The sequence below is a fragment of the Humulus lupulus genome, chromosome 6, assembly GCF_963169125.1.
Source record: "Humulus lupulus chromosome 6, drHumLupu1.1, whole genome shotgun sequence".
Lineage (NCBI taxonomy): Eukaryota > Viridiplantae > Streptophyta > Magnoliopsida > Rosales > Cannabaceae > Humulus > Humulus lupulus.
The window spans coordinates 34,793,058-34,865,146 of NC_084798.1; the positions used below are offsets into that span (position 1 = coordinate 34,793,058).

General features: G+C 34.8%; 4 protein-coding genes across 4 annotated transcripts; 2 read left to right on the forward strand and 2 right to left on the reverse strand.

Annotated features, from left to right (window-relative positions):
- The first annotated feature begins 25,707 nt into the window (after nt 1–25,707).
- Nucleotides 25,708–26,896, forward strand: LOC133783959 (clathrin heavy chain 2-like). The gene is made up of 4 exons (XM_062223528.1): nt 25,708–25,837; nt 25,952–26,060; nt 26,227–26,343; nt 26,766–26,896. Exons 1-3 carry the CDS (start codon nt 25,748–25,750, stop codon nt 26,268–26,270), a joined length of 243 nt encoding a protein of 80 aa, XP_062079512.1. The 5' UTR covers nt 25,708–25,747; the 3' UTR covers nt 26,271–26,343; nt 26,766–26,896.
- Nucleotides 26,469–27,044, forward strand: LOC133784962 (clathrin heavy chain 1-like). Its single transcript, XM_062224227.1, has 2 exons — nt 26,469–26,498; nt 26,766–27,044. The coding sequence occupies exons 1-2, from the start codon at nt 26,469–26,471 to the stop codon at nt 27,042–27,044; spliced, it is 309 nt and encodes a 102-aa protein (XP_062080211.1).
- A 9,443-nt stretch (nt 27,045–36,487) lies between these two features.
- Nucleotides 36,488–53,966, reverse strand: LOC133784963 (glycosyltransferase BC10-like). The gene is made up of 10 exons (XM_062224228.1): nt 53,616–53,966; nt 53,429–53,531; nt 53,165–53,288; nt 52,848–52,919; nt 52,676–52,766; nt 39,267–39,347; nt 37,804–37,863; nt 37,562–37,684; nt 36,889–36,927; nt 36,488–36,748 (listed from the first exon to the last, which is right to left on the reverse strand). The coding sequence occupies exons 1-10, from the start codon at nt 53,964–53,966 to the stop codon at nt 36,620–36,622; spliced, it is 1,173 nt and encodes a 390-aa protein (XP_062080212.1). The 3' UTR covers nt 36,488–36,619.
- Nucleotides 53,967–56,541: 2,575 nt separating this feature from the next.
- LOC133782041 (cationic peroxidase 2-like) lies at nt 56,542–57,835 on the reverse strand. The gene is made up of 2 exons (XM_062221193.1): nt 57,421–57,835; nt 56,542–57,320 (listed from the first exon to the last, which is right to left on the reverse strand). The coding sequence occupies exons 1-2, from the start codon at nt 57,811–57,813 to the stop codon at nt 56,736–56,738; spliced, it is 978 nt and encodes a 325-aa protein (XP_062077177.1). The 5' UTR covers nt 57,814–57,835; the 3' UTR covers nt 56,542–56,735.
- Nucleotides 57,836–72,089: the final 14,254 nt, after the last annotated feature.

The window sequence follows — 72,089 nt, forward strand, 5'->3', positions numbered from 1 at the left end:
CGATGCAGGATCAGTATCCCGAGTTATTCAGGTAAATTTCGAGGACGAAATTCTTAGTAGTAGGGGATAGTTGTAATGACCCAAAATCACTATTAAGGCTTAAGGGCCTTGATTAGCGCTCTGGGGGGCATAATTGGTATATGTGTGATTAAATGGTTAAAATGCATGATTAATATGATTATATGAATATGTGATATGCATATTTAGGAATATTATATATGCATGTGACCAGGAGTATCAGTGGTCGCGACCACTGGCCTTAGTCCCCCAAATCGTGTGATAAGTATTTGTCTATTTTTAATTCATTATTATTTTATAATTATGCACTTGATTATTTATTTATATATGTTTAATTATTTTATTTTGTGTGTTTAGGATTTTCAAGACATTTGGATGAAAAATAATGAATTTGAGATGTCTTACAAGCAATGGATAAAATTGGAATTACAATTCTAAAATTTCACACTTGATTTTGATAGTTTTTTATTACTTTTTTAGAAATATTTCAAGAAAGAAAAGTTTTCGATCTTTTTCTTAGATTTTCATAGCTTTTTGAATAGTCCAATTCTTAGTTATATCGAGGAGGTTATGGTTAAAATACTGTCAGTGGTTGCAGTTGAAGAAAACTGAAAAACTGAAAAATTGCTACGACTGCGGCCTGGGGGAGCGAACGCAGTGGCTGCTGCCAGCAATGTCCCAGGCCGCGCCCGAAGCCCGATTTTCTAGAAAATACATGTTCCAGTGGCCGCAGCCGGCGATCGATTTTTCCTTAATTTTTTAATTTTAAATGTATTTTTGAAAGGGCTATTAAAGGGGTTAGGGTTAACTTTTATAACAACATGGGATTGCGAATTTTAGAGGCTAGAGCAGCATAAGAGGAAAAAAGACATCAACATAAACATTCTTCAATCTATTTTTTCCTTCTTCTCAAAACTCTTTTATTTTCATTGAATATTTATGTTTATGAATATGAATGTGATTATGGAATATTTTTCTTTATAGTGGATGGTTATTTCAAAACCCTAGACATGAGATCTTGAATGCATTGATGAATTTTATTTCTTCTATTCCCTTATATTAAATTGCTTCTATTTTTCTATTTGAATGTCATTGATCTTATAAAATCTTGTTTAGACGGCCGCTAATTAGGGTTTTGCATTATTCTACTATCATCTTAGGATTGCTATTCACCTAATAGTTTAGGATTCTAAGTAGAGTGATAAATTACAATTAGGATATTGTGACGAGTATTTTGATTGTGATGAAAAATAGAACATAGGTTAAATGAATTGCATGCTTAATGAATTTGTTGTCTAGATTAACCTGTTTCCATAGAGTGTAATGCATTTACTAGATTAAATAGATTGCATGCTTAATGAGTTTATTACTGGGTAAAAATGGTTAATTAAGAGCGCTTAGCTTTAATTAAGTATAATAAGGATACTAAGATAATTGACTGCTTAAGTTTTATCTGCGGGGTTAATAGTTTAATTGGGAATAAGGGATATTCTTCGTCATTGTTGATAGATTGATTGTCGAAGGTAGAGAGTAATTCTTGACTATTTCTTTAATATCGTTGTATCCTTAGTTATTTAATCTTTGATCATTATTTCATTTTATGTTTTCAGTTTTTAGAACTAAAATATCTTTCTAATTTCAGTTTAGTTCTTAGTTTGAATAATAATTTAATCATAGTCCTTGTGGGTTCGACCCTTATTTACCGCTATACTGAAGTAGCAGGTATAAGTGAATAAAAAAATAAATATAAATTTGATACAGCATACGATACCCATCAAATTTTTGGCACCGTTGCCGGGGACTACTATAAGTCTTTTTTATTATTCAATTTTATTAACTACATACTCACTAGTTAAATTTTTTTATTATAAGTGTATATGTTTGGCAACGATACTCAAGAAAGACTACAAGCCATTAAGAAATATCTTGAGACATCGTCGTCCCGCTCTTCAAGGACTATCACTAACAATCCACTCTTTCAACCTTCAAAGAAAGTCAATCCAGTAAAAATACCATTACCATCTGACGACGATTCTGACTCTGAAACATCAGTTAAGTCTTTGATGGCTCAGGAAAGGACGTTGAAAGAGTTGGCGGCGCCAGATCTAGACCATCAACCTATATGTATTCAATATCTAGCGTTGGACATTAACTTTGAACTCAAGTCGGGCCTCATACATTTACTACCATCTTTCCATGGGACACCAGGAAAGGACCTGAATAAGTATCTGACAGAGTTTCACATAGTCTGCTCTAGTATGAAACCAGGTTTAGTAACTAAAGAGTAGATTAAATTAAGAGTATTTCCATTTTCTTTGAAGGATGGTTCAAAATAATGGCTTTATTACCTTCCTCCTAGAACTGTTAATACTTGGAATGAAATGAAGACACTGTTCTTGGAGCGTTACTTCCCAACATCTAAGGTTGGTAGTATAAGGAAGGAAATCTGTGGCATTCGCCAACAGACTAGGGAGTCATTATATGAGTATTGGGAGAGATGTAAGAGGCTATGTGTTTGCTGCCCCCACCACCAAATAAGTGAACAACTCTTGATCCAATACTTTTATGAAGGAGTATTTCCATTGGACATGAGCATGATTGATGCAGCAAGTGGGGGAGCACTGGTGGACAAGACTCCTGCTGCAGCTAAGAGTTTAATTTCTAATATGACAGCCAATTCCCAACAGTTTGGAGTTCATCATGAGGGTTCAATTAAGGGAGTAAATGAGACAAACTCTAAATTAGAGCAGCAACTTGCGCAATTAACTAGTATGGTTCAACAAATGACTTTAGGTCAGCAAGTGAGACCCTGTGGCATATGTCAATTGGTGGGGCTTCCTACTGATGCATGTCCCACTCTTCAATAGGTACAAACCGAGCAAGTAAATGCCATTGGTGGGTTTCCTGGGCAGCCAAGAAAACAATATGATCCTTATTCAAATACTTATAATGAGGGATGGAGGGATCATCCTAATATAAGATATGGGAACCAACAACAAGCAGCACCTACCAGATAACCAGGGTTTAATTCCCAATAAAGGCCTCAACAAGCCTATGTACCTTGTCATCAACAACCTCCTACTGGAGTCCAACAAGATCAGGAACCATCAATATCAGACATGCTTAAAAATTTGGTAGCTTCCAATATACAAACTCAAGTAATTCTTCAGAGTACTCAAGTATCTCTCAAGAATTTGGAGAACACAATAGGACAGATTGCTACATCTCTGAGCAAGCTTGAAAGTCAAAATTTTGAACGATTACCTCCCCAGCCAAAGAGGAACCCAATAGCAAATGTAAGTATGATAACACTGCAAAGTGGTATGCAATATGAGCCACCCACACAACCTTTATCAACAACTCCAATGCAAAAGAAAGTAGTAGACAACTCCATCCATGATCAACCATCAACGCAAAAAAAATTCACATAAACCAACTATGCCAACCTATGTCCCTCATCCGCCTTTTCCAAGCAGATTGAAAAAGTTTAAGAAAGAGGAAGTTGACAGGGAAATTCTTGAGACTATTCACAAAGTTGAGGTAAGCATTCCATTACTTGATGCTATTAAATATGTGCCACGTTATGCTAAATTTTTGAAGGATTTGTGCACGAATAAGAAGAAATTGAAGGGTGATGAGAAGATAAGTGTGGGGGAGAACGTCTCTGCTGTTCTCTAAAAGAAGCTGCCCCCAAAATGCAAGGATCCTGGAACCTTTACAATTCCTTGTATGATTGGGAATAAAAGGATTCAGCGGTGGATGATAGATTTGAGAGCATTGATTAATGTCATGTCATATTCAACATATGCTTCTTTAAATCTTAGGCCACTAAAGGAGACAGGAGTTATTATTCAACTAGACGATCGCACTAATGCTTATCCTTTAGGGGTAGTTAAAGATGTATTGGTGAAGGTTGGCGGTCTTGTCTTTCCAGCAGATTTCTATATACTTGAAATGGGGGATGCATCAATACCCAATCCGACACCAGTTTTATTTGGGAGGCCATTCTTGATGACAACAAATACAAAGCTGGATGTTAGAGCAAGAACACTGACAAGGGAATTTGATGGTGAAATTATCAAATTCAATGTGTTTGATTCTCCTGGTAAGATCAAAGGGAAGGAGACTTTATTGAAATACCGAACATAAAGATCTTGAGAGCAACATTCAGTCGAGCTAACGACGTTAAACAAAGCAAACTTGCGGGAGTTTTTCTTACCCTTATCTTTTATTTTGTATTGATTTTTTATTTATTTTATGCCATTAGGACAATGCTAAAATTAAGTGTGGGGGAGGGGAAAACTGCCTGTTTTATTTTTTTTGTCACTTCTTCAGTTGTTATTTGTGTTTGTGTTGTTTAGTTATTTTTTGTTGTTTATTTGTGTTTGTGTTGTTTAGTTGTTTAGTTGTTTCTAGTGTTTTTTTTTTAATTTTGTTAGTTTGTCATAAGCATGGTTATGTTGAAAGTTTTCTGTCAATGATAAAACTTCTTATTGAGATAAGAATATGTTTAAGAACTAGATGAATTTTGCATGAATTGTGTGCTTAACTCTTGTGTGGTTGTTACTTAAGCTTGATCTTAGATTTTTAAACATAATATGTGTACAATTAGATTTACCTTTTCACTATTGTTTGGAGATATTTATCCATGCTATCATCTTATATATAGTCTTTGCCACTGTAGAAAACATTGATTAATTGTTTGAGGTGAAATCCTAAGTACACATGATTAGGAAGATGATTAAGGCATGTTCTTTGGATCATTTGAGCCTTTCAAGCTTACCTATGATATCTAATACCCTAGTTTCCCATTCTTGAGCCATAATGACTAATATTTTATTCTATGAATCCAATATCTAAACCTCTGCAACTTGAAAATTTGATCTTTTTTGGTAATCCATTACACCATAGCTTTATATGATTATTTGATTTTGTGGATTGGGTTATGGATTGTAAGAAGGGAAAGTTGTATTGGTTTGTTGGATTATAATGTGAAAGTGTATGATCTACTATCTCTTCCAATGAAGTTGAAAAAGGAAAAAAAAAACAAGAAAAATTCTGCATTGTAAAAAAGAAAGTTCGCAAAAGTACAAGTTTGGGGGAATAGTAAGATGAGTGTGGAAAGAAAAAAAATGGAAGGATTATGTATTTTCTTGAATTGTATGGGAAATTTGTGGGAAGATCTAGAGAATAGACAAAAATATAGGCTATGGTGTGATTAAAGCATATATATATATATGTTTCATCTATCTTTAACCTTAGCCTTACATTACAAGCTTTTAAAGACCTTTTGATTATTGATTATGTGTGTTTACATTAGTGGAGAATAATTGGTTAATGTCTATGGAGTGGATAATTTTCGTGAAAATATTATTATGAGACTTTAAAACATAATATGACATGTGTAAATTGATTCAAATGTTCATGTTTTGGTAAGTTTGATTGTGCATAATCATAAAGAGATCGAGTTTAAGTGGTAACTGGCATTGAGTTGAAATTATGAGGAATGTGGAATTCGAATTTTTCCTATGACTTATTTGTTCGATCAATTTTTGAGACAACTAGCACTTTCAACAAAACCATTGCTTATGTGTTTAATTTTTATTTTGTTTGCTCGAGGACAAGCAAATGTCAAGTGTGGGGGAATTTGATAAGTATCAAATTTGTCTATTTTTAATTCATTATTCTTCTACAATTACGCACTTGATTATTTATTTATATATTTTTAATTTTTTAATTTTGTGTTTTTAGGATTTTCAAGATATTTGGATGAAAAAGAATGAATTTGAGATGTTTTTCAAGCAATAGTTAAACTCGGAATTACAAGTCTAAAATTTCACACTTGATTTTGATAATTTTCCATTACTATTTTGGAAATCTTTCAAGAAATACAAGTTTTAGATATTTATTCATAGCTTTCCATAGATTTTTGAATAGTCTAATTCTGAGTTATATCGAGGAAGTTATGGTTAAAATACAGTCAGTAGTTGCAGTTGAAGAAAACCGAAAAACGAAAAAAATTGTTACGGCCGCGGCCAGCCTTATTTCAGGCCTCGACCTGGGGGTCAGAACGCAGTGGCCACGGCCAGAAATGTCACAGGCCACAGCCGCAGCCCGATTTTCTGGAAAATACATGTTCTAGTGGCCGCGGCCGCCAAGAAACACTTGCTGCAGCTGGCGATTGAGTTTTCCCTAATTTTTTAATTTTAAATGTATTTTTGAAAGGGATAGTAAAGGGGTTAGGGTTAACTTATTATAATAACTTGGGATTGCAAATTTTAGAGGCTAGAGCAGTAGAAGAGGAAAAAAGACATCAGCATAAACATTCTTCAATCTATTTTTTCTTTCTTCTCAAAACTCTTTTATTTTCATTGAATATTTATGTTTATGAATATGAATATTATTATGGAGTAGTTTTCTTTATAGTTGAGGGTTATTTCAAAACCCTAGACATGAGATCTTTAATGTATTGATTAATTTTATTTCTTCTATTCCCTTATATTAAATTGCTTATATTTTTCTATTTGAATGCCATGGATCTTGTAAAATCTTGTTTAGACGGCCGCTAATTAGCATTTTGTATTATTCTACTATCATCTTAGGATTGCTATTCACCTAGTAGTTTAGGATTCTAAGTAGAGTGATAAATTACAATTAGGGTACTGTGACAGGTATTTTGATTATGATGAAAAATAGAACCTAGGCTAAATGAATTGCATGCTTAATGAATTTGTTGCCTAGATTAATCTATTTCCATAGAGTGTAATGCTTTTACTAGGTTAAATAGATCGCATGCTTAATGAGTTTATTGCTGGGTAAAAATAGTTAATTAAGAGGGCTTGGCGTTAATTAAGTATAATGGAGAAACTGTAGAGTCCAAAAACTTTACTTAGCTAGTTAGATAGTAGTAGTACTTGTAATAGCTAGTAGTAGTTATAGTATGTTTATTACAGTGAATTTTGGTTCAAGCCGGGACTTAGTTGGACACTCGTAGCAACACTTACAGATTTTATAAGTTTAGCCTATAGTTTAAGAATATTAATTATAACATAAGGTTTGATTAATATAGCTGATAATAAAGATGATATTTATTATACTATAAGGTTTAGATAGAACTAATAAGGTCATGACACTTGTCATGTGCATGTTTATTGAGAAATTAAGTATTTTTTAGGAATAGTTTTATAAGGGTAGTATTTTAAAACCCCAGAATCTGCCAGCAGCTTTGAAATCGTTATCAGACTCAGTCAAAGCTGTTTACTTAATTCAAAATAGGCTGAAAAAGTGCAATTAAGCGTATAATATTTCAGCATATATCGATATATCGCCACTCGGAGAATACGAAAAACACGTAACTTCACATGAACACTTCGACGAGCCTCGGGGATATAAGCCCAGGCGATATATCGCCTACCATGGGCGATATATCGGTCCTAGGGAAAGATTTTTAAACATTTTTTAAACCGAGCTCATTTTAATCCTTAACCTCTTAGTAAGCCTCTGAATCTTTTGACCGAGTCTTAAGCTTCTATTGAACGAATATTCAAATGTTTTTCAATTAAATATTCATTATTTTATTCAAGCTAAAAGAAGATCTTTTCATTCTTGAACTCTATAAATAGGACTTAGTACCCAGCCATTTCTTTCATTCTTCAGGCTGAGTTCAGAGCCTTCAAGCTGCTAGGTTTACTTTAGAGTGTTAAACACTTGGGTTGGGGTTATAAGCTTTATCATCTTAAGCTTATTAAACACTTGGGAAGCAAGGTTAATAGTGTGTTTTTCTATAAAGGTGTAGTTCAGTTCTAGTGCATTCAAAGGTATTCTTATTCCTAGTTCATTTTTGTATGTTTCATTAGTTTTTATAGTTTTTCTCTACTCAAATCCTAACTCAATATTTTCCATTCTTTGTTAGGCATCTAAGTTCTTTGAACTTGAGGTTTCTTATCAGTAAGTATTTTCTCGGTGGTTTAGTTCATTCCTTTTCATCTTTTTTCTTTTAGAAGTACTCACCTTTCTATTATTGATTTTAGGAGTGTTCCAAAATCCCATCCTTGTTCTCACATCCCGGTATTGGTAAGTAAAATAGGATAGTTATTAAATGATTATATGATTATGCTATAATATGTTACGTTATGATATGTTTTTCTATGTTATGATATATATGTTTTGGGGCTTATAGTTGCTTAAATAGCAAACCCCAACACTCTTATGTTCTTGGGGCTTATAGTTGCTTAGCTAGCAAACCTCATTGTATTTTGAGGCTTATAGTTGCTTAGTTAGCAAACCCCAATGATTACCATGTACAAGGGTTAGAATTGTGATATATGTTATATTCATATGTTATATGTTTATAGTTTATGTTTCATGCTTTTAGTAGATTTTCCTTGCTGGGTATTAGGCTCATTCCTTTATTTTTATATGTACAGGAAAATAGTTATGGCGGTGGAAAAATTCTTGGCAGCTTGGGATTGTGTATTGAGGGAGAATGGATTCGGTGGACTGCGTGAACGATTCGAGGACGAAGTTGTTTTTAGTCATTTCAATTATGTTTTCTATGTATTTTCCGCACCTGATCTTGTAAAGAATTTATTTAAGATTTAAGTTATGTTTTATTTTCAAACAATGGGATCCCATATTATACCCTGAATTTTATGTATTTTAACCTTTACTTTATAGTTTTTAATAAAGTTATGAATGTTTCATATATATGTTAAGAATAATGTCTATGTATAAGCAGTTTTAATGGTCCAAAGTCTAGAATTAGTTGGGTCATTACAGAAACTGAGATAATTGACTGCTTAAGTGTTATCTGCGGGGTTAATAGTTTAATTGGGAATATGGAATATTATTCGTCATTGTTGATAGATTGATTGTCGAAGGTGGAGAGTAATTCTTGACTATTTCTTTAATATCGTTATATCCTTAGTTATTTAATCTTTGATCATTATTTCATTTTATGTTTTCAGTTTTTAGAACTAAAATCTCTTTCTAATTTCTATTTAGTTCTTAATTTAAATAATAATTTGATCAAAGTCCTCGTGGATTCGACCTTTATTTACCGCTATACTGAAGTAGCTAGTATACATAAATAAAAACATATATTTAAACTTGAACGACATACGACACCCATCACCGTGGCCAGGGATAAACAGTGGTCGCGACCACAGGCCATTTTCAGCACAAAATTTTCAGTTTTTCCAAAACGTCCAAAATCCTTTCCCACATGATTTTGTAACATCCATACACCTAATGAGAGTTAAAAACATGTCTCCATCAGCCATATTTCATAATGGCTTTGTGAAATCCAATCTCAAATGTGTAACATACAATCAACACATTATTGGGCAATATTTGAGAGTTACGAATTTGTAACTGATTTTGTAACTCCAAAATATGTCACATTTAGGCACACAGGTGTTCAGTTTTGTGACTCTCAATAATATATTACAAGGTGTGACATATCACATTTTGTCACATTATTTAATCTAATATTATATTATTTAAAATAATATAACATTCCCCCACTTAGATTTAATAATCACTTTTTGTAACACTTATTTAATCAAATATTATATTAAAATATAATATTCTCCCACTTGATTAAATAATCACTCTCTATTGAAACCTATACATTTGTGCATAAAATAAAATGTCTTTCGACTTGAATTTTACCTTAGTGTAATTATCACAAAGTTTGTTGAAATTTTGGTTGTCGAAGCATTGAACCATTATTCCTTGATAACAAACTGGTGATAACACACACATCTTCCCTATGTTTACTTGAGACCTCAATGTCTCGATTTTGCACGTTGAATGGCCATGTGCACATTCCATTCATATACTTTTCTTGAGAATGACTCCCAATTCTCATGAGGGGCAGCACCACCCCTAGGTCTATATAGGTAGAATTCTTATAGCATTTTGTTACCCCAAAATACTTGTCTTTTCAAGATCGAGTTCTATTAAAAAAAACCTTTTGATTTTAACCCTCATTTTGGTAACACACTAGTACTCATCTCAGACGGGGCAAAATTTGAGTTTTATTATTATTCACTCGATTGACTTTTTATTACCTATTGAACCTAATACTAGTTTGGTTACTAGTATTAAGATAGGTTACCATCAACCGTGAATCTTTTTAGGGAGTCTAAGTCCCACCCCTTGAGATGTAGAAATGATTCCATTTGAGTAATTTCTTTTCCCATGTATGCATACTTAAATGCTCTCATTATTTTATTCAAACTTGGTTGCTAGCTATAGTTTGATTAAAATAGTTACACCATTAAAATAGTGAGTTTGACCATAGTCAACGCCCTCACTATTTTATATTTCAATATCCAAGATAAACATTTTCTTGAATATTAATTCTAGAAACCTCTTTGTTTCTAAAATTCTCTTTTTTGTTTTAAATTGATTCTTTCTTCAATCAAAATATTAAAAAAAAACAATAACTTTAGACACCAAATATGTCTAGAATTATCCATTCTATACTCATATAACCAAGGTTATTTAAAATGTGGAATTCTAAATCACCTATTTGATAGGATGGCCATATTAATCAACCATTATGAAAATAAATTGATTAACTTTGGAGCATCACCCCCACATTTCTCACATAAAGTGAAAATATCACTTTAAATAGAAGTTTCTTTATTTCTACTAAGTTTTTTGTCTTCCAAGAAAACTCTAGACTTATAATTCACAAAGTTCAGCATGAGTGCTTTAAGCCACATAATAAACTCTCAATAGATCAAGATAAAAAATCTCAATTATTTATCTTGATTTATTTATTTGCTAAAGCAAGATACACTTCTTTGAAAGTAAATTTCACTTAGTTTCTTTCTTTTATATATTTCACAAAATTAAAAATGTAAACACAAATGTAATGTGAGAATTTCTCAAACAAATAATCACATTATGGAATAATAGGTCTACACTCTTACGTATTATTTTTAACAAGTTCATTTTGAAACTTTGTTAATATCTCACACAAATGTCTCATAGCAAAATAAAGAATTATCATAGAATAATACTATAATTTTATTGATAGCTTTCAAGAGTACAAGCTTTATTACATGAAAATAACCATTTCCCAACAAGGCACATAAACATGGTAATCATGCTAGGATCTCTTCTTCCTTTTTTATAGCATTTACCTCATTCTAATGTGGGTCCTTTTGGTACCTACATACTCTATCATAATGCCTAAATTTTCCACAAACAAAACAGTGGCCTCTCATGTCTTTCAATTTTCCATGATCTTTCTTTGGACCTAAAGGGTTCCCACTACCCTTTTTTTTGTTGTTGCCATTGAGATGCTTGTGTGAAACCGCATTGGCCTTGGAAGTCTCATCACTACACCAAAAATCACTTTCCACAACACATGAATATAATACTATTGCAAAAGTATTATATTTTCTTAGGATAAAAAACGGTAAAGGCGCGAAGCTGAAAATGTATCCCGCCTCTTCTCTCACTAAAAAAAATGAGCCCCAATTTTCTTTTCTCATTTCCCTTCTCAATACCCCAAAACCGAACAATCAAAAACTTCAGCTTAGGGCATGTTTTCCCTGCTTGAATCCCTCTTACGAACTTTCTTCCCATCCTTCGACATCTTCCTCTCTAGCCCAAAGTTTGACCTCTATTTCTCCCTTCCCCATACCCCTCTTTCTCTCGCTGCGAGTGGGGTGGTGGACTCGTAGTAGTCGCGACGTGATATCAGCAGAGGTGCGTTTGGGCGTAGTAGATGGAATCATCATAGGTGAGAGGCCTGGTTTTTCGTGGATGATCATGGCAGAGGTGAGAGGTCTGGTTTTTGGATTGGACATTTGATCTTGTTTGTGATTATGTTTTCTGGGTTTGAGATTATTTTAGTTTCAGTTTGTTTATCCTATTTTTGGATTTAAACTTTCGGTGTGCTGAGGTTGTTTTGGTTATGTATTTGATTTTCTTGTGACTAATTTTTGTTTATGAGTAATACATTAGATCTTTGACTTTTTTGTGTTTGGAGAATGGTTTTCGTTATGAACTTTTATTTAGTTAATAAATAAATAAATTAGAATAATCAGTATAATACTTTTTTGGTTATGGTTTTATTTTGTCTTTAAGATTTCGTTCTTCAGGCCACATAAACAATCAGTATAATACTTGCTTCTGGGAGCTTGTTAAATCTGGAAAAATTGTTAGATATGATGGGGGAGGGAAAGTTGACAACTGTTTTCTGAAAATTGTTAGGTTCAAGTGACATGCATTTTTTTGTTCAAACTGAAATCAAAATCGTACTGAAAAACACAATATTATGTTCTACAAATATTTTTGCTGAATTCCAAATAAAATAGATCATGAATAACTTGTTTAGGGTGATTTGATGTGCTCTGAGCTTTATTTTGTTTTCATGGGAGTTTTTGATGTTGGTTCTTTGCTAGCCACTTATTTTTGCGAAAGAATTAGCTACGCCCAGAAATGGAGAGAAAGAGTCAAATTTGAGCAAGAAAAACGCTCACAAATTCGTTGATTTATAAGGTAATTTCTCAGTTTTTTGTTGGAATAAATTAACAAATAGCAGGCCATTTTAGCTTTTGATGTTCATTACTTAATTGGTATAACTAATGAGGATACATGACCAACTTATATATCTATCTTTGTTCCTTGATTTGATTTTGCATTTATGTGATAGATTGCAAAACCTTGTTATGTGCAAGCTAAAAATCAAGGATTCAATATCACAGTAGAGTGATGACTATGACACATGGGTCCTTTTTTTAACTTTTAAAACAATTGCATCTGCATGTGACACTTGCTGAACTAAAAAATTTCCCTCTTGTTTAAAGATTCAGAGTGTATTTTCTTTTTCATTATGCTTGTAAGTTTAAAAATTGGGATGGCAATTAGGTGTTTAATGGAGTTGTTGATAAAAATTCAAGGGTGTTTTTAAGCTTTCCTTGGTTCTATTTATGTTTTGATGTGACCTGTTTAGATTGAGAATTTAGGTTTTGTGATTTTGAAAAATGGTTTCAGTATCTCATTCTCTAGTTGTAATTCTAGAAAACAAGCTTTAGATCTTCTTTGGGAATGGTTTTCTGCTCATAGACGTTGGGGGAGAGAGAATGGAAGAGTTAGAAGGGAGAAAAAAAATTACTGTTTGTAAGTAGCCCTAAGAGCACTTCTGTTGATGAAGGACTTTGGTAACGACCTTACAAAACTCTCTGTATTGGAGATAGCCTTACATTACAAATGTATATTTTTCATTCCCTTACAAACATCTCTCTATTGGAGACAGCCTTTAATGATTGAAAATGGATTCAATAAAATTAAGCAACACTTTCACTAATTTATGCAAAAGTAGATAATATTATCAATGTTGTTGCTTAATTAATTAAATAATTTTCGATTTCACTATTTTCTTAAGCAATAGTCCTACTTGTTATGGCAATAAAAGAAACTCCAATTTCAAGAGAATAAAATTACTGGATCACTGATGTCTGTCATTTTATCAGGCTCCACTGTCTAGAGGTACCTTCTAGACTACCCCCAAAAAATGTGCATAGATCTAAGTAAGCTACAGTCTACCATAACTTGGTTTTCAGGTCATGATCAGTAAAGTTCAATAGTGAACTGGATATGTTTGAAAGGCATGTGATTTAATTTATAACCATGTATGTACTAATTTCATTAAAAATTGATAGAATATGTTACAAAAAATAAAAAGACACACACGAAATGGTCTCAATTTTTGGGACCCCAACAACTTAAATACATAATTGTTCTAAGTGATTCCTCAGATTGCTTCAACTTCTCATCTCTAAACTTATTAGACACAACAGCCAAATACTGAGAAGTTGGGATCTTCTTGGCATAGAACTCTCTTCAATGGCAAAGAATAAGGGGCTAGTATTTTGAATACATGTATTGTTAAGTAACCTTATTTGCTAATAATATTGCATCTGTTGAGGCTATTTCAATGAATCTGATTGCTGTAGTTTCTTTGCTTGTGTATTGATAGTTTTGCTTCTCTTTTCATTTTATAACCTAGCTCACTCTTGTGAAAAATATTGGGTTAGAGAATTCAAAAGTAGATAGAAAACTAAGCTTTGTTTTGGGTAATTTCCATGGAAATAAATGTATATATCATTTTGATTGAGATCAGACTATTGAAATGTTTTGGATTAATGAGAAGTTTCTTCTATGAAGATCAGTGAATTGAGTTTGGTGGTCCTATTGTTTAAGTTTCTTCCGTATTCCTTTCTTTTTTTTTTCTCTGCTTCCTGATTCTTCTTTGTTCTTGCTCTGTAGTTCCCATTTCCACATCTGCACATCCATTCTCCTATATAGTGTGTTCACACTCCTGGGTTGGACTTGCTTCCCTTGTATATTCATTTTTAAAAAAATTGGAGACACATATCAAGTTAGGGCTTTCTTCTTCTTCTTCTAATCCTTCAATTCTTACCCATATAATTTTATATCAATACTTCACCACAAAATGAAGCTGTTTGTGTATGCGTTGTCTTTATCTTTGTGGGTCTTTATCTATTTAGTGTCTTTTTTTCTTTTACCTTTTCCGATATTTGTATCTATATATATGATGTACTTCTTTGTTGGGTTGTGTTATGGTTAGTGGGTTTTGTTGGGGGAATTTTGTTGGTTATGGATATCATTAGAGGCTCAATCTCAGCCTCCGCCACAGTCGCAGCCACAACCAATGGCCCCAGCACCCCTACAAGTTGGTCCATATGGGGGATGGCCTATGAAGAATTACGCGCCGTATCCAGTACAACACATGGAGCCAGTGTATGAGAGGTTCCGCAAGCAGCACGCTCCAAACTTCGAAGGGACTACAGACCCCTTTGAGGCAGAAGAGTGGCTAAGGAATGTGGAGCCGATTCTGACGCACATGAATCTCAGTAATGCGGACCGCATATCCTGCGTCTCGTCTTTACTTAAGAATGATGCCAGGATATGGTGGAATTTGGTCCAGCAATCCCATGATGCTGCCACCATGACATGGACCCGATTTGTGGAGCTGTTCCACAAAAAGTACTACAACTTAGCTGTACTCGCTTCAAGAGTTGAGGAGTTTGCCAACTTGAAGCAAGGTACGTTATCGGTGGCAGAATATGCTCGTCACTTTGACTGCTTAGCCAAGGTCGCCTCTGAGATGGTTCCAACTGATTATCTGAGGGTGAACAAGTTTGTTAGGGGACTTCGACCAAAAATCGAGATGGGGGTTAAGCTAGCAAACCCGGGAAACACTACATATGCCGACATTCTTGAGACGGCAATCGAAGTAGAAAGGTTGCAGGCCAATGTAAGCAAAGAAGAAGCCAGTAAGCCTGAACCTAGATAGCAGAGCCAACCTCAGGCCAGTCGGAACAACAACAACCATAATGGCAGTAATCAGTCCAGCAACAATGGTAACGGCCAGAAAAGACGGCATCCGGATAACAAGAAGTTCGACAGTGATAAGAAGGCACGTACGAATAACGGAGGGAATAGGCCGGGCTACGTGGAATACCTGCCATGTGCTAAGTGTCAGAAGAAGCATCCTGGAGAATGTCGCGCCAACACCAAGGAGTGTTTCAACTGTGGTCAAGAAGGGCATCGTAAAAGAGATTGTCCTCAGCAAAAGCCAGAAGGGAAAAAGGACGAAAAGATGGTTCCTGCTAGGGTTATTGCTTTAACCCAAGGAGAGGCTGATGCTAGCAACAAGGTGGTCACAGGTCAGGTTTCTATCCTCAATAATTTATGCTATGTATTATTTGATTCGGGAGCCACTCACTCGTATATCTCGTTAGGAAAGATAGAAAAACTAGACAAACCTAGTGAAAGATTTAGAACTAGGTTTGTAACCGAGTTTCCTTCGGGCAAAGTAGTTCTATCATCACGGATAGTACGAGGCATACCAATCAAGATTGAGGACAAAGAACAAGAAGAAGACCTGATAGAACTGGTGATCAAGGACTTCAACGTAATACTAGGCATGGATTGGCTAGCACAGGATGGCGCACCGATCGACTGCAAACACAGGAAGGTGATGTTCGAGACTCCTGACGGCCAGAAATTATGCTTCATGGGACAAGCTTCAGGATTGCGCACCCCATTAGTGTCATCTCTCAAAGCTTAGAGAATGATGGAGAAAGGATGTCAAGCATTCTTAGCCAGCATCACGAACGTGGAAAGGGAGACGCCGCTTAAGGTTGGAGATGTTCGAGTTATACAAGAATTTCCAGAAGTATTTCTCGATGACTTACTAGGATTGCCGCCAAATCGAGAAATAGACTTCATGATAGAATTAGTACCGGGCACCGAGCCTATCTCTAAGGCACCATACCGGATGGCACCTACGGAACTCAAGGAGTTAAAGACACAGCTACAAGAACTCCTAGACTTGGGTTTTATTAGGCCAAGCCATTCACCATGGGGAGCTCCGGTACTATTCGTGAAGAAGAAGGACGGAAGTATGCGGATGTGCATAGACTATTGTGAGCTGAACAAAGTAACAATTAAGAACAAATACCCGCTATCTCGGATTGATGATTTGTTTGATCAACTCCGAGGCGCGACTGTAATTTCTAAGATCGATTTACGGTCCGGGTATCATCAGCTCAAGGTAAAGGGAGAAGATATTCCTAAGACAGCCTTTAGAACTCGTTATGGACATTACGAGTTCTTGGTTATGTCTTTTGGTCTTACTAACGCACCAGCCGCGTTTATGGACTTAATGAATAGGGTCTTCAAGGATTACTTAGATAAATTCGTCGTTGTATTCATCGACGATATCTTAGTATACTCCAAGGATGAAGTAGAGCACGAGGAACATTTGAGAATGTTTTGACGCGATTGAAGGAGCATCAACTCTATGCAAAGTTCAAGAAATGCGAGTTTTGGCTTTCGCAAGTGGCGTTCCTCGGGGACATTATATCGAAAGATGGAGTTGCAGTAGATCCATCAAAGGTAGAGGCCGTGAAGGATTGGCCCAGACCAAGGAACGCATTTGAAGTAAGAAGCTTTCTAGGGTTAGCAGGTTATTATAGGAAGTTTGTAGAGGGCTTTTCTAAGATAGCCACTCCGCTCACCAACCTGACCCGGAAGCAACAAAAGTTTAACTGGAATGATAAGTGTGAAGAAAGCTTCCAGTTGCCTAAGGATAAGCTTTGCTTAACACCAGTACTCAGTGTACCGACACCCAACGATAAGTTCGTTGTCTACTGCGATGCATCAAAGCTAGGATTGGGATGCGTGCTGATGCAAAATGACAAGGTGATAGCCTACGCCTCACGACAGCTAAAGGAGTACGAACAGCGCTATCCAACTCACGATATGGAGTTGGCAGCGGTGGTCTTTGCGTTAAAAATCTGGCGCCATTATCTTTACAGAGAACGGTGCGAGATTTATACGGACCACAAGAGTTTAAAGTACATCTTTACTCAAAAGGAGCTTAACATGAGGCAGCACCGGTGGTTGGAGTTAGTAAAGGATTACGACTGCGAAATCCTATACCACTCGGGAAAGGCGAACGTGGTTGCCGATGCGCTTAGTAGGAAAAGCTATGGGAATTTAGCAGCCTTATCCGGAATAGAAAAGCTGCTACAGCAGGAGCTTATCAGTGCCGGAATAGAAGTGGTTGTAGGCAAGCTGGCTAACTTGTCTATCCAATCGAATATGCTAGAGGACATACGGATTGGTCAGAGACATGATGAATCGCTAACAGCACATATGGAAGCAGTCAGAGAAGGCAAGAATACCGATTTCTCAATATCTAGCCAAGGCTTATTGAGATATAAGGATCGGGTATGTGTGCCAAATGATCAAAGTATTAAGAAAACGATTCTGGAAGAAGCGCACAGCACCCTGTACTCAGTTCATCCAGGGTCTACCAAGATGACTCATGACATCAAGGCAATCTATTGGTGGCCAGGGATGAAGAAGGACATAGCGGAGTATGTATCTAAGTGTCTGGTATGCCAACAAGTGAAAGCGAAGCATCAGCGCCCTGCAGGTTTATTGCAACCGCTTAGCGTACCAGAATAGAAGTGGGACGACATAGCCATGGACTTCGTGACGGGTCTGCCAAAGACGAATAAGCAGCATGATTTCAATTGGATAGTAATAGATAGACTAACCAAGTCGGCTCATTTCCTGCTTGTTAAGACTTCATACACGGCAGACCAATATGCAGACATCTACATCCAAGAGATTGTACGGTTGCATGGAATCCCCAAGACGATAGTGTCAGATAGAGGATCAGTATTTACGTCGAGATTTTGGGGAAGTTCACAGCAAGCTATGGGTACTAAGTTAAGCCTTAGTACAGCTTTCCATCCTCAAACAGATGGGCAGTCCGAGCGTACGATTCAGATCTTAGAGGATATGCTACGCGCGTGTATACTTGATTTCAGAGGATCATGGAACAAGTACTTACCACTGATCGAGTTCTCATACAACAACAACTACCAGTCAACAATCGGGATGGCACCTTATGAGTTGCTATATGGAAGAAGGTGCCGATCACCGTTGCACTGGGACAAGGTAGGAGAAAGGCAGCTTCTAGGGCCCAAAGCTGTTAGACAAGCTCAAGAAGCAGTGGCACTTATTAGACAACGTATGCTTGCTGCTCAAAGCCGTCAGAAAAGCTATGTGGATACCAAGCGACGCGATGTGGAATTCCAAGTCGGAGATCAAGTCTTCCTAAAGATATCTCCTATGAAAGGTGTCAAGCGGTTCGGGAAGAAAGGCAAGCTTAGTCCCCGATTCATAGGTCCTTTTGAGATATTGGACAAAGTGGGACCAGTTGCATATAGACTAGCCCTACCGCCAACACTAGCCGATAGTCACAACGTCTTCCACATCTCGATGTTACGCAAATATGTGTCAGACCCATCTCGCGTCCTCAAGTACGATACCATAGCACTCCAGAAAGACTTAAGTTACGAGGAACGACCGATTAGCATCCTAGATAGAGGGATGAAGCAGTTACGGTCCAAGAGCTTTCCTATAGTCAAAGTCCTATGGAGTAATAGTTCTGAACGAGAGGCAACGTGGGAGTTGGAAGAGGACATGCAAGGCCGGTATCCGGAATTATTTGGTAAGTAAATTTCGAGGACGAAATTCTTTTTAGTAGGGGAGAATTGTAGAGTCCAAGAACTTTACTTAGCTAGTTATTTAGTAGTATTATAGTATGTATAGTATTATCTTTGTAACTGTGGATTTTTGGTTCAGACCGGGAATTATTTGGACACTCATAGTAGTACTTATAGATTTTCTAAGTTTAACCTATAGTTTAAGAATATTAATGTTAACCTAAGGTTTGATTATATGACTGATATTAAGGATAATATTTATTATACTATAAGGTTTAGATAAGTACCAATAGGATTTTAAGCACATGTTATGAATGGGTGATTAAGGATTAAGTATTTTGAGGATTTAATTTAATAAGGGTAAAAGTTTGAATGCTGTAAGGTCAGTCAGCAGCTTTGAATACGTTGAGGGCTTAGTCAAGGCTGTTTACTCCATTCAAACTTAGCTAAAAATGTGTAATTTCGTGTTTAATTAATCAGCGTGTGCCGATATATCGCAGCTATAGGGGGCGATATATCGCAGCACGTAGATACGGAAAACACGAGACGATGCACGACTGCCTCGGGCATACTGGCCCAGGCGATATATCGCCTACAGGGGGCGATATATCGCCTCCTTCAGTATGTTTTGAAAGTTTTTGAATTCTTTTTCCATTCAGCCATTCAACCTCTTGATAAGTCCAGCATCTTTTTGAACGAGTCTTCAGCCTCTGCTGAACGATTATTCAAATTATTTTCACCTAAAAAGCTATTATTTTTATTCAAGTAAAATCAAGATCCTTTCATTCCTAAACTCTATAAATAGGACCTAGTACCCAGCCATTATTCATCTTTTGCTCTAAGTTCAGAGGCTGCAAGTGCTAAGTGAGTGTGAGAGTGTAAACACCTGGTTTGGGGAAATCATAAGCTTGATCCTCATAAGCTTATCAAACACTTTGGGAAGTAAGGTTCTATAGTATTTCGGTTTGTAGTGTAGATTGGTCTTACAAGTCTTTAAGGTAACCCAAAACTCTAGTTCATTGGTTTTATGTTATTTTCTTTCTCATAGCCTTCTACTCAGTCTTCTAACCTCATTCTTATTTTGTCTAGGAAATCTAAGTTCTTGAGCACATAAGTTTCGGTAAGTATGTTTCTCAATGGTTTAGTCTTCCCATTCCTTTTCATCTCTTTTTCTTCATTAGACTCACTCTTTTCCATAATGGTTATTAGGAGTGTTCCAAAGTCCCAACGCTGTCCACATATCCCGGTAACTTTGGTAAGGAAAATAGGATAGAAATGCATATGTTATATGTCTTATATGTTATCTTATGTTTCTTATGTTATGATAAGTGTTATGATATGTATGTTTGTAGGCTTGGGCATATGACCCATATGACTAACAAGACCCCAAATAGATTATGGGCATATGACCTACTTAGCTAGTAGGACCCCACTAATCTCATGGGCATATGACTTGTTTAGTCTATGGGACCCCAAGTAATAATGGCCATTATAGTATGTGTATGTAATAAGTGTTATGATATGTCTTTATGTTTATTATGAAATTTATGTATGTGAAGTATGTGTTAGATTTTTCCTTACTGGGCATTAGGCTCATTCCTTTTTGTTTAAATGTGCAGGAAAATAGCTATTAGTGGCGGTAAGGTTCGAGGATGCTTGGAGATTGTGTATCGATGATGAATGGAGTCAAGGAGTCGAGAGTTCGATTTTGAGGATGTAGTCATTTGTTTATGGTCTTTATATGTATTTTCCGCACTTACTATGTAATCCCTTTATTTTATAAATCATGTTATGTTTTGTTTTTCAAATAATGGGATCCCATATCCTTCTTGGTATTTATGTAAGTAATTCTTATTTCTATAAGTTTTTTAATAAAATTATGGTATTTTCGCAAATGTAAGTTTTAGTAAGAATTTGTATGTATAGTTTCGTTAATGGTCCAAGAGTCTAGAGTAGTGGGTCATTACAAGACTTCTACAGCACCATTAGCACCAGTTCTAGAGTTTAACTTTGTTGGTCTTCCAGTTCGAGTGGTATAACATCATTGTTCTGTCTATATTTTAACCTTTCAACATATAAAAGCTGCAATAGTTGCTTGTGGTCATCTTATGTGGTTTATATTGCAGGGTGAGAAAGAATGTCCATATTACATTCGAACTGGCTCCTGTAAGGATGGAGGAAACTGCAGGTTTAATCATCCTGATCCAACAGATGCGGCAGAAAGTGACACTTCTGCAGGATATGGTAATGGTAGACCTGTCTCTTTACAAGGTGCACGACAATCAACTCTACCATCTTGGTCTTCACCAAGATCTTTGAATGAGACTGCTCCCTTTATGCCAATGATGCTTTCCCCAACTCAAGGGGTTCCTTCACAAAATCCAGAGTGGAATGGGTATCAGGTACTTTCAACTAAGAAAATTATCTGTTACTTTTTGAAGTACCGAGATTTAATTAACTTTTATTTCTTTGATGCTACTAGTGAGTATTTTAAGGATGAATTTAAAGCATGTACACTCTTATTTTATTTTTATCTCACTTTCTTTTTATTGAATTCTATTGCTTAATCTTCAGTCCTTTCTCATATACAAGTTCTCATTAAGCTCTCAGTACTTCATTTTTATTAATTTTTTACAATTATATTTGTCACCCCTTTTGATTGCTTCTAATAGCAGCAAGACATTTTGTTTCTTGCTTGGAGTCCTTACCATCCTATTTTTTGGTTTTAGTGTTTTTTTTAAAAGAAAATAAATGTAAAAAACAAAACTTTATTAATTACCAAAATTGAACAAATTAAAAAAAAAAAAAGGAGGATATGATTTAGTTATATAGATATCTGATTTACTGTGAACAATAATAACGACAAATAATTCCATATTGAGATTCTTTACACTTAAAACAAATTATTACCTTTATTTGTATCATGGTTTGTCTTGTTTTAGTGTCTGTCATCAAACTCAATTGACATCAGCATCAGCCATTCAGCTTAATTAAATTTTGGCATTTGGGTCTATGCTTTGGTTGATGCAAAGTAGTGAAATAAATTTATTCAGAAATATATTCAAGGACACCTCAGGATTTTGGCAATGTCGGTTTCTAAACAAATTATAATCAATGAGAAATTTTTCTTTTCATTTTTTTCATAGGAACGGCATGTCCTTCACATAATAGTGAAGGTTTGAACTAAATGTATCATGTAAGCCATTTCAAGTTCAGACTAATCTTTTTGTGTGGGTTATGGCATCTCATTTAAAACTGTTGTTACTATGTCAAAAGAATTAAACTACACATTGTGGAATGTGTCCAGTATATAATATAAAATATTCAAAAGCAGCATGCTCAAGTGGTAGATTAAGTAAAGCTTGCTGTCTAGGTTATGGAATCTCATTAATTATAAATTAAAATTGTTACTATGTCAAAGGAATTAAAATACACATTATGGAATGTGTGTTCAGTATATAATTCCTTTTTCCCAAATATATGCGATATATTAGCATGATAATAATATGTTGTTGCATGTTGGTGGGTAATTAACTTATATGGGTTTAGAAGCTATTTGCACTACATATTGGAGCTTACTGACTTTATTTTGCTCACAGAGATGACTCTCTAGTCACTGAAGTGGAGCCTTATATTCCTTTTAATATCAACCCAGCAGGAATGCAGCCTGTTCTTACCACTAATTATCTGTTGGCCGTCCCCAGCATTCTTGCAAGGTTTTATTAACTTTTGGCTGGAAGTCATCTGTTTCTTTATATCTTCAAGTATAGATATCCAAGAATTTCAATTAAAATTGATTTTTACCGCAGATTATTTAATTTTCTAAAATCTTTGTAACACTTTATTAGAAACAACCAAATATATTAATAAAGGACCCTATATATAAATTACTTATAGAACTAGTTCTCAGAGTAAGTTTGAAATAAAAAGAAAGAGTAGCCCAACAATTGGAAAAACCAATATGAACAAAGTTCATCCATCTAGAAATACTGCAGTTAGACCTAGTGTTGAAGATAAACCAAAGTCACAATTTTCACAGCTCTGAAGTAGGAAACTTAGCTGTTTTAAGTTTTCTGATGCAATATTTGCTGTTCTGAGTTTACTGTGATGGATTTTATGTTTTGATTTAAGGATTTGCTTTGAACATTTGGTTGTGGACATTTAATTTTGAAGTAATCTTCAAATATTGAAGTGAATTTGCTATTTTGACTTTATTTGAATTCACCACTTGGTTTAGCATTTGATTAACCTATTTGCTTCCTTCAACTCCATTTAAAAAAAAAAACCTTATTGAAAGTCAGGAAAAAAAAAGAAAGAAAATGAGATAATGATTGAGACAAAATCTGAAAAGAAAATCTAAATCATTAATAATTTATAAAAAGGAATTAATAAAACTTAATCATTACTCAACGGAATATCTGGTTACATATGTGGCATAAAATTACAATAACCCAAATCCAAATATAAAATTACAATATCTGGTTACATATATCTATATCTGTCTCTCACACAATTTCAATGAATGTAATCTACAACTGTAACGACCTGAATATGCTAATAAGGCTTCAGGCCTTGATTAGTGTGCTTGGAGGGCAATAAATGGATGATTATGTTAATGTATGAATTAATGTGAATATATGATAATGATGCATGTTTAGTTGAGTCAAATGTGCATGTGGGCCCCATCTGGATATTAGGGGCATAAATGTGATAAATGCTATATATATGTGATATGTCTGCGCAGCACGATCCGAGACAGTCCTGGGGAGCGGTTAGCCAGAAAGTCACAAAAGGGTTGAGATTTAGACTCGGGGCGAGTCGAGGGGTAATTTGGGTACTAGATGTGTTATGGGATTATCGAGTTATGAAAATAAATATTTGGAGATATATTTGAGGATAGAATGTCTAGGAGGGAATATTGGGGAAATTTACCATTTTTCCCTCGGGGACGTTTTGGTGCCCCGAGCCTTAAGGTAACCACATAGACTTACGTTGAAAAAAATAAACCTTAGAATTATACAGAATACTCAGGAAACCGACTCACTCATTCTCTCTAAGCAAGTGGATATTTTCTCTTTGGAGGCTTAAGGAGAAACTTGGAGAAATTAGCTAGAAGTTAGAGAAATTCAGCTAGGAATCTTGGGAGCTAGGAGCTTGGGGATTAAGGATCAACTTCAGAGATTTAACTCAGCAAAGGGTTTCGGCGAGGCTCAAGTTATAGGACTGTGCTCAGGACATCGGTGCTTGGTGAGCTCGGGACTCAAGTAAGGAAACCCTTGTTTCCATAGAGCTTGTATACAGGGCTGAGCCCAATGTGTTTGAATTGCAGGGCGTAGCCCTTTGATTGTATTTGATAGTATTCTGTACTTGTTTATTATGCTATGAGTGCAATTATGTGAATGATCGGCAAGAGCCGGGAACAGTGTAGGCCGAGGTCGGCAGGGGCCGAGAAACGACAAAGGGCCGGGAACGGCGTTAGGCACGTTGAGTGCAAGGCCGGGTACGGCAAGGGGCCGGGAGCAGCGTTGAGCATGTGGAGTGCGAGTTGCCAGGGCAAGACCCTAAAAGGATACCAAGGATATCCTCAAGGTGTGGACCGCGAACCCAGGGCCTGGTAAGCGCCTGGGACGGCTAGGCCATATGTGTTTAGCCCATTGGTGGCCTGCTTATATGCTTGGTGTATGTTTTGCATATGTTATCTGTTTGTGGGTTTTCTTGCTGGGCTTCGGCTCACAGATGCTCTGTGGTGCAGGTAAGGGCAAGGTGAGAGCCAACCAACCATGAGTGTAGCAGGCGTGAGGCGGCGTGTACATGTTGGGCCAGCCTGGCTGCCACAGCCAGTGGATTTTCGGAGATGGTTGTAAATAAACTTAGATTTTGTCGTTTAGTCGACTTGGTTCAATTTATATGATGTAAATGTTTCTAAACTGTGTTTTGGGATCCCAGGTGTCAAACTTTTATGATTTTCATTGAAATGGAATTATTTCTAAAGTTTTTCTTCTGTTTATGGCTCAATTACACTATTTGACCTAAAATCTCGATTAGCGAGTTGAACGCACATTTTTAAACTCACTTAGTAATGGCTCTAAGAAAGTAGGGCGTTACAGTAATCTTTTATTTTCTTTAATTAGATTGGGTCTAATTTTATTATTGCATATCTAGTCAGAAATCTAAATTATTTTTAACAATTATGGCCTGCAATGACAATAATCATTTATATTATCATGGTTTTTATTCCAATCAGTATACTGTGCTCTGCATTTTTTATAGTAGATTGAAAAAGATTGCCCTCTTATGGTGTTGTTCTTGATTTTTTTATATATTGTAACATCATTTAGTAGATTGATACTCATATGCAGATATGCTTTTATGTATAGATTTTTCATAGGGAAATCCTCATCAAGCCAATTTATTTGATGATCTTGGTATATATATATATGTTGCATTTGTAATGATGTAATCCATGTAGTTGGAATAGAAGGGAATGTTTCTCCTGTAACTAGTTAGTGCCAAAGAGCCTTGTCCAAATGGTCCTTTTGAATTTTCCTGCAACATGCTTTAATACCTTATTGATTGCTTGGCAGACTCTGAGCTTTAATTGTCCTATTTCTTGTACTTGATTTATTTCTCTGCTCTGTTTGCAGAGGCAAAATATGGTCAAAGGGAATATGCAACTATTTTCAGTGGAACAACAGAGAAGTCAAGCTCTGGAAGCTCATGCTGCTGCTTTTGCACAATTTAAAGTGCGTAAATTAACTTCTCCCTCTCTTTATCTCTCTTAATTCTCTTGTTTTTTATCGCACTTGGTATGCATATCATATATGCATATTTGTTGATTGATGGTCGAATTTATACAGGTTCCAGGGAATGAGAATCCTTCTACTCTCATTTCCTTTGCAACAAAGACTTTTAATGCTGGCCAAATTACATCAAAGCTGCATGTTATAGATCTTGGTGCCCAACCAGGTTAGCTTAGTATTATTTAATTCACCCCCTTTATTAAAAAAGACAAAAATGTTTGATAGGTCTAGAATCTTAATCAGAAATTTATTCCTTTCTTTTTGTCTTGATGAATAATTTTTACATCCTTTTGTTGGTTCATCACAAATTAATATTCCATGAATGATTTTAGGTTGTCCAGCGATTCCAAGAACTGTTTGCGCAAACGAAGTATAAAGAAGTTGCTGAACTTGCTGTTGAGTCTCCACAAGGAATTCTTCGTACTCCTGATACAGTTGCCAAATTTCAGGTTTTTCCACTTTGCTTTTGTTGTCATGTTGGTGTCAAGTTATTCTGTAACTTTTTACTATGTATATTTAAAGTAATTCTCAAATTCAAGTTGTGTAGACTGTAGAATAGTCAAACTCTCTATCAATGATACAGAACGTGGCATTCCATACTGTGGTAGTTTGTTACTATGGGATGCCTGTCAAAATGGCCATTTCCCCTTGTTTAGAGGGCTGGGGATCGGAGACCAATTTCAAATGTTTGTTTCTATAATTTTTAAAGAATTGGAAATTTATGAACCTAATTGAGATAAAAGTACCATCAATTACTTGGAAAAAGACAGTATCAGGAAGCTCGAATAGAAGTGGAATTGGATATTACAATACCTTTAAGTTATGCTGAACCTTTATGATTAGTAATTAATTCTTATTCTTATTGTTGCAGAGTGTTCCTGTACAAACTGGGCAAACACCACCCCTTTTGCAGTATTTTGGTACTCTCTTGACCAGAGGAAAGCTTAATGCTTTTGAGTCATTTGAACTATCACGTCTTGTTGTGAACCAGAACAAGAATAATTTGTTGGAAAATTGGCTAGCAGAAGACAAATTAGAATGCAGCGAGGAGCTAGGAGATATTGTGAAGGCTATCATTATGGAATTTGTTAATTACACAGTCCTGTGTTTCTTTTCTCTTGGCAATAATTTAGTTGTTTACTTCAAATAATGCCTGTGTCATGTTGTTTATGGTATATCTTAGTTTCTTTTGAATTATTTAATTATTTAGGTTTCTTCCTCTAGTAATGGATGTGAGATTCTAACTAGTCTAGTATTGGTTATCTGAAAATCTCATCTTCTCTAGCTTCGGTTTTTTTTTTTTAATTCATTTTGGTATCTTAGTAGTGTTTTTTTTTTAATTCAAGCTTCAGACTTGTTCTATTCTGCTTCTAGTTTTATTGATGTTGTTATGTCTACCATTTCTCTTGCTTCTGATGGTACATTTAGGTTTGCTTCTGATGTTGTACTTCCTTTGATAATTCTAGATATGCATGTGCTTTGGTTTCCTCTGTTTTTATAGCTTCTTTCACTGCAGCAATTTTCAACTTTTATGTTGGATGACTAATTATAAACAATGTTTAGTAAACGCAAAATTGTTTTTTTTGAAGTATGGGATGCATGAATAGTTTAGGCTAGTGATAGACTTGATAACTTAAGAAAATTTAACAATGAGTGTAAATAATCACTACAAAAAAGTGAAGTAATTGTCACTTAAACAACAAAAAACTATGCACTGCTTACTGTGTTTTCTATGATCGATGTAATTATAATAAAAAAAGATCAAATAAATTATATGTATATATGTTTTTGGTTAGATATATATGTGTGTGTGTGTGTGTGTGTGTGTGTTTTTAATTAGATAGCTATTGAAAATCTCTATTAGCTATAGTATATAACTTTAGTGGGGAACATATCAACACATGCATCAGACCAAATAATCAATACTCACAGGAACACATTGAAATTTAAGTATTAATTAAATACATTTTTTTAATTTGCTTTTGGTTGGTTTTGTAGAACTACCAAATACTAATTATGTATTTTAAGTTTGGGTTATGAAAGTCAAATGTTGAAGTTGCATTTGATGCTAAATGAATTTAGACAGTTGGCAGGGGCTATAATTTAATTACGCTTGTTCTCTTGCTTTTAATTTAATTTCTTATCCTTTGTGGGTTTAGCTTCTATAGATATATATGTACATCTTTGTGCCTATTGATTGTCTATAGTTTGATTACTTTGAAGAAATAAGAATTTCTATTTAATGACACATTTGGTATATATATTGTTATTAGCTTGTTGTTGTCTCGTCTGTTTGGGAGTATTTCATGGCATAAATTGCATGTATAGACACTGTGAGATTGATAGACTTAACTGGTTGTGAGTTTAGGCACCTAAGGGATGGCTTGTACTAGTTGGCTAAAAGCTAATTTAATCACAGTTATGCCCAGCTAGCTATTAGTTACCAATTCTCTCTTTTATTTTGTTTATGTTTTTCTACATGTTTGTGTGAATATAGTGGTTTGATCTGAAAGATTTTTTGTCTTATTTTGTGTTTGATTTTTAGTATCTAGCTTCTGTTCTGCTTCTAATTCTGGGGGTCTCTACTATTGGAGTACCAAGCTTGCTTAGGTCTAGAGTTTAGTACCTGTTTGAGCTCCATATTCTAGAGTTTAGTACCTGTTTGAGCTCCATATTCTATTACACCTCTCCTTTAAATGAGATATGAGATTCGATGGATCTACCCTAGAAATAATAGTATCATTCTAAATGCTTTTGTAACTCAAATCTCCCAAACTTTTAACATGCTATCTCTGTAATTAAGCACCTGAACCAAAGATGTCTTTTGGGTGAAATTGAGGCCCCTTTAACCTGAAAATGTTAATGTTTGTTTACTGTAATATGTATCTATTCACTGTGATAGCAGTATTTTGAATTTTGAAGTATGTTCACCTGGTATTGCTTGCTTAGGTCTTATATTGTATACAGTTTTATTATTTGATTCATATTATTTAATTTTTTTAAGCATATACCTTACCTTTTATCTGCTATTGCAGGAGAAAAATGTCTCTTTCTCCATCAATTGGAGGAGAAAATGATACTTAATTTTGAAGGCTTTGTGTTGGGCAGCTGTGGAATATTTCGTTGCGAAAGTAGTAACTTTATACCTTACCTTTTATCTGCTATTGCAAGAGAAAAATGTCTCTTTCTCCATCAATTGGAGGAGAAAAGGATACTTAATTTTGAAGTCTTTGTGTTGGGCAGCTGTGGAATATTTTGTTGCGAAAGTAGTAACTTTTCAATATGTTGAATATTTAAGACTACTTGAATACTTAAATAACATTTTGTTGTTGATGATGGTGTTGAATGTTTTAAACTAATTTGTGGATTGTTAATACAATGTTGAATGTTTTTACTTTTTGTTATTTAAAAATCAAGTTCATTTGACGATGCTAGTATATATTAGAAAGTTAATTTTAATTATATAAAAAAATTAAAATATAATAGAATAAATTAGTGTTATATAAATGAATATATAATGAGAATTTAAACTTATCTAAATATTAAAATAATACGAAAATTGTGTTATAATATCTATTACAATAACACTTTTTATGTAAAGAATTTTGTTATGCAAACTTCATTATATAACACAAATAATGTGTTATACTAAAGTGTAGTATAACACAAATTTATAAGTATTGAAATGTGTTATATAATCGACTATAAATAATATAATTAAACACTTATCTATTTATTAAAATAACACAGAAAGTGTGTTATCGTTGACAGTATAATAACACATCTATATAACAATGATAAAGCGTTATGTAAAGTACCCTGACCTACGATAACATAGTCGGTCTTAACACATCAAAAAGTCTTATGGTATGTTTTGATAACACATTTTTGGTGTTATTAAAAGCATTTTTCTTGTAGTGCATCTTTAGACTTATTTACACCCTTGTTTCTAATTCTCGACTCCTCTTCAATTCTAATGTGTTTATGGATCTCATCCAAAGTGTAATCCTCATTCTTATGGAGGATTCTTTTCCTATAGATCCTCTAAGTTGATGGTAATTTTGCTACTATTGCACCAACTTGAAAAGCCTCGAGAAGCTCATTCTTGAGAACTTTCAACTTGTTCACAATCACTTGTAACTCATGAATTTGAGGTAAACGAGTTTTTCCATCAATGAAAGAAAATTCTAAATATTGAGAAATTAAGAACTTTCTTGTACCTTTTTCCTCGACCTTGTACTTACTCTCAAAGGCATCCTAAATCTCCTTTGCAGATTTGGTATTGGTATAGAGGTCATATAGCCTATCAGATAAGGCATTAAGGATATGACCCCTATAAAGAAGCTTGTCCTCTTCTCTCTTCATTATTTTCTCCACCACCTCAGGAGTGTCTTTGTCGGATGGCTCGGCTAGAGGTGCCAAGGATGACTCAAGGATGGAGGCTATCTTGAGTGTTGTCAAAAGGAATTTCACCTTGTCTTGCCACCTAGTGAAATTGGATCCATCAAACCTATCCAACCTCACTAGGTCTTGGTTCATGATCTTAATGGTCTCACCTTCCATTGAAACAAACAAGAGATTAATGTAATGCCCCGAAAACCCTAATGCCGTTTAATGGCTGGATTAGTAGGTCGGGAGGGCCATAACTGTTTAATTATGCCATTAAATGATTATATGCATGTTTATGTGAATTATATTATAATGTAATGTTAAATGCATACATGTGGGTCCACATTTGATTATAGGGGTATTTTGGTAATTTGGCCCGTTGAGGGCATATTTGTAAATTTTGGTGCATGCTTGTGATTAATTGTTGAGGCCACATTATAATGTGGATTTGTTCGAGCTATTAGGCATGAGCCGATCTTTGAATATAAACTATCGATTTGGTCATAACAGGTTTAGTTCGGGGCTCGGGGTGAGTCTCGGGGTGATTTTGAATGATTAGAGCGTTGCCGGGAATTAAAGGGTAATGGGATATGAATTATTGGTGTTTGAGTATATCGAGAATAGAGGGAATTGGAGAGCGTTAATTATGATTAACGAAATAGGTGGAAAATGTTGATTTTTCCCTTGGGAGCCTTTAGAAATCCTTATTTGACCTATGGGTATTTTGATCTTTTCCCTCATAGGATAAATATGACTTTGGTAACCTGTAGAAAATAGAATCAAAACAGAGTGTTGTTCTTGCTCCTCACGTTCATCTTCTTCCTCTTACTTCCTTTGGAGTTTTTTATCCCAATTTGAAGAACTAAGCTAAGGAATCCAAGTTTGGGGCTTAGGACTTTAGTTCAACCATTGAAGAGGACTTAAATCCAACTTGAGGTAAGATTTCATCCATGAAACCTTAGTGATGCTCTGTTTTTCTTATGGTTTTCAGTAGTGAAATTTAAGGTATTAAGTTGAGAATTAATGGAAGTTTTTGGAGGAAGTGCACTTAGGTTTTGATGCTTGTATGGTGGGTAAGTTGTGGTAGCAATTGGGGGGTTTTGCTTGGTGATATTGGGGGAGTTTTAATGAGGTTTTAGATTGAGTTCGAAGGGAGGAAAACATGGTTTTTAACTAAGTTTCAAGTGGAGCGGCGGCTCTGTTCTGAAGTGCCGCGACCCAAGCTTGAGAAAAGAGAGGAAGAGGCTGAAGGGCCGCAGCATGGCCAGGGAGGACCGCGGCCCGTGCTGGGAGCTGAAGGGAGGCCGCCTCTGTTTGAGGGGCGGGCCGCGGCATGGCCAGGGAGGGCCGCGACCCTTAGTGGCATTTTGGCCAGAAATGGGTTTTTGGCTTGGGGATTCAAGCCTTAGGCCTCGGGATCAATCCTACTACCCGGTTTAGTAGGATTTGATGTCTTGGAGGATAGGTTTTGGTTCAGGAACCTTTGTTATTCATTTTATTGAAGGAATTCCATATTTGGTTATGACCAGGTGACCGCTAAGGAATCAAAAGGTCGATCGTTCTCGGGGTTCGTTCTTGTTCTATTTCTCGCTCGAACCAGAGGTAAGAAAACTGGACCCTGTGTATATGACATGCATAATTGTTGTTGAGGCATGATGGTTATTAAATGTGGACATTGATTGCATATCAAATGCTTAGCAACTCCTGCTTACTTGTGTATGGCACTGACTAGTCAGGGTCAGCATTGGTCGCATATTACAGACCTGAGAGTCAGAAACGTCATAAGCGTCATGAACGCAGGACTGATAAAAGATTAGATCTAATCGATATCAGCGTTGAATGACTCTAGGAGCGTTAATGCTGGACCGACCCTAAGGTCGGTGAAAATTATAAGCGCTTGACTAGTCTAGGACTAGTTACTCAGAGCTAGGGCCTAAGGCCTAGGTGACTGCTTGTCAGGTGGCTAGGGAGCGGAATCCCACGGTTGTGACTCTATGGTCATGCGGTAGGTTATATTGGTGACTAGTTCATCAAGCACCTATCTTGGTAAGCTAGTGAAAGGATCACTTATTTGTAAAGCCCAGGTGACCTTATCGTCACATGGCTGAAGGGAATGGAACCCACCTTAGTGATTTTTCAACTGTCACTCATCTGTTTTGGACTGAGAGTCCTGAATGATTATTATGATCATTGTTGATATTATATTCATGCAATATTGTGTTTTCTTACTGGGCTTTGGCTCATGGGTGCTAAGAAGCTCACCCAGCCTTGAGTGGAGAGCTTAGGTGGTGATGTGTACATACGCGGTCGCTTGACCACCACGGCCAAGGAGTTCTCAGAGGGACTAGGGGGTTTACCTTATTTTTGTCGCTTAGGTCGGCGGGTTTGTAAATTTGAAACTGTAATGACCATTTTGAGTTGTAAATAACTTGTAAACGTTTTTATGGGCCCATGAACAGTTTTGTGTTTTAAATAAAATATATCCTTTTCTTTTGGTTGGTTTTCCACCTTAACCTATTAATAACACCTAGAAGCACGTTTTTAATTAAAGAACTCGGGTAGCGAGTTAAATTCACGGTTCATCATTCACCGTAACTGTTCTGGGGTAACCAGGGTGTTACAATTAAGCTTTTGATTGTTAAAGAATATATTATATTGCTCATAGGAAATGGTAAAACCAAAATACAACTCTATGCAAAAATACAATAGACAAGGTAATTTTTGAACAAGTGTTACAACTCCATTGCACAAAATACAAGTAAATAGAAAGATGTGGAAAAAGAAGATTACAAACTCAAAACAATGATAATACAAGTAAAATAAGAACAATAAGATTAAAAGAATGAAACGAACAATAATAAGAACACAAACTCTCACACAACCAAAGTGTAGAGTAGTGTGGATCACCAACTTGAACAAGGTTCAAAACCTTCGTCCAAAAGCTTATTTCCCCATATTCTCTAAGCACTAAGGGATCTCTAAAGGAAATAACTCTCTAGAATTATCAAGCCTCTATGGCGTATTTTCCAGTCAAGTGATTTGTGGATAGAAAATGGTATTGTCTTACAAGTGAGCATCAGGCTCCTATTTATAGAGTTTGAGATACCCTTTGAATTTCAAATTCCACCAACCCCCATGGTTGTTACCAATGTTTAATTGGATGTTTATGGAATTAAAATGGAGATTTGGGAGTTACTTGGAATGTTAGTGTTGGTATTAAATGATCAAATCAAAGGTACGCAGCGGAATATATGGACCCATTTTAATAAATATTAATACAGTCAGGATTATATACATATATAAATATTAAAATCACATGCAAATAGATCAGGGATTACCTCTTGTAGCCTATCAAGTGTCCTTGAGTCTTTTTTTTATAAATCAATGATCTTCCTATCCAATAATTTGATATCTCACACCCTGATCTTTCAGACCAATCCTCAAACACACAAGGACGTGCGTGGGCACGTAGGATTTAAAATGTTAATTTATGTGACTCCCTAGATGTACTCACACACATGAGATCTAGAGAGTTTTGACAAAGAGAATGTTTATAATAGTTTTCAAGTTTAGAGAAAATTATCGCTTTAGAGAAAGTCTGATTATTCATCATTACTATATATCACGTATATCAGATTTATAAAGATATTTAATCTAATTAAATAATATTTTTTTATTTAAAATATCATTCAAATTAAAAACTGATTAGATATTTTCATTTAATTATCTATTTAAATCATATTTAAAAAGAATAATTAAATAACTAATTAAATAAATTTATTTGAAATTCATAATTCAAATCCTAGGGATAAAATCCCTGATGCTAGGCGTCACACACTGTACTGTACAGTGTGTGTCGCCCATCCCTATTAAGGTTGCCTTAATTTTCTCATTTGTTTATTTAATCAACTTTTAAGACATGATATTTATTCCAACATAAATATCAGTTAATTTAAAATTAACTTTATCTTAAAATATCAATGTTTAATTAAATAAATAAATATCATATTATAAATAATATATTTATCATTTTCTCTCTTTATATTAATCCAAACAAGATTTATATTAATTTTAACGTATAGTTTTTCAAAATAAAAACTATATAGTTAAATAATTAATTAATTCACAATTAATCAATTACCCATAATTATCAAATAATTATTTCCTTGTCTTGGAAAATTTATTCCTTTGCAATATAGTCCTTTCTCTTAATTTTTTTTCTTTTGACATCCTTACCCTTGACAGTATAGGAAAGATGTAATCTGGGGACCATCCTATAATACGAATATACAATAAACCAGATTATTAATTAAACTCTTTAATCTAATAATCTTATTTATTAATTCTATGATTACTCCACTATAAATATGGAATTGCACTCTAAGTATTTATAGAATTATATTTACAGAGTTTTCTCTAGTAGTCCATTGATATAATCAATATATGTAGTTTTGTCCTCCATTATTGATTCGTTAATTAGAACTGGTCAAAATTACCGTCTTACCCTTATAATTACCTCTTGATTCTTAAGTACCATTAATTCACTAGCGAATAATTAATCTATAATCTAATTATAGATTTGAGCTCAATAACTATTCAGTTCCATAATCAACTCTTAAGGGAACCAATATTCGATTCGTTAGGAAAACATAGATTCTAATATTGTAATTCATGTTCCTAGCCATCCATGATGTTGAATCTCCAAAACAAAAGTCATTAGCTTCATTATTCTAAGAGACATTAATGAGTGAATCTAAAGATCCAATAAACATAAATAGGAGTTCATGAATACTCAGGATTTAGACTGATCTACAAATGATCATCTATTATGATAAAAATTAAATCTTTACGTCAAACGACAAGTTTATAAAGATAATTAATTCTCATCGGTCCTGTCATATATAATCTCTATTATATACATCACATTTACTAAGATGTCTATCCACATCAGTAATCTGAATCTAGATTACTTGCTTCTCGTATGCTTAGCAAACAGTACTAGTAAACATTCATTAAAGATTCCTTACTTTAATATGTTACTGATTATTTTATTCATTATATATGATCTTAATTCTCTCGTACTAATACAATATCATATTCTCATGAGTGAATAGGGAATTTTCTTGATATTATTATATAATTAATTCAAACAATAATTATAACATTCAAATATAATAAAATTGTACTTTTATTTAAAACCAATAAAATGTATTTACATGCTTTTAGGGCATTTATCCTAACAGTTATTTCCATTCAAATTGGAAAAAATTTGAAAAATGGCTTTGGTTGTCAGCCTCACTGGCCGCGGCCAGAAGTATCAATGGCCGCGGCCATTGGCCTCTGTCCCCCAGGCTGTAGCCACAAGCCATTTTTAGCACAAATTTTTCAGTTTTTCCAAAATATCCCAACCCTTTCCCACATGATTTTGTAACCTCCATACACCTAATGGGAGTTAAAAACATATCTTCAACAACCATATTTCATAATGACTTTGTGAAATCCAATATCAAATGTGTAACATACAATCTACACATTATTGAGTAATATTTTAGAGTTATGAATTTGTAACTCCAAAATATGTCACATTTGAGCACAGACATGTGTGCAATTTTGTGATTTTCATTAATATGTTGTAAGGTGTGACAAATCACATTTGTGTGACGAATCACATTTTGTCACATTATTTAATATAATGTTATATTATTTAAAATTATATAACATTATGTGAATGTACAAATATTTAATTTTATATAAACATTCTAATTATAAGTGTATATAAATTTTGTGATTTTTATTTTTATTTTAAATTAAATAAATAATTGAATGACATTAAAAATAGAAATATGCAAAAATAAAAAATGAAAAATATATATTTTGGATTTAATCAAAATTTGGTGATTTTATTTTATTTTACTTCTGTTTACACTTTCTACTTCGTACACATAAACCGAAGTGGAAAACTTCATATTTCAAACGGCTAGCTCGATTGCAAATTTTCAACTTCAATGAGATTTTCCACTTTGGTTTTCTTAGGACTTTTTACTTTGTCTGGAACAACTTTGGGTATGATTTTTACGAAAACCGAAGTCAGTACTCCTTAAAAACTGAAGTGGAAACCCATTTTTATGGTAGTGAGATATAGCCACTTAGTAATCATTAGTAATTATATTTTGGAATATTCACATTAAAATATGGCAAAATATTTCAACTTTAGACAAATAAAAAATCTAATTAATAAATATTGAAAGAATAAGAACAAAATTAACCAATTCAATGGAAATCACTTATATCTCTTCAATGCCGAAAGAATTGTAAAAAAAAAAAAATGAAGCTAAGCTAAGTTCCAGCATAATTGGAGAAAAGGTGAATTAGTTTATCAAGAGTTTCAGGATAAAACTTTCGGGCAAACAAATAACATGGTCGCTGCAACCCATTCCAAATGCAAGGTCTTGTCATTATTGTTTTCTGCACCAATTATTTTTATATAAAATAATATTTAATATTAAATAAAATATAAATAACCTTGCCATGATTGAGCTTAATTGAACGGTTTCTTCTAAAAAAAAAACTAATGTAGAAGAATAAGTATAAGGTCGTTTTAGTACCTGGTTGTCGCTTGTGACATGAGTGCTCTCATCAATAGACTGAAATTAAAGTTTAAAAATGAATTAAATGTAAATTTTAGGAGTAAAAAAAAGGCAATTAATAATGGGTACTTCTATTCATAACCTTTTTTTTCTTATTCTATACACTACTTTCTATTTGTACCCTTCATAAAAAAGTTTAACACACTTTCTCTAAGAGTCCATTAGTAAATAATTTATTTTTATTTTCTCCACCTTTATAATTTATAATTTTAATTTTTTGACACTCTTAATTAAAAAATAATGGTATTTTAAGAATAAAAAACTTAATCAAAGTTTTTAATTTTTTTAAAACTCAAAATAAGAACAAAATAAAAAATTGATATCATTAGAATTAAAATTATTAGTAAAATCAAAATATTCAATTTTCACGTTTTTAAAAATTAAAATTAAAATATGTAAATATTTATTAATTAAAAATAATAAATAAATTAATATATAAGTGATATATTAAATGTATTTTGGAAGTACGATAAGAATACATTATTTTTAGTTCTCAATAATATTTAGTTTAATTTATTAAAATCATATACTTAGTAATAATATTAATTAATAAAAAAAGAGGAAAAGAGGAGAGAAGAGAAAAAAAAGATGAGTCTCAATAGTGAGTCCCTTAATAAATTTTGTGAAATACCGTAATATTCTTGAGGAGCTCAAAAGAAATATCTTGAGCCCTATAGGCTTTAGGGTGCCACTTTCCTTCAGACCAATCAACATGGGTTACTGACCAGTTTGCAATTCCACCAGGGTCTTTCATCTGAGCATAAAAATATTTATTATATAACATACACTAGTATATAGAATTGTATAACCTTGTTAGAAATTAATTATGATAATTAATGTTATATATATAAGCCAGTTCTGAAGAATACTCACACGAAGAAAGGTTTGCAAATAGTGTTCGTCTGAGTAGCAGTTGCGCCCGTTCATGTTTGGCTGAGACAATATTATGTAATATTTTAAAAATTAAACAAAATAATAATGATAACAATAATAAGAGAATACACTACTTTAGTACTTTATTAATTTGTCCATAAATAAATTTAGTATTTTTATTGTTCAATTAGGAAAATTCACAAAAATATCTAAGATTTAAAAGAATACTAAATATATAAAATTTGACAAAAAAAATTACAAAATTACAGATGGACATAATGGTAAATACGGAACTTTATTTTTTGTTTATAAATTTGTAACAATACATTTTTTTATAACCAAAGTTTACAAATTTGTAACTAAAATTTACAAGTTTGTAACTATATGTTACGAATTAGTGAACAACATTTATAGACTAAATAAAAAATTGTAACAGACGATTATAGAACTATTACAAACTGTTATTCGTATTTTTGTAATTTTTGTAAAATTCTGCATTTTTCAATTTTAAAAAAAATAATTTATAGTGCTATGTGTAATTTTCCCTTTAATTAATGAGTTTATCATTTTAGGTCCATGAATTTTAGTTTAATTCCACGATAAACTTTCTGTTTTAAAAGTACTTTTTTGGATCTTGTATTTTTCCAAATAGTTAAAAATTGTCCCTAAATCTAAATTTGGTCAAAAAAATTTTACACTCAAGCTTTATTTTCGAGGTCATCAAATCGGGAAATGCATGAATCTTCGTTAGGCATCGATCTTTATAGAATTATATTTGAAAATATTTTGACCAATTTTCGCTTCAGGATACTATTTTTAACAATTTGACAAAACATAAGTTCTAAAAATGTATTTTTTAAAATAGAGGGTCGTCATGGAATCAAGATACAATATTGGGACCTAAAATGATATAGGCCCTATTTTTTTATAAAATATTTATAAACAGTTTGATATTAATTAATTTAAAATTCTTTTGGATTTAAAATTTATTGATAAATTGTGTATAATTTTTTTTTTATCAAAATTAGTAAAATGGTGCAATTTTAAACTACTTGAAAACCTATTTCATGAAACTACTTTTGTCAACTCCACTCCAACTAGACTCCTTGTTTTAGCTAATATGGATTAATTTAATAATTTTTTATGATTTTTAATTTCTATTAATTATTAAATATTAAACAAAAGATATATTTTTTTTAAAAAAAAAAGTATGAAAACCAATTTGGACTGTTATTGTCAATTTCTATTCCACTTTCTATCACAGATTGACGACTAAAAGTTATGTAGAACAGATACTTGGAGATGCTCTTGGGTATTAAAATAATATTAATTAAATAATAAAGTACTAAATTAGTTACAAGAAAATAATAGAATACTAAAATGATATATTTCCTGATAATAATGTTTAAAAATTAGTAATTAAAGAACTTCATGCATAGATCATGAACACATTAATTACATACCCTGCAAAAAAGCTTGAACTTCCTGTGGTACAAGCTATCTGCCATAACGATAATTGCATGTTGCCGTTTCAAAGAAAACCACTGTATAAAACATGAATCACTATAACTTCAATTTAGCTCATTTCTATCACTTTAGAAGGCACTATTTACAATTCATCTTATAATAGTTGAGTTTCTATTTTAAGTTTAATATACATATAGCAATTATGTCGGTGCATACCATATTAATTTAATAATTTTAATTTCAACAACAAAATACTCATTTTAATGAGTTATTACGAATTTATAAATTCAAAACTTAGTTTGACAATAGTTCTTATATATTTTATTTTATATAGTGTTGTTATATTGCACCTTATGATATAGCAAGCGATAATTGATACAATTTATTTTCGGGTTTACATATTCAATTATTTTATAATGTTGTTAAATAACATTTTAAGGTGTCAAATACTACATGATGCATGATGCGACACTCAACAATTGATACAATTTATAATTAACTCCACTCATATTTTCCTCATCCCAAAAAGCAAATGTCCTAAGGCCCTTAAAGATTTTTGGCCTATTAGCTTTTACAAAAACATATATAAGGTTCTTGTTGGCTGAAACTTGGTCCGAATAAAATTATCTCTACCACTCAAAGTGTTTTTCTTCCAAGTCGTCTCATCTCAGACAATATTCTTATTGCTTAAGAGTTGATCCATTTTATTAAGATCCGAAGATCCGACAAAAACTTGGTAGATGGCCAAAGATTTTGATAAGGTTAAGTGGCATTTGATTCGTATAGTTATAGACCATTTCAGTTTTGCTTCAAATTTTGTTAACCTCATCATGAAATGTATTTAGTCCACTAGGTTCAAGTTTAGTATCAATGGACAAGTTGTTGGTGAGGTTACTCCTATTAGAGAGATTAGGCATGTTGATCCTTTATTACCTTACCTATGCTCCTCTATTTTAAAGGGCTTTCTTCCCTTATCTATTTTTAAGAAGACTTTCAAGTCGTGAAAGGCATCAAGATTGCCAGGTGTGCTCCTTCCATTTCTCACATCTTTTTTGTTGATGACAACATTTTTTTTTTGTCATGTTAAAATCTCATTTTCTCTAAGCATTCAAGAGTCTCTTGATATTTACAGTAGGATTTTGGTCAGTCGGTCAACTACTCTAAATCTACTTTTTTTTTTCTCTCCTAATACTAGCCCTAAGGATAAACACTCCATTCAAAATTTTCTCTCTTTTCCCATCAGTGATGTTCTTACAAACACCTTGGATTACCTCGATGTTTTGAGAGATTAAATATGAGGCCTTCAACTATATCAAAGATAGAGCATGATCTCATTTGAACACTTGGAATAAGAAGTTTCTCTTTAAGGGTGTGAGAAAAAAAAATCTTGCTTATAACATTTATTCATTTTATTCCTTCCTATGCAATGACTTGTTTTAAGCTTCCCAATTTTGTAAAAGTGTTGAGTCTCTTATCTCTTGATTTTTGTGGGGTGGTGATTCTAAGCATTCTAAAATTCATAGGAGAAGTTGGCATATTTACACATGTTTAGTATAGAGGAAAGAAAAATGAAAAGATAGAAAAATTAGGAGAGAGAGAAAATTGGAGTGGTAGAAAAAAAAATTCTCTTATCTTGTTTGATATGAAGAAATGAGATATAATAATATGAAAGTAAAATTACAATTTAATAATTTTATATGAATAATTTTGATTTAAAAATATAGGTAAATAAGTTTTTTTTTTTTAAAAATAACTAAAAGGGGAGGAGGGGGCTACAAGTGTGGCTCCCCTCTCTGGGCGTTACTATGAGAGCTCCAACCTCGCCAAAAAAAGTTTGCCAAGACCCTACTCGACGGGTCACCCCCACCTACGATGGGGTGTGCACCTGAACTCCATCAACTTACTAGTGCTAAAGGGATCCTAAAGCCAGAGGGCAAGGGTGGCTGGGTTGGCGCACATAGTGCTCACATTTAAGACACCTTAGACCGTCGTTCCATGTTGTCAGAGGGAGTCACCCAGATTCAAACCCCTGACCACTAGGAAACCAGACGTACCACTTTACCACTAGGCCACTTGGTTGGTGGTATAGGTAAATAAGTTTTAATTTAGATATGTATTGTAAAAAAAATTCTCTCCAATTTGGGAGAGAAATTTTTTGGTGAGACCCACTCATCATTTTTCTATCCATTTTTCTCTTCTATCATCTTTCTTCCAAACCAAACAAACAATTTTTCTTTACTTCTCTCCAAACTTTTCTTTCCCCTTCCTTTTTTCTCTTCTACCAAACATATGATTAATGTAATCAAAGTATTTTAGGGATTTAGGTTTCAGGTCTCTTGTCCACTTCAACTCAAGCATGCTTGCTAAGTAGGCTTAGAGGTTGTTATCTAACCTTTTTTCTCTTATTGCCAAAAATTTTGTTACTAGATTCATCCCCAATCCTTCTTTATTCATTATAATCTTGGGTGATATCCATCCTTGGTTTGGAGAAGCATAAATCGGGGAAAATAATTGCTCAGTAAATCTCTTATCTGTGGAAGGCTGGGAATGGCACCAATATTTCTATAGTTAAGGACTATTGGGTTCCAGGTTTGTTTCCATTCTACTCCTCTTCCCTTTCATAGTGTTACTAATTTAATTGATACCAATAGTAATTTGGACATGACTAAACTCTATTATCTCTTTGATGAGAAGATTGTTCTCTTCCTTGGGTATCCACTTAGCTCATTTCTCATCCAGTGAACCCTTTTCTATTAGTTAATATAGTTAGTCTTGGTCAATTTGTTACATTTATTAGTTATCTCTGTTAGGCTTGTTATTACAACTTAATGTTTTTCTGATTAGTTTTCCTAACTGCCTGTAGTTAGTTTCTTGTGATCTGTTATTTCTTTTGTAATTAGCCTCTTTGTATTTCTTCGTAATATAAATAATACAAGCTCTGCTCAGATCATTATTCGATCTAGGGCCATTTTCTCATTCCCACTTTTCTGTTAACATGGTATCAGCCTAATTTGATCCTCCATTCTTTGATCCTCCGTTGTTTGATCCTTTATTGTTTTCATTGTCACTTTCTTCATGGATACCAACAATTCTCAAGATTCCACCACTCTTCCTGCTCCAACCACCATTGCTCCAGGAGATTCGACATCTACTTTCTCTGTTCTCACAACACAACAATTCTTGGTCCTCTCTCAGGCGCTCAATCATGCCCTACCTGTCAAATTGGATCGTTCTAATTTTCTCCTTTGGAAGGCACAAATGGAGAATGTGATCTATGCCAATGACATTAAAGATTTTCTTGATGGCACTAATGTCTCTCCTCCTCAAAACGTCGAAGGCACCATTAGTCTCAATCCCGATTTTCTTGCTTGGCGCAGAAAGGATAGGCTCATACTCAGTTGGAACTATTCTTCTTTCACCTAAAAAATCATGGCCCAGATTGTGGGTCATCGAACCAGTGTCGCTGCTTGGACTGCCCTCCGTCAAATATACTCTTCGACATCAAACACTAGAATAATGCATCTCAGACTCCAGCTTCAGATAGTCAAGAAAGGAGCTACATCCATGATATTGATTACATCCTCAAGATTAAAAGTCTCACGGATCAACTTATTGCATTTTCTGAAAGAGATCAAGTTCTATACCTTCTTGCAGGTCTCAGTATCGAATACAACTCATCATTAGTGGTGTCTATCACTTCCAAATCCAAAGGGGTCACCTTCGAGCATGTCACAAGCCTTCTTATGGCGCACGAATCGCGTCTTGAACAAAATATCTCAGTTGATGAATCTGCCCCAATTTCCTAGTTCAATCGCCCCCAATTTTCTAGTCGATCTGGATCATCTCGCGGTAATCACAATAACTACAACATTGCTCATGCGTTTTCCTCCAATAATCGGAATTTCTCCTTTAGTCGAGGTTCTCAAAACAACAAGTCTGGGTCAAGACTTGTGTCTCAACTTTGTCTCCGTCCATGCCATCATGCCTACAATTGCTATAGGCGATTCGACCCCAATCTTCCTGCACCAAACATCTTGACATCTACATCATCTCAAACTGTTTCTGCTATGGTAGCCACACCTCATACTATTGCTGATGACACTTGGCTGCTTGATACTTGGGCTTTCCCACCACCTCACTCCCAATGACACCAACCTTGACAATGTCTTTGCCTACTCTAGTCTTGAATCTATCACTGCAGGAAACGGTAATTCCGTCCCTATTCACTCTACTGGTTCATCTTCGCTTATCACTCCTATTATTTCTTTCCAATTACAAAATGTTTATCAAGTTCCTATGCTCACATTTAATCTTTTGTTTATTTCTCAATTCTGTCTTGACAACAATGTCTTTGTTGAATCCTACTCCAATCATTACAAAATCAAGGATCTCAGCACCAAGACTCCTCCTCATCAAGGTCCTCTTGAACATGGCCTATACACTATCCAAGCTGCCAAATCCATCCACCACTTGTCTAACAACAAAGCTGCCTACCACTCCATTCTTCACACAATTCCTTCTGCCCTTACATCTACTCTTCTCTTTCAAAATGCAAATCAAAGCCCAACTGCCATTTGGCATGCAAGGCTCGGTCATGTACATGCAGATATAGTCAATAATGTTCTCAATAAATGTAATCAAACTCTTTCTTATAGTAAACATAACATTTGCTTATCTTGTCAATTAGCAAAAAGCCATAGGCCTCCATTTTCTTTTTCTGATTCTCATGCAATAACACCTTTAGCTTTGATTCATACTGATATATGGGGACCATCTCCCATGCCAGCTGTTGATGGGTCTAGATATTTAATACCTTTCTTAGATGACTACTCTCGGTTTACGTGGCTTTATTCATTACACACTAAAGACCAAGCCTTTCCCATGTTTCAACAGTTTAAACTACTTGTTGAAAACTAGTTTAACACTACAATCAAAGAAATATAATCAGATAATGCATAAGAGTACAAATACTTTATTCTCTTTCTCAATTCTTGTGGGATACATCACCAATTCTCTTGCCTCTATACCTCATCCCAAAATGGTCGTGTTGAGCGAAAGCACAGACATGTGGTTGAAATAGGTCTCTCTCTTTTAGCTCATGCTTCATTACCTTTACAATATTGGCTATATACCTTCCGTGCAGTTGTCTATACAATCAATTGTCTTCCAACCAAAATTCTCAAGTTCACATCACCATTCCAAGTATTATATCATAAGAGTCCTGACTACTCTTTATGTAGGACCTTCAGTTGCCTCTGTTTCCCATGCCTACGACAATACAACAAGAACAAATTACAATTTAGATCATCTCATTGCATGTCTCTTGGTTATAGTACAAGTCACAAAGGGTATCTATGTCTAGATTACACCACTCGTCGTATATACACTACTCGTCATGTTGTCTTTGATGAACATTCATTTATTTTCTTCTCTTCCTCTATATCTACTACCATTTCTCCATCCATTGCTGCTTATACTCCTGCTATATTACCTCTAAATCTTATTGTTTCACCAGTAACTTCCTCCACTTCTTTACCTTCACTAACGCCTCCTCTCACAAACTCTTCCTCAACCTCATCTTCCACTCACTCTTGAACTAATTTTCCCTCTCATTATCCTTTATCCACCTCACCATCCCCATCACCTTCCCCTTCATAATCCTCTCCCAAATCAACTTTCTCCCTCACCACACCCCTCATAGCTAGCCCAACACCCCAAATTGAGTAGACTAATGTCATTGATTCTTTTTTTATGCAGGCTCCGATTGCAGTAAACAAGAACCCGATGATGACTAGATCCAAATGTGGTATTCACAAGCACATGGCTCTTGTTCCAAGTCTACTGTAGATCCCAATCTACCACCTAAATCCTACAAGCAGGGCCTTCTTCTTTCCCACTGGAAAGCAGCTATGGAGACTGAACTTGAAGCTCTCGAGCGAAATAAAACTTGGCAATTGGTTCCTTGTCCCAAAGATACTAACATAATTGGCTACAAATGGTTGTTCAAACTGAAGTATAAACCAGATGGATCTATTGATGTGGGTTCACTCAAACTGCCGGGGTGAACTATTTTGATACTTTCTCTCCAGTTGTGAAGCCTGCCACCATACGGGTCATGCTCACCTTAGCTTTGTCAAATGGTTGTCCCCTCCGGCAGGTTGATGTACACAATACATTTTTAAACAGGGATCTCTCAGAACAAGTTTACATGACACAACCACCCATCTTTATTGATAAATATAGGCCATTACATGTTTGTAAGTTGTCCAAAGCTCTTTATGGTCATAAACAGGCCCCAAGAGCTTGGTTTTCAAGTTGAATTCAACTCTTCTCAACTGCGGTTTCATATGTTCCAAATCTGATACTTCACTATTCATCCTGCGTACTACTAATTTTGCAATCTATCCATTAGTCTACGTGGATGACATTATCTTAACTGGAACAAGTCAATCTATTTTCCATTGGTTTATTCAACAACTTCACCAATAGTTTGCTATTCATGATCTTGGTTCACTTCATTACTTTCTTGGTATTGAAGTCACTAGAACATCAAACCAGCTGCTTCTCAACCAACAAAAGTATATTCATGATCTTCTATTCATGACTGATATGATTGAGTCTGAACTAGCCCCAACTCCTGTTCTGCAAGTTGTCCCTTATCTCGGCATGATGGCACCTTATTAGATGATCCTACTGACTATCGCCCTGTGGTTGGCTTTCTTCAGTATGTCACTATGACACGGCTAGACATAGCATTTGCAATCAATCACGCTTGCCAATTCGTGCATGCACCTACCACAACTCATTGGATGGTTGTCAAACGAATATTATGATATCTCAGTGGAACTCAGTCTCATGGCATTACATTGTCTACTGCCTCACCATTGCATATTGTTGCCTTTATAGATGCTAACTGGGCATTAAATCATGATGACCAACGGAGCACAGGTGGGTACTATGTTTTTCTTGGCGATAGTATTGTTTCGTGGTCTTCATCCAAGAAAAAGGTGGTCTCTCAAAGTAATGTTGAATCTGAATACCGTGCTTTAGCTCAAGTTGTAGCTGAGCTGACTTGGTATAAGAATTTATTCTTTGAACTCCACTTACCACTTGCATATATCCCAGTTTTGCTTCGTGATCGATAACATGTTTGCTGCTCAGTTTGCTTCAAACCTAATCTTTCATGCTCGTAACAAGCATATAGAGATTGATTTCCACTTCATTCATGACATGGTACAAAGGAAGGAAGTCTCAATTCAGTATGTCCCTTCAGAGTACCAAATTGTTGATATTTTAACCAAACTTCTCCTCATCAATCGATTTACTACTCTCTATCGCAAGTTCAGTGTTCTTCCAAGACAGTAACCTTAAGGGGGATTGTTAGTCAATATAGTTAGTCTTGGTCAATACTGTTACTGTAATGCCCCGGAAATCCCTAATGCGGTTTAATGGCTGGATTAGTAGGCTGGGAGGGCCATAACTGTTTAATAATGCCATTAAATGATAATATGCATGTTCATGTGAATTATATTATAATATGATGTTATATGCATGAATGTGGGTCCACATTTGATTATTACGATGTTTTGATAATTTGGCCCGTTAAGGGTATATTTGTGTATTTGGGTGCATATTGTGATTTGTGAATGAGATCCCATTATTATGGAGATATATTCGAGCTATTCGGTATGAAACGGTCTTATATTTCAAATTAGCGGTTTTTTCATAACGGGGGTCTTTTATTGGGATATTGAGTAATGAGAATGTTATTTGATGATAAATTTGGAGTTATTGAGATCAGGAGGAAATTCTGGGAGTTTTGACTATAATGTCCCCGAGGGTGTTTTTGAGACCCCAAGACTTAGGTTTTATTTGAGGTTACTTAAGCTTGAAGTAGCTTGTCAGATAGAACCGTACGTTAGAAAACCCTTTTTCTCTTCCCATTAGTTCATTTTACTGTTCGAAGCATTTTCGAAGAAATCTTGAGTTCTAGGAGTCAGAATCAAGTGAGGATCGAGGCCTAGCGATCCTAGGAAATAATAGAAGCTTCTTGACTGAAGGATTTGATGAGAAACAACCTAATCAAAGGTAATCTAATTTTTAAGTTTTGAGTTTTTAGAGTTTCTAAGCTTAGAATTGGCTTTTATGAATCGTTGAGATTTTGATTCGTTTGAGCCTTTGGATTTGATGGTTTTGGATCATTGGGAAGCTTGGGAACTTTGATTTGATGATTTGGAAGTGTTTAGGTATGTTTTTGGAGAGTTTGGGATGAAATAAAATGAAGTTTTTGGCTGGGCTCGTGGAAGGGCCCCTGCTCTGTTCTAGGGCGTCGCGGCCTAGGCTCGATGAAGGAGGTGGCTTGCCGTCTGAGCAGTTAGGGTCGCGGTGTTAGGCACAGGTAGAGGTGAGTGTGGCTTCTGTTTGGGGGCGGGCCGCGGCGCAAGGCTGGTGTAGGGCCGCGACGCTTAAGGGCATTTTTGGTCAAAATTGTGTTTTAATTATGGGAACTCAAACCTTAGGTCTCGGGATGGTTCCTACTACCCAGATTAGTGGGGATTGATGTCCCGGAGACTAGATCTTGGTTTGGAAACCTTTGATGATCATTTTATTGATGGTGTCCCATATTTGGTTATGATTAGGTGACCGCTAAATGACTAAAAGTCATATCGTTCTCAAGGGTCGTTCTTTTATTCATTCTCGCTCGAATCAGAGGTAAGAAAACTGCACCCCATATGTGACATGCATGGTTATTCATGAGGAATGTTGAATGTGTAAATGTGAACATGGGTTGATTATTGAATGCTTAGCAAATCTTGCTCACTTGTGCATGCTACTGACTAATTAGTCAGAATTGGCAAATGTGCCAGTATCAACTGTGAAGTTGGGACTTATTAGTTAAGTTCGGCAGTGGTACTGGGCACTGGTCACACAGTGCTGACTCATAAGTCAGAACGGCCTTAGCATGTTCAACACAAGCCAATAAAGATTAGATCTAATCGACATCTGCATTAAATGACTCATAAGAGCGTTAATGCCGGACTGACCTCAAGTTCGATGAAAACTAAAAGCGCTTGTGTGACTTACCCATCAGTCACTCATTTGTTAAGTTAGAGACTTACCCATTAGTCTCTCATCTGTTTAAGCTAGTGACTTACCCAGCAGTCACTCATCTGTTCAAGCTAGTGACATACCCAGCAGTCACTCATCTGTTTAAATTAGTGACTTGCTTGTCAGTCACTCATTATGGTTTACCAGAACCTCAAGTGATATTCACTCATCTGTTTAAGAGCTATAAGCTCTGTGTGATTATAATAATAATCAGTTGTTAATATCTATATGCATTATTGTGTTTTCTTGCTGGGCCTTGGCTCATGGGTGCTATGTGGTGCAGGTAAAAGGAAAGAAAAGCTCACCCAGCCTTGAGTGGAGAGCTTAGGTGGTGATGTGTACATATGATGCCGCTTGAGCACCACAGCCAAGGAGTTCTCAGAGGAACTAGGGGGTTTACCCTATTTTTGCCGCTTAGGTCGGCGGGTTTGTAAATTTGAAACAGTAGTGACCATTTTGAGTTGTAAAGAACTTGTGAATGTTTTGATGGGCCCATGAACAGTTTTATGCATTTAATAAAATATATCCTTTTCCCTTTTATTGGTTTTCCACCTTAGCCCGTTAAATACACTTAGAGCACGTTTTTAACCACAGGACTCGAGTAGCGAGTCAAATTTCCGGTTCACCGTTCACCGTAACTGTTCTGGGGTAACCAGGGCGTTATAGTTACATTTGTTAGTTATCTCTGTTAGGCTTGTTATTACAACTTAGTGTTTTTTTTATTAGCTTTCCTAACGGCCTGTAGTTAGTTTCTTGTGAGTTGTTATTTCTGTTGTAATTAGCCTCTTTGTATTTCTTGGTTATATAAATAATACAAGCTCTGCTCAGATCATTATTCGATCTAGAGCCATTTTCTCATTCCCACTTTACTGTTAACATCTTCTACCAATCATTATTCTTCAATTGCGTGGTGGAAAACCCATTGGCACTTACAAATTCCTCCAAAAATCAAGAATTTCATGGAGGGTTTGTAATAATTCCCTTCCTATAAATTCTGATCTCTTCACCAAGAAAATCACCCAATATCCAAATCGTCCTAGGTTTTCATTCTCCTATGAATCCATCCTTCATGCCCTGCTAGGCTATAGAAAGGTAAGTCTTTTAAATACCTTGTTGATAAAAGTTAACATGATTTATATTATATATTATCCTTTCGGTTAATCCTAACTTTGATACTTTTGATATTGAGAGGTTTCTTTGTTTGTTGTGGGTCATATTGTAACGACCCAAATTTACTAATAAGGCTTAGGGGCCTGATTAGTGTGCTGGGAGGGCATAATTGGATTATATGTGAATTAATGATTAAACACATGTTATATGGCTATTTGAATATCTGTGATGCATGACTATGTGTATTAGTATGCATGTAGGCCCTGATTAAGTTAGAAGGGCATAATTGTAATTTTGGCCCGTTGAGGGCATAATTGTATATATATGTGATAAATTATCGAGACCACATTATTATGTGGATATATTTGTAATCTGTGACTCGAGACGATCCCAGTGAGCGGTTTAGCGAAAAAGTCACGGCGGGGTTTTATACCCATCTTAGGGTGAGCCTGGGGGTATTTCTGGGAATTTAGAGAATATATTGGAGTCTTTCTTGACATTGAGGAATATAATTGGTGATTAGTTAGGTGTCGGGAAGTAAGTGGTAAATATTAGAGACACTCGAGGAATTAGCGGGAATTGGGTGAAATGACCAAAATGCCCCTAGGTGGATTAAAAGGCTTAGGAATTAGGGGAGGGTATTGTGGCCATTTGGCTTATAAGGGATAAGACTTAGGTATTGTTTTGGCTTTATGCCTTAGTGGGAAGTCTAGAAACTAAAGGAAAGAAAGGACAGAAAAAGAAAGAAAAGAAGGAAAATGAGGGAAAAAAGAAAAAGAAATAGGAAGTCTATCTTTCTCTCTCTTGGTTTAAGCTTTTCTCCATCAGTTCTTGAGGTCTTTTGGGGCAGAAACTCAGGGAGAGTCAGAACAGAAGCTTGAGGCTAAGGTCCTTGGTCTGGCCTGAAGAATTAGCAAGGATTTAGCAAGGGCAATCCATTCATTTGAGGTAAGGTTCAAGGTAGTTTTCAGTTCCTAGTATTGATGTTGAGCTGGTTTTCCTAAGCAAAATTCTGTGGGAATTCTAGGGAGTTGAGGCTGAAGATTTGAGGAGGAGAAGGCTAAGCAGGAGTGGGACACAACCTAGGCTAAGCTCATCCATCAGAGGTAAGGAACTCTAGCTTTAAGCTTTGTGATTTCTGTGGTTTTATTGAGTTTCTGAGTTTTGGGTCCAGCCATGGTGAATTCTTTGTTTAGGGGTGCATGTGATTGGGTTATGTGTGGTTGGGATGTTTGGGATGAGTGGAGGATGTTGGAAGGCTTGCTTTGAAATTTGGTTGGGTTTTGAGTAGGTTTGGCTCGGGAAAATTCGAAGGGAAAAATGTTGTGCAGGGCTGTGCTGTGATTAGCGCTACATCGCTAGTCACTGGGCGCTATAGCGCTAGGCCCTGAAGTTTATGAGCCTTTTGGATCTGTTTGTAGCGCTGTAGCGCTCTCCTTAGAGCGCTGTACCGCTACCTTGTTTCCAGAAAGGGGTTTTTGGGTTATTTTCAATGGTTTTTTCCTTGGGGTTCGGGGTTTGATTCCACCACCCCGTTTGGTGGAATTAGGGCTTCCCGAGGGGTCGGGATTGGTCCCGAGGCTAGGTTTTGGACATGAGGTTTGGTGATGATTCTGATCTATGGTTGTGACTGGGTGTACGCTAGGGCTCGGACGGGATTGTGCTTGAGGATCAAATCGAACAAAGCTAGCAAATCTAAATGTAAGAAAACTGCACCCGATTATGTATTTGTGATGGGACTAAGTGCTCCCAATATCTGTATAATGTCATAGATGGTATTACGCCATGGGACATGTGATAAACGGCCTAAGGGTGCCGTAAATAAGACTTGCGCACAGGGCGCGGCTCGGCCACTGATAGCCGAGGACAACTTAATATTCACTGAGCTCGATTTAAGCGGGCCGGAGTCAGTGGGGTAAATAGGGGGTGCGGCCTAAGGGCGTTAACCCTAGTTATCATATGTGGATTGATTATTGATATGAATTGATATATTTGGTATGATGAAAACTTGATTAACATGAATGCTTAAACTATTGAGTACATGCCTATGCGATATGAGTTATCTGATTGTCTATTGAATGGTTGTGCTCTGTTATTGTGTTTTGTTGATAGGCCTTGGCTCACGGGTGCTTCGTGGTGCAGGTAAAGGCAAAGGCAAGTTGGACCAATCTTGAGGTGGAGAGCTGCGAGGCTGAATGTACATAGTCAGCTGTTCAGCCGCCACGGCCGAGAAGTGGAATAGGACGGGATATGCTTAACTGTCTGTTTTGCCTTAGTATGGATAATCACTGTATTTAAATCTTGATTATTACTTTTGGGATCCCATGTAAAAAAGAGAATGATTATTTATAAGAAATGCAACTTTTGATACCAAAATCTTTTAACCCTAGTTCAACTATAGTTTCAGTAACACTTTTTGAATTAAATTACTTGATTATCAAGTCTTGCACCTTTATAAACACATAGTGTAACGGTCTTGGCTATCCAGGGCGTTATACATATGGAGGCATAAGAACAACTATTTGTTTAGTTCATAAGCAATCAAAAGATCTAGTGATTGGTCTTTTCTTCTTTTTTTTTTCAAGAGTTTAAGGCAGCTTCTTGGGTTTTGGAGAATAGGCCTCAACAACCTTGCCTGGATAGAGCAGTTGTCCCCTAGATCCCTCCTCCACAGGACTACCTAAGCTTAATGTAGATGCAACCAAGTCGTAGGAGTTGAAGATGATTTGCTTCGGAATAGCTCAGAAGAGGTTGTTGCTGCAGTGGCTGTCCTGAGAAGGGCATTTTCTCCCCCTTCTCATGGAAGCCCAAGCTTTACTCTTAGCTATCAATTGGTGTTTGGAGAGGAATCCTTCATAGTCAATTTTATTGAGTCTAATTGTAAAGCTTTGGTGGACTTAATCCATAACCATTTTGTTGACCTAATTAATTAAATCTTTACTATCTTTCTTCCCTAGTACATTGGTAAGCAATGCCATGAAGCTTCTTGTGTTGATCATGACTTGGCTAAATTTGCTATAAGGTTAGATGACGGTTTGGTTTGGATTAGTGATGATTCATACCCTATTTTCAGTATCCTTGGTTCTAATGGTTTATCTTAATGAAAGGATTTCATTCTTCAAAAAAAAAAAAAAAAAGTTACAACAATTAATGAATGAGGTAGCTAGCTACAATTAGTAATATATACCTGTGATCCCTTCCTAAAGTCTTGCCTTGCAACTTCAGGTAACATATGTTCTGAATACCGGCCATTACCATGAGGACCAGGATCCACAAAACTACAAAGAGAGAGAATAGCTTTAATTGAAAAAAAAAATTGTAGAAAAACAACTGATCATGATGAAGTTATGCTTAATTACCAATCAACGAAGCTGACATTGGTGAAGATAAGATAGTTATACACGTAGTCGAAGTTATGCACGGGTACACAACTGACACCAATAATAAGTAGATACAAATTAATAACTAGTAAACATAAATATAACCAACACTATCTGATTCTTACAAACTGATCAAAGTTCACAATTAATTTGCGTATATTTTGTTAAGTAAATATTGAAGAAGCTAGCAAGTTCTAGTGCTCATGGTAAGGCCTTTGCTCACTCATTCAGAGCACTGAGCTTTTCACCACTTTTACACTCTCTCAAGCTTGTATTAATTAGGAAAAATTGCGTACCTGTCAGATAGCAAGACAAAATGTTCATTGTCAGGATCTAAGAGTGCCTTCCCCAAAAGTCTCTTCTCTGCCTCTATCATTGAAAATTTTCCCCACACCACCTGAAAACAGACAAATATATATGCTATATATGTCACTCACTCTCATCACATTCATTATTAGTAACTATAATAAGTATAAAAGGTCGACATATGTAAATTTGTGTCCATCGTAGTGTGTGATACATACATATATTTAAGAAGAGTAGTTATATACATATAGTACATACCTTTTCGCTACGTATGTCTCGACCAACAAAGTAAGGACTCACATGAGTTGGACTTTCTTTTGAAGCGTGTACATAAACAGTAAACCTTTCCTCATGGCCCTGCCAAATTAAGATATACATGAATCAATAATATAAAACAAATTATATGTATACTAATCCTTTAAATTATCAATAAATTCTTACAGAAAAGAACTTGTCCCAGAGCATCTCAAAGGGCAAGGAACTTGGAGTCAAAAACATGAAAGCAATTTTGGGGTTCTTAGAGTGAATATTAGGGGTTCTTAGAATCTCCTTGATGACTGCCTGAGAGGCAATCTCACCATCAGTCAAATCCCTAGTGGGAAGGAACAAAGGCTTTTGGAAGAATGAACCACAGCCATTGGATGAGAAGATGAAGCAACCCTCAGAGGAACTTCTTGGTGAAAATAGATAGGCAAATATCAGAAATATGGTCACAAAAGGAACCAGCACGAGAACCCATGTTGGCCTTTTGTTCAAGTGAATTGTTGGCCGTACTTGTCTTGACGCAGACATACTTTACAAGCTTTCCTTCACTATAAACTCATCAGTCATCATTATGTACTTGTATATATATTGACTAGTAGCCACTAGCAGGTAGTAGTAGTACCACTTTCCATTGTCTCCTTTTTATGTAGTATTGCTCTTATGCTGAAAAACACATATCCAAAACCCATCTATTATTATATAATATATATATATATATTAATATCAATTAAAACAGGAGAATTGTTATTGTGCACCTAATGGTATTTAACACCATTTGACATGACATACTATATGATTGGTGTAATTTGATTTTAATTCTACATATTCTAACTCGATTGCACTAATCCACATCAAGATACACATAACAATGCTCATAAATCAATAATTTAGTCAATTTATAGATGAATTTCATTTCATGGGAGTCACTCTACATACTAGTGACTATTCCAACTAGCTACTAATAACAATTCAATACAGGGGAACTACTCTCTAGATACTAGTGACCTCATGTTTTGTTTTATTAATTGCAGAAAATATTTAAATACAACTTATTACATGGCTAGATATTCTTTCTAGAAATTAAGCCCATTTGTTTGGATATCAAATTTTACTTAAAAAAAATTTGTGACAGAAAATAACATAGATTAGAAAAGGAAAAATATTTTCCTACAGTTTTATAATATATTTGTTTTTAATTCTCTCTTCTTTACGGAATACATTTGCAATTGTTCTAAGTTTTATAAAATTATATTTAATTTAACTATTAGTTTTTGTCAAAGAAAAAATTCTCTCATTTTTTATTTGGATCTAAAAAAATGAAATCATTTAGAATTATTTTTTCTCTCTCCAAAATCTGAGTTTCAATTAAAGGATAAAAGAAGTCACATCACTCGTTAATTAATACGAGCGTGATGTTCAACAAGTTTCATTATCACCCAATTGATATTTAAAAAATATCCATTACTAGCAAATTATTTTAAACTAATGAAAGGCATATTTTCTAATAGACAATATAACTATAAAGAGTCGAAAAGAGAAACAGCGCTTAAAAGTAATGAAACTAATACAATTAGGAAAAGTAGTTTAGAGAGACTAATGAAAAATAATCAAAAATTGAAAAATTTATTCCGAAATTCTCAAAATTTAATTAAGATCATGAATATATGGAAAATATATAGAAATACTTTTATTATTAATCCATTATCATGTTAATGCACGCTCATGTATATTCATAAAAACACACACATTCATAGCATATTTAATTCCATTATCGTTACTCCAAAAAAATAAAAACCATCTCCAAGAAACATATAGATGATAATTAATAACAAAGTTACACTGATAAAAAAAAACAAAAGGAAGAAGCAATAAGGAATAATAAACAAAACGAAACAAAACTGAAAACATTAAATTGAAAAACAGACCTGATATTGTATTATTAGTGATGATCAAGGTAATTATGAGATTAGAGAAGACAAACAGAATTGAGTTTTTTTGGGAAGATTCAGATCTGAAGAGGCTTTGGGAGAATGTTTGAGAGTAAAGTGGCTATCTACTCTGGGAGTTTGCACACGTAATAATTATTTTTAGCACTTAACTTCCCTAGTCAAATTAACTTAATTAATTTTAAGTGATTATTTTCGTTAATAAGACATATATATATATATAGGGAAATTAGAGGATATGTGCTTAGTAATATACCCCTTGTCGAAATTAGAATAATAATATGCTCTAAAACAAATTTCATACGAAATTGGCTTTCACATTCAAAACACCCTCACTCTCCAAACTCTTGCTTTCTCATCCTTGCCTGACCTGCTGCTGGAGTTCCACAAACAAGTGATCTAACCGCATTTTTTAGCAGCACCTCTATGTGAACATCCATCCACCATTTTTTTTTATTGTTTTTCATGCTTCAGAATTCAATCAAAAACTTAAAATTAAAGTAAGAAAATATTCACTTAAAATACAAATTTATATGTTTCGGACACTTCTAGCTACATAGTTTTTTTTTTTTTTATTATTCACATTCCTTTTTCTTGTCAGAAATAACTTTTATTCACATTCTTTTCAAATATGATCAAGATCTAAAATTTGGAACCTGCATAATTTTAATGCAAAACAATAGTTTCATCAAAACTTGATTTTAGGAGTCAAAATCGATATATATTGATGAAAATTTGATAATTTCAGCAAAACTTGAAAATCAATGAGTTCATCAAAATTATTAAACATGTTAATCTCAAAAAAAAAAATACCAAAACTAAACAAAAAAATTATCTCAAATAAAAAGTTATAACTCATCAAAGTTTTTATCAAATTTTAGACAAAAACAATTGATTTTTTTGCATTGTTTTGCATCAATTTTGGACAAAACTTTACATTTGAAACTAATATTTCTGTTGCTACTTGTTTTTGGAAATTTTCATATATATTTTTCTTTTACATAATGATAGAAGTAGAGTTCAATCTTTAAACAAAACTTTTTAACTCTAAAATTTAAACTTCAAATCTTTTAGTCATATTTACTTGACAAGTGCTAATTAGAAAGAAAAAAAATGTAGATACTTGATGATAAAATAAAAAAAATAATACATATATATTATGACAAATAATTAACTTTATTAATAATGACTACACATGGTGTTCCACCATAATAGAAATGAATGAATTATAAACGACAACAAATAAATGAAAGAAATGAGGAATACATTACTATACACTTGATCTACGGGGAATTGCGGCGGCATATATATAGAGGAACTATATATATATGTGTGAATATGACGTGAGTTATTAATTGAAAGCAGTGCAAAGCCTTCGAATTTCACCGTCAGTGCCAGTTTTGACACCAATGTTACTCATCTTCACCATCGACTTTCCAAATTCGACGTTGAAGTTCAAACTCCGCAATCCTCTCTCTCCCAAGAATCGTTGGACGAAGGGCTTGGTGGAGGGATCGGTCCACAGCTTCTGATCCGACTCCAGAACTCCACGACCGTTTCTCAAGTTTCTGAAGAAAGTGGCGTCGAAAGTGGCTGCGCTCCGAGTGTCCAGATCGACCCGCTTGGCCCCGTCGCCATTCTCCGGGCAGAGAGCTCTGAGTTGAGGAAGGAAGGAAGGGTCGATGGTGGGATCGGCGCCATTTCCTGTGGTGGTGAAGTTGTAGAGTCTGTAACTGAAGAGCTGGCATGCCGTGGTACCAATGGTGTGTCCACCAACTAGTGTGACCAGATCTTGAGTGTTGAGACCCTTCGCTGCAAATTTATCCTTTTGCACGTCAATGGACTCCGTAAAGCCAGGCAAGTTGTTAGTATCACTCGCCAATGAAACTCGCCCATCTCTACGCCCAGTAGGCACTTTCCAACTGAAACCTTTAGTCTGCAAAATAAGCAGCATATAAATATCAAATGATGTTATTAGTTTTCGAAGCCTTTAAAACCCAGAAACAAGACAACTGTTACTATATGTAAGTGCTTACCAAGACAACAGAGTCACGTGCAGCAAGTGCCACAATATCTGCACAAGAAACCACACCAGGGCATGCAGCTTCGAGTTGTTGCTTAGCGTCGTCTATGACATTGTAGCCGGGTATTCCACTGTTCGGTGGGGCAGTCTTCTCGGTGCCTGCACCTTCGATAAGGATAGAGCCGTCGCAGCCATGGACGAAGCAGTCGTGGAAATGCATTCTGAGGATGCCGGGAGCTATGCGAGGATTGGATTTGAAGTGAGTCTCCACGGTTGATCTAACAATGGACTCGGCTTTGGGGCACGTTCTTGAGTAGAACCCAACCTTGGTGCCCTGCCCATTCACTAATGTGCCAACTAAACCAAGTGACGTGAAAAATAAAATGACCAGTTTATAGCCTTCCATCTAAATGTATACTATCTATATATATATATATATATAACTGTATGTATATGCGTATATATGGTAGAGAGAGAGAGAGAGAGAGAGAGAGAGAGAGAGAGATGTTAATATTGGATGGTTTTGGAGATATATATGTCGAAGTAAGTTGTAGTTTGGATTGTGATTATGGGTTGAGGATATCTCAGATTATATATAGTTGCTTTGAAGGTCAGAGCCTCAGCAATACCAGTTTGCCAAAGAGAGAGAAAGTCAGGACTGCCGGCTCTATTGGATTTGTGAGGGAAAGTACTCTATAAAATAAAATATAAGAGAAAGGATAATCAATAAATGCCAATATTATGTATAGCTGGAGCCTCGAGTAATTTGTACAGTTTGATTTGATCAAAACTGGTTGATTGCTTTAGCGCGTTTGATCAAAAATTGTCAAATTATACACATCCGTATATGTGTGTGTCATTTTTCATCTTCAATAGTTAGTATACTTGTGTAATTATTGACCATTTGTAAACTTGGGAGAACAAGTAGCTAGTGTAAACCATATCTTGTTATCTAAGGCCCGTGAAGCCAAATATGCCGTTGTCGTTTAGTTCATTAAATACTCTTGTTATTATTTGGAAAAAAGATGCTTGTACTCATTCCAAAATACTTATATCGGTATATTATAATACTTTCATACTTTGTATTTATAAATTTTTATACGCGTCCACTTGAATGACATTTTTTTTTTTTGTTGCAAAAAGACTTGAATTAACAATTAAACACACACAACTGCGTCATATTTGTCATGCTAACAAAATATTATTTTATTATTTATCATTCTTATATATAAAAATGGGAGAAAATGTGTCATAAAAACTTAATGTTTTGAGTTTATAACTATATAACATGAGCCTGTCCTATGGACTCTAGTCAAAATTTAAGACGGGACCTTTTGATAAATTTTTTAATAAAATTTGTATATAATTTTAAAAAATAAATAAAAATGGGCCCTTATGGTAGGCCTAGCTCGCAGACCAACCCTAGAGCAAAGGTCTTCCTTTAGCAATAAAATTCCTTGGTGGATTATTGTGTTTAGACGAGATTCCAAAAAATGTGAAGACATACATGGCAGTGACACATGGGAGTTGTGCAAGAATGAGTGTTCTATTCTTCTAGCTATGGTTCAGAGTTATATTGTCACTTACATATGCACATCTGAAACAATATTTTTCATATTGTTCCATATTTCCCAAAGAACATGAATATGATAGATAAAATTGTATTTTGTTGTGGATGGGAGAAGGTTTTTTTGGAAATTGATAAAAAAAAACATAAAAAGATGGAGGAATTTGGAGAGGAATATGTATAATGTCCCAAAATTACCTAATAAGGCTTAGGACCTTGATTAGGGGGTTAGGGTGGCAATATATGGAATTATATGCTTAAGTGTTATATTTAATTGTAATTATCTGCATTATGTGATAATATGACTAGTTGAGCATGATTAGAGATATTAAATATGCATGTGGGCCCGTTTCTTATTAGAAAGACAATTTTGGTAATTTGGCCCGTTACGGGCATAATTGTATATTTATGTGATATATGTGTGAGGCCACTTATTTGAGTTACTCGGCATGAGGCGATCCTAAGGAGCAAGTAAGCAAGAAAGTCACAACTGGGCTCAATACTCGACTCGGGGGCGAGTCACTACAAGAAAAAGACTCTACAGCGACGACATCTATTGCGACGACTCCAAAGTCGTTGTTGTATGTAGGCGAAATCCACGAAAAATTATTTTTTCTTAATTTATTAAAAATAAGCTACAGGGATGACATGTCATCGCTGTTGGGTCGTCAACAACACACGATATGACCCTCCAAAATTCTTGATACTCTACAGCGACGACATGTCGTCTCTATAGGGTATCAAGAATTTGGAGGGAACACGAGGCGGGAACTGACTATACGGCGACGATATGTCGTCGCTGTAGGGTATTCGTAAGAAAAAAGAGGGAAATATGTTTGTCTATAGCGACGACCTATCGTCGCTGTAGGATGCTCAGGGAACTCAACCACCCAGAGTTGGTTGCTTATTTGAACACCCTATATAGCGATGACATGTCATCGCTGTAGAGTCTAATATAATCCACTGATCGATTATTTTGTACTCTACAGCGATAACATGTCGTCGCAATAGGGTCCAAAATAAAACGTGAGAACGTGAACCGCCAAAAAATTTAAGTGAAATTTTACTGCCTAGAGTGACGACATGTCGTCACTGTAGAGTAGACGCGTAGCACACGAGGGGATTTGTGTACTATTCACTATCCTAGAGCGACGACATGCCGTCACTGTAGGGTCTCTTCGTTTGAGAAAAATGGTGTGTTTGATATCAGCGACGACTTTCTATTACCATGTCGTCGCTATAAGTCATAGCGATATAACCCCAGGTAGAGGCTTTCTTCCTCATTTGTGCTTTGTTTTCTTAAAAAAAAAACAGAGAGTCCTCTGGTTTTCTCTGCCTCCCAGTGCCGCCCAACGCTGCTCAACCCTGTTTTGTCCAATTTCTCCCAAGTTTCGGTAGTCTAAACCCATTATCTTGCTATTATATCCCTTAATATGTATTTTTTTCTTAATATATGTGTGTATATTATGTATTTGGTGGAAATGAGTTTTGACATTTTTTTTGTTTTCTTTCTCAAATTTAGGTATTGGATCATCATCCCGAGCCTTTGTCTTTGGATAATCCCCTAGCCCGAGCCTTGGGTAATTTAAAAAAAAAAATATTTTGTGATTGATTAATGGTTAAATTATGTTTTTAATTGTGTAATTGGTTATTTTAGATAGTGTTGAATTTTGTTTTTCATTTTAGGAATTTGTATTGTTAATTTAATTATATTTGTGATTTTTAATTTTGTTTTATGTTAATTAAATTTAATTTAATGTTATGTAATAAAAAAATGTATGATAGGTTAAATATATGTATAAGTATATGTATATGTATATAAATGTGAATGTGAAATATATTTTTAAACTGTATGGTAGGTTAGATTAATATGATTAGATGTTTATTATAATTTTTTGTTTTCAATTATATATATGTTATGTTAAATAAAATTTTTGTTTTGAATTATATATAAGTTAGGTTATATAAATAATATGTTGATTTATGAATATGTTTATAATATGTTTTTGTTGTTTATTTGTGAATTCAAATGATTTTATTAAATTTTATGTATGTTCTGGGACTAGTTTATATGTTTTTATGCAGATTTTAAATTTTGAGATAGGCTAGATTACAACTGTTATGCTGCCGAAGTTTTTGTAGATTTAGAAAAACTAAGTATTACAAAGTAGTGTGATTAAAATTTTTAATTAAATTTTTTTAAAGCAATTAATAAAAATTAATTAAAAAATTATAAAGGGTAAATTAAAATAATAATTTTACAAGTATAAAACTTTATTAATATTTTTTTAATAAAATAAGTAGAAATTAAAATAATAATCTTTAATGGTAAATTAATAATAGGTAATTAAGTTAACTATACCCTTAAAATTAAAATAATAAAACTTTATTATTTAAAAATAAATAAAAAGTAAGAAATTATATTAAGAATTTAATATAACATAATAATAATAATTATAATTAAATAGTTGATTATATAATGAAATTTTATAATACATTCATAACTAACAATAATATATATTCATAAATTTTGATAATATATATTCATAAAATTTAATAATTTATTCATAAGATTTCATAAAATTATTAGCAAATAAATGTAGTTTTTTATGACAATCACATAATTGTGATAATTTATTTTCCACTTAAATCAGTTATGACGACTGATAAAAGTTGGATAACTAATAGACGACGTAACTCTGATGAGTTTTGGGATGGTCTTCAAGCATTTATACAAATGGCCAAGAATCATGTGAATGCTTCGGGAGAAGTCAGATGCGCATGCGTTCAGTGTGTCAATATGCTGAATCAGAAACTGGATGTGGTGGCGCTCACGTACACAGATATGGGTTTCTGCAGCGATACGTGAAGTGGACCTACCACGGTGAAGTTGATATGCCTCTAGTAGTGGATGACAGGGCTCCGGTGACTGATGAGATGATTGACATCATCAATGATGTTATTGGTGAACAAGACACTAACGAAGAAGGCGTAAATGAAGGAATTTCATATGGTTGTGGCAATAGTGCGGAGAATCAATTTGATGACCTTAATAGAGAGGCTGAAGTTGAGTTATACCCTGGTTGTACATGGCTTTCTTCCTTGAACTTCTTGGCGAAGATGATGCACATGAAGGTTATGAATAATTGGACAAATAGTTCTTTTGATGAACTTTTGAAGTTTATGAAATTTGCATTCTTGAAGGAGAATAATATTCTAACTTCATTCTATGAGTCTAAGAAAAAAATGAGGAAGTTAGGGTTAAGTTATCAATCAATCCATGCTTGCAAGTATGACTGTTGTTTGTTCTGGAAGGAGAATTCCCAAAAACAGAGTTGTCCTGTATGTTGTGAGAGCCGATGGGTTGACAAGGACACAAAGGGGAAAAAAGTTGCCCACAAAGTGTTACGGTACTTCCCTTTAACTCCTAGGCTGAAGCGTCTTTATAATTCAAGGCATACAATGCACCATCATGTTGATGGGGGTGCTTGGAAGCAATTTGATTCCACATATCCTGATTTTTCCAAAGAACCCAGAAACATTCGATTGGGTTTGGTTGCTGATGGTTTTAATCCATTTGGTAACATAGGTCAATCTTACAGGATGTGGCTGGTAATATTCTGCACGTACAATTTGTCTCCTTGGTTGTGCATGAAAGAGTCATTCATGCTGACCTTATTGATTCCCGGTCTGAAATCACTTAGGAAGGACATGGATGTCTTTTTAAGGCCTGTGGTAGACGAATTGAAGGAGTTATGGGATGAAGGAGTTCAAACCAGAGACACTGCAACGAACAGTGTATTCAGAATGCGTGCAGCACTATTATGGACTATCAATGATTTTCCAGCTCATAGTAGTTTGTCTGGTTGGAGTGGCCAAGGATATATGGCATGTCCTTCATGCAACGAAGACACTCCTTCATGTCGGGTAATTGGGAAAACGACTTATGTTGGTCATAGAAGATTCTTATCTTCTACGTATAAGTGGAGGAAGAGTCACTTGTGTTGATGGGAATAATGAAAAATGGCGTCTTCCAAGAAAATTCAGTAGTCAAGACATACTTGAATAATTAACGCATGATCCAAATCGTTTGCCAGGTAAACATGCCAGTTTCGGGGGTGTGAAAAGAAAGTGAGATCCAAAAGAGCTTAATTGGAGTAAAAATAGTATTTTCTTTGAACTTGAGTACTAGTCTGAACTTGAACTGAAGCATAATTTAGATGTGATGCATGTAGAGAAAAATATTTGCGACAGTTTACTCGGTACTTTTTTTATGAATGAGAAATCTAAAGACACCACCAATGCACGAGTAGACTTGAAGAATTGGTGTATCCGAGAAGAGTTGCAACTTAAGGAAGACGGTACAAAGTTGATCAAACCACATCCTATGTACTCTTTCACACCAGATGATAGATGATTTTTTTGTTAGTTCGTAAAAGGAGTTAGACTTCCTGATGGCTTTGCTTCAAATTTCTCTAAGAAAGTAACTGACAATGATGGCAACATTGTTGGGTTGAAATCTCATGATTGTCACATTCTTATGCAACGTTTGTTGCCGGTAGGAGTTCGAGGCTACTTGGATAAGTCTATTTCGAAGACAATCATTGAGCTTTGCAATTTCTTTAAGCAAATCAGTGCTCGTACATTGGTTGTTTAGGACATGGAGAATGTGGAAGATCAAGTGATACAAATTTTGTGCAAGTTGGAGTTAATTTTTCCTCCAGCCTTTTTTGACATAATGATTCATTTAATTCTTCATTTACCGCAAGAAGCTATCATCGGAGGACTAGTTTACATGAGGTGGATGTATCTATTTGAGCGATATATGAAGAAGTTGAAAAATTATGTCAGGAACAAGGCGCGCCCTGAAGGTTCTATAGCGGAGGGAAGGTTCTATAGCGGAGGGTTATGTTGTCGATGAAGCTTTGACTTTTTGTTCGCATTATCTTCAGGGCGTACAGACTAAATTTAATCGTCCAGAAAGAAATGCAGATATTGTTATTCTTAAAAGACAGTTGTCATTTTTGGAATCACAATGTCGTCCAATTAGCAAAAAGAAAATCATATACCTTGACTATCTTCATCGGAAAGAAGCGGAGTGGTTTGTACTCAACAATTGCCCTGAAATCCAACCATATATGGAGTAAGTAGCTCAACACATATATGAATTCATGAAAAACTATTATCTTACCTTAATCCGTGTGCTATATAGTGAATGCCTTCGAGAAAATTCAAACATAAATCTTCAAAAAGATTTCCCTATCTGGTTTAAATTGAAGGTAAATTATCGAAACTATAGAATTCTTACGAATTTTGTATCGATTAATATTATCTCATTGTGTTTTCTTTTTTTGTGGCATACTCTATAGATGGATCGTTTGCGGCAAGTACAAGCAACTGACACTACAATAATTTTCACTTTTAATGACTCTCTATAATGACTTACACCAATGGTGTAAGTCATTAAAAGTATTCAGGGATATTTAAAGTCTAATGGTGTAAGTCATTAAAAGTTCTTGTTGATGACTACCAAGGTAAGTCATTAAAAGTGGTGGGAGACGTTAATTTAAAAATATGAATATAAAATTATTTATTTATAAAATATCAGACATGTAAGAGCATCTGACGTCTCCCCTGGGAAGACGTGCTAGACATCTAATTTCTCCCCTGGGGAGACATTAGATGTCTGGCACGTCTTCCCAAGGGAGACGTTAAATTTTTGGCCTAATATATATATTCAGCCTTTCCTTCTTCTTCCCCGAGCGCACGAACCAGGGGCGGAGGAGGGCGATCTTCTGGGCGATTTTAGGGACATTTTTTGACGATTTTGGCCGATTTTAGGCTATAAAATCTCATTTGAGGTAAGTTTTTATTATTTATAAGTGTTGTATAATAGTTAGAATAATTTTCATGCTTATTGTCTCTAGTTATTAAGGAATTGATATTGTGATTTTAGGGTTTATGAGTTGTGGTTTTAGGTGATTTTTGGCTCAACAAAGTGGATTTAAAGCATATTTGAGGTAGGATTTGAAGATTAAACAATGTATTATAGTTAGAAGGGTAGAAAAAATTATTTTTATGCATTTTTTTATATGATTTGTGGGTTTTATTAGAAATATTAGTTTAAAGTATGAAAAATAATTTTTATGTATATTTGAGATACTATATTGTTTAATTTTAAGATGATACCACATTATTTACTATTTTTATTACTATTTAATCAGAAAATTATACATTTTTTAATTAATTTTTAATGTTTGTTAAGTATATATATGTAAATATGTTTTGCTAAAATGTATTTAATTATTTTCTAAAATAAGAAAAATAATTTAATTTTAATTTTACATACAAAATAGTTATTCAAGTTTATAATGTTTATAATTTTTTTTAATTTATATTATTATTTAATTAGAAAATTATATATATGTGTAATCTTTATTAAAATTTAAGTATGTTATTTATATATAGTTATGTTATTTTATTGATTTAGTAATCTTTTATCAATTAATTAATTTAAATTTTTAAGTTGTGGTATTAACAGAGATTTTTGCCTCAAATTTTCAATTTCAAGCACACATTTGAGGTTTTTAAGTTTCTAAAATTTCAATAATAAGTTATTGTTAATCTAATTATTTAGTGAAGTTTATTTAGTAATATTTTATTTATTAATTAATTTAGTTTTGTAGGTTGTGAATTTAATAGCAAAGTGCGCTCTTTGCAAAGTGAAGTAAATTTGCTAGCAATGACTATTAATTGCAAGTGGTACATACATTATCTTCTTTCTTGTTTTAGTATTATTAAACGTTTGTTAGAGGGGTTTAAATATCTTAAATATTCATTCATAGTGAAGTAGGTTCTAATATTAAAATTGTGTGTTTTGCTGATAACAGAAGGTTGAGATCTGTGTGTTTTAGTGAAGTAGGTTCTGGAAAATTTGTTTGTGTGCTGCGGAGCTATAAGGAAGAAACTTATTGTGTGTTGTTTGAATTTTTTGACTTGTTGTTCACAGATGGTTATATCACTATTATAGGGGAAATGCTGCTCGATTTTGTCTATAATTGTGTATTTTATTATTCTATTATTATATTTGTATTGTGTTGTGCTTATTCGATTGGATTTGATTAGATTGATAGATGGTTAGGTTACTAATATAGGGGAAATGCTACCCAATTTTTCATATGCTTATTTAGTTTTTTTTTTTTTTTAATTTTTCATCGACATAGGAGATGATATGGATAGAAAATGGATGTCAACGAATATGTTATCCGTGGAATATAAAAATGGGGTCAACCTTTTTCTGACCAGTCTACCAAAACATCCCGAGATTCCAAATAATATAGAAATTGTGCAACCTAAAGTAAGTAACTACAACTTCAATTATTTTGAAAATCTATAGTTGAATTTTACTAATATTCTTTATATTAAGTATTTTTATTTAAATATTAGTGTCCACACCAACCAGACAACGTGGCATTTGGATATTATGTGATGAGGATGTTGAAGAATTACATTGAACATCCACGACCTGGACGTACTTGAAGAAAGAGGTATGTATATAAATTTATACAAAGTTAACAATTTATTTATTATTAAAGTATATATAATTAAATAATAATTAACTAATATATTTTACTTTCTATTTTTTTGTAGCTAAACACTACGCCATATACACCAGCACAAATTAATGAAATGTGACAACACTGGGCGAACCATATGCTACCGATAATTCAAAGTCATCGTCCCACATATTAGGCTTTTTTTTTTACTTTTTATTTCTTATTATATATCTAGCTAGCTAGAGTAATATTTGTTAATTTTGTATGTTTAACAACAAATATTACATTTGTATATATTTAGCTAGCAAAAACATATTATATACACATTTCGGTTTTATTAATGAATATTCACAATTTAAATTTGCATATAATTTAGATTTTTAAATTAATATATTTAATTATATTTTTAAAAAATAATATATTTAATTCTATTTCAAAAAAAATTAATATATTTAATTCTATTAATTAATATATTGAAAATAATTATTTAATTATTTTTTTAAAAAATTACAAAATCCTATGATGACTCCCAGGGGGAGACGTTGAATGTCTACAAAGTCTCCCCATGGGAGACGTCATAGGTACTTACAACGTCTCCCATGGGGAGACGTTAAATGTCTATAAAGTCTCCCCATGGGAGTCATCATAGGGCCACTTTTAGATGGCTCCTGCAACAACGTCTCCCCTAGGGGGAGACATTAAATGTTTATAATGTCCCCCACCCATGTAACCATTAAATGCCTATTTTGTTGTAGTGTGAGTGTATTGATGAATTATTTGCTTTAGCAAACGGGTCCAATCATAATGCATACTCCTACACGGCTTGCATTGTTAACAGTGTGAAGTTTTTGGTCCATAGTCGTGACGAAAGATGTACCCTCAAAATAGTGGAGTTTTAGTGCCAAGAACCAATGGTATCACTTTCTATGGCCAACTTGAGGAGATTGTAGAGTTATGTTATTCCCACGGTTACTCGGTAGTATTGTTTCGATGCAAATGGTTCAACACTGATGCAAGCAAGGGTCGAAATGTGACTGAGAATAACATAACTAGTATCATGATTAATTTTGAATGGTACAAGAATGATTAGTTTATTCTCGCCACTCAAGCAAAACAAGTTTTCTACTTGGAAGACCGTTCAAGAAACAAAAATTGGAAGGTAGTAGAAGAAGTCAATCATCAAAATATCTAGGAACATCCAAGTATCGATGATGATAACGAGGTTGATGTCGTACACGATAGCACTTAATCAAATTTTGTACTCACTGTGGAATTGGGAGAGTTGGAGATTATGCATTTTGATCGACCTGGTCACACCAACATAATTGGGGAAACGTCTCGATCTATTCCAGATGTGGATGATGATTTCATCAATGACGATGATGATGACAAAATTAGTGAAGATGATTTAGAAAGTACATATGATGATGTAGGAATCGACATTGATGAGGAATAATATTTTCATATGCATATTCATATTTGTATGTTTAATGTGTATGTTTTAATTTGAAGACTTTTCAATCAATATATGACTTTTCTCAACAATGTTTATTTTTCAATAGTTTCAACTGCACTACCGAAATTATTTAAGTTATGTAATTAACCTCCAACTATAACTGAGTTTAAGTTAATAATTATTTAAACTGTAAAGATATGCCTGCTACTATTGCTCGTTCTCATGGCAGTGATGGAGCGGATCCTCCTCCTCTAGATCCCACGCGAGTTCCTACTTCCTGTGAGACAGGTAATATTATAATTGGTCTATCTTTTTATCAATAAATGAAAAATTGTTATTATTTTATTCGTTTTAATTGTATTGTTTAATTAACATATGTAGCGGTTGTTGCAAAAAGAAGAGGCAGGTCTCGATCCAAAAATGTGCAGCAACTCGTCAACGACAATAAAGGTCTGTTGATTCTACAATTTGATCTGAAGGAGGGAACCTACAAAGAAGTTAGTGATTTTGGGACGTTGTTCATGAGACTTATTGGCAACCTTATTGGTCACCATATCTCGTTATATTATGACTCGTGGCAGAGTGTTCCAGATAAGCACAAGATTGGATTGATGCAAAAACTTGAGGTAAATTTATCTATTTATTCACATATAATGTTTTTTTTTTATAATTTAAAAAAACTCACAATTTTTTTTGAAGGAATTTTTCATTCTTCCCCGAGCTCTCCCTGAGTGGCGACTGATAGAGATTGGGATTGAGCGAGAGTTTCAGGATCACCACAAGGATAGAAAAGGTCTCAAGAAAAGACACTTCGATGAACATGGAGGGTATGATGATATCGAGACAGGCAGAAAGAATCCACCGGAGGACATTGAGAATGAGAGTTCGCAGAAGTTGGTTGACCTTTTGACCACTCCACAGTTCATGGCACACTCAAAGGCAAATGCTGCCAACAGAGCAAAACAGAAGTATCCAAGTCTCCATGGATCGACTTCTTATGCTTCTGCTCGATTTAAGAAGGTAAATAAAAATATATAGATAATTTGAAATATTTTAAGTTATCTTAATAATAATTTCAATATTTAACTGAGATTTTGTTAAATTTTGTTTTCTAAAGATGAATCTTCAGACCAAGGAATTACCCAGTGTTTACCGAGATTTTCGGAAACGATATTAATAAAAATTAAGCAAGATTAATGATGAGGGATTTGGAAGATATAAACAAGGTTTTTACGTGGTTGGGGTGTTAATGAGCCTTAGTCCACGAGACAGTTGTATTAGAGCTTGGAAAGTCTTTAACAATGGAGTTTCTCTCTATGTTTTAGCAGAGTAACCGTATACAAGCCAAAAAAATAGGTCATTTTCCCAGTGCTCTGTCACCTGTATTTATAGGTTCACAGGAGCATTGGGCTTGGGCTGGGCTGACCCGGGCCCAACGTAGATATAAATAACCCTGGCTTCTCTATCGGAAGCCTAATACAAAGGATAAAAATATAAAAGACAGAATGATTAGAGCCCACTGGGGCAGCCCAAGGCCTATCTATCACCCGACAAAATGGGGCTTTTGATCTAGGCATTCCGAGTTACGAGGAAAATTCAGGGGACAAGATCAGTCAGTGTAGTGGCGGCACAGGTCTGAACCAGCGGCATGCAATCCCGAGGTGGCCTTTTCCGCAGGTGAAAAGTGGGAACAACTTCCACACATCATAGGGAAGCATCAGGGTCTCGGATGCTTTATCCTGCCAACCCTGAGGACTTGACCCGGGTTCGTTTACCTCTGCCCTTCTTCGTTTACCATAGGCCCGGACCATTCACACAGGTCCCGGATCGTTTACCAAGCTCCAGGACCATTTTGCGTACATTCCGACCGTAACCCCAAATAGCTGCACGTCTCCCGGATGATCATCTCAGATCATCCTTCCTGGACACCGTCCGGGTCTAGACCCACACTTGGGTCGTCGATGTTGGCCACTTCCTGCCAAATGGTTCTGGGCTGGGCCCAACCCCAATTGCCCAGTTAGTGGGCCTAGACCACCGTTCCGGGCCCAAAAGCAGGAAATGGGGATAACACCCACCATTATTGATATGTTCCATGACATGCACAATCATCCGACACGTGGATGGGTGAACACGAATGCTAATGATGCATATGAAAGTAACTTTCTAAGTTTTGTATATATGTATATTATTCAATTATATTATGTATTAATTGTCTTGTTTCTAAACTGCAGGATGCCTTGCAGCAAGAATTCCAGACACAATCTCAATCTGAATCTGAAGCAGGAAGTGCCAATGTCAATGAGACACAAGTCGTCTCAAAGGTACTTGGTCAATGTCGTGGCCACAACCGAGGTATTGGACGGAAGTTGAAGGGCACTAGTACCTTTTCCTCAAGCGCCATCGGATCATCTTCACAATCAGAGGCATCACCGTTTCTATCCACCATAGTTGGCCCTCCAACGATACCACCTGAGGCTTTCCAGTCCATGATTCAACACTTCAATCAAGCCTTTATGACACAGAACAACAACTTCCAACAAATGCAACAATATTTGCAAACAACAAATCTGAGCATCCAACCTCCACAATTTTAGTATGTCAACTAGGACATGAACATGATACAGTCCATGATGGCAAGCTTTCAACCACAACAATCACAACAGCCACAACCACCACAGCCACCACAACCACCACAAAAGCCCGATGATAATGACTTTGGAATTTATTTTGATGACATTTAGTTTTGTTATATTACTATTTTTAAATTATTAATATTTTGGGTTTTTTTTTATTTTGGAGACAATACTACTTATGTTTTGTTATCTTACATTTTGGAGACTATGAATATTGTTAAATTGGTTTTATTATTTAATTAATAAATTAGTTGGTTTTATTTATTTATTTAATTAATATTTAATATTTTATTAAATAAATTTTAATCAATATAATTAATTATATATATTTTTTAAATTGTATACCTACAGCGACGACATGTCATCGTCGTAGGGTGAACGCTGAATACAAAAATCTGAGATTTCGTGACACTACAACAACACCATGTCGTCGCTGAAGGCATATAAACCAACACACTCTTCAGCGAGGACACGTCGTCACTGTTGATGGAGTGGTCGACGGACATACAGCGACCATATGTCATCGCTGTAGAAGTTTTTTAAATTCAAATTTTCAAATTTTACAACCACCAACAGCGACGACATGTTGTCGCAATACCCCAGTCCAACCGAAAATAAGGATTTCCTACTGCGACCGACATGTCGTCGCTATAGTAAAAACTACTACAACGAATCTGTTTTTTCGTCGCCATAGATTTCTACACATACGAACCTACAACGAGATCGTTTTGGCGATGATATGTCGTCGCTGTAGGCTCTTTTTCTCGTAGTGAGTCGAGTGGTATTTTAGGTATTAGGCATTTAATTGGGGTTATTAGGTAATGGAAATGAATAATTGGAGATATATTTGAAGTTAGTGAGTTTAAGAGGGGATATTGGGGAATTCGACCATTTTTCCCTTGGGGACATTTTTGGTACCCGAGCCTCGGGATTAGCTTAACTCATTTAAGCTTAAGAAAACAAAAAAGAAACACTTAGAAGTTGCCACTAAACTTACTCTCTCTCCTTCTCTTTCACTTTTGTGCTCTCAAAGCTTTCCCAAGCAAACCATTGAGGAACTTAGGAATTTTTGGGCTAGAAATCAGAGAATTGAAGCTTAAACTTGGGGGATTAATTATGTTGCAGTTTGCGGGATTAATCATCAGTGGAGGTTACCGCTAGGGGCTCGGAACCTGGATTGTGCTTGAGGGTCGTTCTTATTTACGCTTAATCGGACCTGAGGTAAGAAAATTGCACCCAATACGTGTTATACGTGATTAGGGCTTGGCCTGACTGTTATCAATTATCTGACTAGGGCTTGGGCCCCGAGGACATTTATATTTAAGCTTTTGCTTCACATGTTGGTTGATATTTGCTTAAGTGCTTTATGATTGTTGTGTGAATTCTGTGGTTAGGGCATGAGGCCCCATTAAATAAGTGTGACCAATATCGCAAGAATGGTTATTCCATGGTGTTATGTGATTAACATGC

Coding starts and splice junctions, on each gene's coding strand:
- LOC133782041 (XM_062221193.1), bottom strand. CDS start 57,813: ATGGAAGGCTATAAACTGGTCATTTTATTTTTCACGTCACTTGGTTTA. Junction 57,321..57,420: donor CACGTGACTCTGTTGTCTTG/GTAAGCACTTAC, acceptor CTTATTTTGCAG/ACTAAAGGTTTCAGTTGGAA.
- LOC133783959 (XM_062223528.1), top strand. CDS start 25,748: ATGGTCAAAGGGAATATGCAACTATTTTCAGTGGAACAACAGAGAAGT. Junction 25,838..25,951: donor CTGCTTTTGCACAATTTAAA/GTGCGTAAATTA, acceptor GAATTTATACAG/GTTCCAGGGAATGAGAATCC. Junction 26,061..26,226: donor AGATCTTGGTGCCCAACCAG/GTTAGCTTAGTA, acceptor GAATGATTTTAG/GTTGTCCAGCGATTCCAAGA.
- LOC133784962 (XM_062224227.1), top strand. CDS start 26,469: ATGATACAGAACGTGGCATTCCATACTGTG. Junction 26,499..26,765: donor ACGTGGCATTCCATACTGTG/GTAGTTTGTTAC, acceptor TTATTGTTGCAG/AGTGTTCCTGTACAAACTGG.
- LOC133784963 (XM_062224228.1), bottom strand. CDS start 53,966: ATGTCTGCGTCAAGACAAGTACGGCCAACAATTCACTTGAACAAAAGG. Junction 52,767..52,847: donor AATGTCAGCTTCGTTGATTG/GTAATTAAGCAT, acceptor CTCTCTTTGTAG/TTTTGTGGATCCTGGTCCTC. Junction 39,348..52,675: donor ACTTTAGGAAGGGATCACAG/GTATATATTACT, acceptor TGTTTTATACAG/TGGTTTTCTTTGAAACGGCA.